The sequence below is a fragment of the Mus caroli genome, unplaced genomic scaffold, assembly GCF_978045245.1.
Source record: "Mus caroli unplaced genomic scaffold, Mus_caroli_1 scaffold_13, whole genome shotgun sequence".
In the NCBI taxonomy this organism is placed as follows: Eukaryota; Metazoa; Chordata; class Mammalia; order Rodentia; family Muridae; genus Mus; species Mus caroli.
In genome coordinates, this window is record NW_028227268.1 from 76,712,130 (window position 1) to 76,784,218 (window position 72,089).

The 72,089-nt window shown below is 42.3% G+C and overlaps 1 protein-coding gene and 3 pseudogenes across 1 annotated transcript in view; all 4 read right to left on the reverse strand.

Annotated features, from left to right (window-relative positions):
- Nucleotides 1–5,062, reverse strand: part of LOC110306130 (hepatitis A virus cellular receptor 1 homolog) — a 12,015-nt gene extending 6,953 nt beyond the window's left edge. Inside the window, exon 1 of the mRNA XM_029483874.2 lies at nt 4,591–5,062. Coding sequence (XP_029339734.1) covers nt 4,591–5,008 — 418 coding nt within the window. The 5' untranslated portion in view covers nt 5,009–5,062. The remainder of the gene's footprint in view (nt 1–4,590) is intronic.
- A 13,540-nt stretch (nt 5,063–18,602) lies between these two features.
- LOC110305916 (large ribosomal subunit protein uL6 pseudogene) lies at nt 18,603–19,196 on the reverse strand (annotated as a pseudogene).
- Nucleotides 19,197–23,561: 4,365 nt separating this feature from the next.
- On the reverse strand, nt 23,562–53,469 carry LOC110306342 (hepatitis A virus cellular receptor 1 homolog; annotated as a pseudogene).
- Nucleotides 53,470–70,409: 16,940 nt separating this feature from the next.
- On the reverse strand, nt 70,410–71,013 carry LOC110304466 (large ribosomal subunit protein eL29 pseudogene; annotated as a pseudogene).
- Nucleotides 71,014–72,089: the final 1,076 nt, after the last annotated feature.

The following is a 72,089-nucleotide window of genomic DNA, read 5'->3' on the forward strand; positions in this document are numbered from 1 at the left end:
CTCCTCCAGATCTCAAGCACTGTAGTAGTGGTAGCTGTCATCACATATACCACTTGCCCCCTTTGCAAATATGATCCAAGCCCTTCATGACATTTCATAGCCATATTATTCTATAAAATTCATTACAATAAAGTGATTTTCACATTTAAAAATTTGGGGTATTATATCCATTGTATCCATTGAACGAATAATGAAACAGATTCAGAGACAGTGGACAGTTCTATAAGTCACACAACTCTTAGCCAAGATCTCCTGAGATAGAAAGACAGGAGTAATCAATGGGCCACAGAGAGAAGTGTCTTAGGGGTTCTATTGCTGTGATGAAGCATCACAACCAAAGAAACTCTAGAGGAATGGGTTTATCCAGCTTATGCTTCCACATCACTGTTCATCATCAAAGGAAGTCAGGACAAAAACTCAAGCAGGGCAGAATGATGGCTTGTATATGCTCAGCCCAGGGAGTGGCACTTTTAGAAGGTGTGGCCCTGTTGGAGTAAGTGTGGCCTTGTTGGAGGAAGTGTGTCACTGTGAGTATGGGCTTCAAGACCCTCATCCTAGCAGTGTGGGAGCCAATATTCTGCTAGCAGCCTTCAGATGAAGATGTAGAACTCTCAGTTCCTCCTGCATCATGCCTTCCTGGATACTGCCATGTTCCTGCTTTGATGAAAATGGACTGAACCTCTGAATCTGTAAGCCAGCCCCAATTAAATGTTGTCCTTATAAGTATTGCCTTGGATATGGTGTCTGTTCATAGCAGTAAAACCCCAACTATGGCAGGCAAGGACCTGAGGCAGGAGCTGATGTTGAAGCCATGGAGGGGTACTCCTCATCGGCTTGCTCGTCATGGTTTGCTCAGTCTGCTCTCTTATGGAACCTAGGACCACCATCTTAGGGGTGGTACCACTCATAGTAGGCTGGGCTCTCCCCTATCCCCTATCAATCACTAGTTAAGAAAATGCCTTGAAGACTTGCCTATAGCCCGATCTTTTTTTTTTTTTTTTTTTTTTTTGGTTTTTCGAGACAGGGTTCCACTGTGTAGCCCTGGCTGTCCTGGAACTCACTTTGTAGACCAGGCTGGCCTTGAACTCAGAAATCCGCCTGCCTCTGCCTCCCAAGTGCTGGGATCAAAGGCGTGTGCCACCACCGCCCGGCCTATAGCCCGATCTTATGGAGGCATTTTATTAATTGATATACCCTCCTTTAAATGACTTCAGTTTGTGTCAAGTCAACACAAAACTATCAGGCAAAGGGAGCATGCAGCATGGTGAAGGACAATGGCCAGTTGTCCTAGGATGAAACAGAGGACACCTGTATTATCTGCTCTTGTGACAGAGACATTGTTCCAAGCACTAGGATGCCTGAGGCAGGGTGGTTGAAGTCAAATTACTAACTTACATACTGAGTTTCACACAAGCAAGAGCTACAGAGTGAACATTAAAAACCTCTAGTTAATCATATGAACACATAAACTGTTGCTTCTTTGCTAAATCTCTTTTTCATTGAAGTTAGGAACTTATCTATGTTCTTCAGGCTCAGCCTATGATCCCATCCCCTGAAGCAGGCAGAAATCCAGCACTGAAAACTTCTGCCAAACCTGAGAGATCCTCACAATTCTATAATGTATGAAGCTGCCTGGAACAAAGCAGTTTTTCTCACACATCCCTATTCTCCAAAATCCCAGCTATAACCTAGCCACCCTCTACAAACTTGCAGCCCAGTTCCCCAGCATCCTCCTAGTTAATAAACCCACAGGTCAATGGGAGGAGAAGAAATCAATACCTCCCATCAGATTGTTCTAGCAAACAAAACAAAACAGTAACCATGCTTCTGCTGCTTTTTAGAATTTATGAATTTAGAAATCAAGGTGAAAAGAAGGGTCAATCAGGCAAGAAGAGACAAAAAGCTTCTACGGCAGCACAGCAGTGAGAGGCTGTCCCTAGGCAGAGGGTCCTCTCTGGAACTTCTGTTCTTTGTCACTGACAAACCAACTATGATGTGCGGGGCAGGGCAGTAGAGACAGGCTCACCCATAGGAGGCAGCTGTGCTGACAACATTGAGATCAGAACAGAGCCCAGGTTCCATGGAAACACTTTATGAATGACAGGTGTCAGATTCTCACAAGAAGGTATGAGGACTGGGACTCATTACAGTTTTCAGGCCCAGCATGCACATTTCAGTCAGTCCTGATAGGACACATAATACTGACCTACATCTTAGTGGAAGGCTAATGAGGCTAGTCGGCTTATAAGAGATCCTATACAAGACCCAATACAAAGACTTGCACATATGTGCAGAGAGTGGGCACAGTCTATGTTTTCTTTCTATTTAAGAGAAACAAAGATGGTTGGTACCAAGAGTTTCAGAATTTGGGTATTTCTGAAAATTTTGAACTATTTGCATATAGAATATCTTCTGGGTGGAGCTTGAGTTTAAATACCAATTTGTGTAACACATTCATATACCTACATAGGTCAACACTGGTAAGCTCACAAGCTCTGGATGATTCTGTAAATGAAAATTCTGTAAGTGAATTTTCCAGATGTATCAAGTCAGTGCCCAAAAGGTCTCAGATTCTGGAACAGTGCATATTGGGTAAGAGCCTCAGGCTGCAAGGCATTGAGTCGATTTGTACTGGGCAGTGGGCCCTCACCATAAAGAGCTGACAATCCCCAGCCTGACCATTCTGCAAACAAATACGCTCGGATATCAAAAGCAACCCAACATATGCCCAAAAAATTAAAACACCAAAACTTATCTGTAACTTCCTGGTAGCTACATATATCTATGAACACACACACACACACACACACACACACACACACACACACACACAGAGAGAGAGAGAGAGAGAGAGAGAGAGAGAGAGAGAGAGAGAGAGAGAAACAGAGAAAGACAGACAGATGATGATGATGATGACAATGTATATGTATATGTGTATGTATATGGTGTGTGTCATGTGTCCCCCTCACCCCTCTAAATGAACTCAGCCTTCATCCTGCAGAAAGACCAGGGTTCTTTGCTTTTAAATAAAGCAGCTCCAGCCTGTTTTGAGATTGAGTCTCTCTGCTTCTCTGCCTCATTTTTCTTAGACTTTGGATTCTCGGATTAGTCAGGTTTAACCAGTAACTCACAAATCAAGAAAATCAGAAGTTCTGTGTGCTGTGGCCCATATGTAGATGTCAGGAGTCAGCTTGAGGGAGTTTCCTTTTACCATGTGGGTTCCAGGAATTGAATTCAGGTCACTGGGCTCAACAAGTACTCTTATCAGCTAAAACGTCTCAAGCCCACCCCCAAGTCTCCCTGCCCCACATTTTTGTAAAGGCCAAATGGTTCCTTCATCTCAAGAACCAAAAAAGCAGGTATTCGAGAGTAAATGTGCACCTCAGCAAGTTTGAAGGTCACCACAGACCACACAGGAATGGCTCCTGTGACCAGGCTGCAGTAACACTATTGGCATCCATGACTCTGTCACATGACCTGGTCTGGCCCTGGTTGTCAGTGCTGAACTATACTAAAGTGTAGCCAGGGGCTTGGGCACAGTCCAAAACCTGCCCTGGAGAATATAAATCTCTGAAGTGAAGGAAAAAGGAGGCCTGCAGAAAATCACGTCAGAAGATCACTGTGAGAGCAAAACGCAGGGACGCAGCAGCCAGCACAGGAGATTTTCTTCCTTACTCTGGGGTGTTTTATCTCCCAGGTGGATGGGAAGTACAAGGGAACTGATAGGAGTCCTGGGACAACGGAAGAGGAAGCTCAGTGCGCTTAGCCCTGAGAGAATGTCGACTTGGTTGCTAAGAATAAGGTAGAGAATCTCTTATGGACCCATTGGCCAGGCAGCCAGAGGACTTTTAAACACTGACCTGTGAGAGAATTTCTATGCTTGATTAAAACCTGCTACTAATAACTTCATGCAAGCAGACATGATGACATGGACTTTTTATCCCCTCGTTCATAAAGCAGAGGTACCCTGAAATACATATGGACACCCAGACCAGCCAAACTATACAGTGGGAATATGTGTGTGTGTGTGTGTGTGTGTGTGTGTGTGTGTGTGTGTGTGTGATATGTGTGTGTGTGATACGTGTGTGTGTGTGTGTGTAAAAATAAAAAATCAATAGCAAAGTATAGGGCTAAACAATTACAAAATAATGAACTGAATTTAAAAAGACAGATTATTCTCAGCTTCTGTAATCAGTGGAAAGCATTAGAAAACAGATTAGGAAGTAGCATATGAAGACAGTACATATGCATGGTTCAAATTTTAATTAAAAACAGAAAATCAGGATGCCCACATCCAAAACGAACAAACAAATAAACAAACAAACAAAAGCTGTTTTTAATCTCAGAACTGGAATTTTCGTGAACTTTTCACTAGAAAGTTAGAGGCAGGGTAACCAGGAGGACATAGCATCAGAGGACAGCCTGAGCTACATGAGATTATGACATTAAAAATAAAAAATAGCAAATGTTTAACCACAAGTGTATTTATAAGGACCGTTGTTTCCTTGTTATGGGAAAAGAACAAATTAATAGCAATCAGAGGACTCAATCCCCCTGCAAGAAATAAGCAAAGAAAGAAGGAGAGCTCACCTGGTTGAACCTGCAGTGAGGTGGTCAGTGTCTGCACGCCATCCCATCCCTTCATTTCCACTCGACAGCAGTAGAGACCGCTGTCGCTCTCATAGGCGTCCTCGATTGTCAAGGATGCATTTCCTTGAAGAAGCTGCGAGTTTATCTGGTAGCGGTTGCTTGTCCGATAGTTGACTCGGCGTCCATCAGTCCAGACCAGTGTTTGTCCACATGTATCAGAAGCGCATTCGCCTCGGCCCCAGCACACGAATGAGAGTATACGAGATTCAGGATAAGAACATGGCAGCGTCACAGGGTCACCTCCCATTCCATAGACTTCCTGGAACGCTCCTGAAGCAGCTGCGGTGAAGAAGAGGAAATAGAACGGGCTCTCAACAGTTAACCAAGGTTTCATTTTTACTTTTGCATTTTTTCCCATTTTTCCTTTTGCTTCAATTGAGGATTAAACTTGGGGGCATGACACATGGGAGACATGTGCTCTGCCACTGTGTTCCAGCCCCAGTTCTTCTGTGCATTCCTTTTGCCCTCGTAGAGTCCAAATAGCTTAATATTTCACTATAAACATTTTTTTCTTTTCTTTTTTGGGGGGGGTGGGGGTGGGGGTGGGTTTTGAGACAGGGTTTCTCTGTACAGCCCTGGCTGTCCTGGAACTCACTTTTTTAGACCAGGCTGGCCTCGAACTCAGAAATCCACCTGCCTCTGCCTCCCAAGTGCTGGGATTAAAGGCGTGGGCCATCACTGCCCGGCTCACTATAAACATTTTTATGTTTGCAGATTCCTCTTTGGTATGATTATTTAATGCATATGCTTGTGGCTAAACAACATTGTACTGTGTGATATTCACCCTGTTTCTTATTTTCTTATTTCTCTCTCTCTCTCTCTCTCTCTCTCTCTCTCTCTCTCTCTCTCTCTCTCTCTCTCTCTCTCTCTCCTTACCACCCCCACCCTACTCCCCTTGTTGTTTTTTCTTCATTTTACTTTTTGAGACAGAGCTCACTCTGTAGCCCTGGCAGGTCTAGAACCCACTATATACACTAGGCTAGCCTAGAACTCATAAAGATCCTCCTACATCTGCCTCCTGAGTGCTGGGTTTAAAGGCACCACCATGCCTGACCTGTAGGTTTGTTTCTTTTTCTTTTTTTTTTTTTTTTTTTTGGTTTTTCGAGACAGGGTTTCTCTGTATAGCCCTGGCTGTCCTGGAGCTCACTCTGTAGACCAGGCTGGCCTCGAACTCAGAAATCCACCTGCCTCTGCCTCCCAAGTGCTGGGATTAAAGGCATATGCCACCACTGCCCAGCTGTTTGTTTCTTAATCAGGGTCTTGCTCTTACTGCGACTATCCTCCTGCCTCAGATGTCTGAGAGGTGGAATTACAAGCATGCACCACTAAGACAGGTCTAATTTAACTTTTTAAAGTTATTTATTCTACTCTGTTAGGTCAGATTCTGATTACATCATGTCCCCCTTTCCTATCCTCCCTGTAAACACTCGCATGCAGTCAGCCCTCTTTGCTCTCTTTCAAATGCATGGCCTCTTTTATTCATTCGTGGGTGCTACATACATATTTGTGTATGTATGTATCCTGAAATACATAAATCCAACCTGCTCCATCTGTATAATATAACTGTATATCTGTATATGTGCTCAGATCTGACTGTTTGATGTCAGATTACCAACTGGTGAGCTCTTTCCTGGGCTAGACTAGTTCTGCTCTTAGCTAACTGGGACAAGGGAAATGCAAACTGAGCTTCAAGTTTAGGTTTTTAAAATTTAAAACCTGTCTGTCAGAGAGGCTGTGCATGTTGATGGGTACTCGCAAACCTAGAACCTGAGAGGTAGAGGCAGGAAAGTTAAAATTTCAAAGCCAGCCCTGGGAAACTAGTGAATTCAAGACCAACCTCAGTTCAGGAGACTCCATCCCAAATCACCCAGCCCTTCCCTTTGATGCTGGTCACTAACTCTTTACCCATCTCTTGATATAAAGATCAAGGTTTTCATTTACAGCACTGTGGCTTCAAAGCAGAAGGTTGGGAGCTTTAATGGCAGTTTTCAGGGAAGGTTTTATAACACTATTGGGAGGAGGGAAGTTTTAGGATCAGTCCTCAAAAAAGAAAACTCCAAATAGGGATCCCTTCTTGTAAGTGGATAACATTCTAGACAGAGTAAGGACCAGTTACTCAAGAAGGTCACAGGAAGGTCACAGAATCAGACGATTCAGTCCAGAACTAAACCATGCAACTTCTAAAACTAAAACAATTCACATTTAAATATGAATCTTCTTGAATAGTAGAAGAAAATCTCTCCTGCCAATGGCTTCTGAGTTGTCTTTAGAGGAACTCTGAGGGCTGAGGATGTGGCTCAATGATACTATGCTTGCCTAGCCTACGCCAGTCCCTGGGATAGATCCCCGGTCCAGGAAATAAGCCAACCAACCAACCAACCAACCAACCAACCAACCAACCAAGAACACAAAACAAGGCCCTGTGAGTTTCACTAGCCAGTCACCTATACTCAGACCTAAGCTGTGAGTTTGGACATGACCTGAGAAAGCACAGTCCTCACTGTATCAGTGTGTATTTCATACTGGGACACACAGTATTTGATGGCTACCTAATACCTTTTCAGAACCACAGATATAATACATCATATTATAATAAGATTATTATAGAAACACGTGATAAGAAACATCTTCATCCCATAGTCTTAAACATACTCACCCCTTACATGCACACACATGTACTCGTGCCTTACAAGTCTATCACACGAATGCTCATGGGCTCACCCCTCACATACTCTCGTGGTTTTACGTTTGGCCATCGATTTTGAAATACATGCAAGCAAACCATTTCTTCAGAGCTCGGGTTTGGTCCTGGTTCTCATTTCTCTATGCAACTCATAGCCAACAACTCCTGAGGAGCGCATCATGTCTACATCACATACAACCTCCATGGCAGCCCCAGTTCACCCACTTTCTTACCTGGGAGAAGGAGTAGGAATGTAGAAAGGAAGACTTGAGGGAGCACCATGGCGTTGACCTGGAGGAAATGAGATAATACTCTTGTCGGCACTCAGCACAGGGTCCTGTCTTAATTCTCAGAAGATAGGGGATATGGAGGGGGTTGGTCCAGGTGTCAAAATCCCTTCACTCCCAGCCATCTCAAAAGCCAGTGTTGTCTGCAGGCCTAGAGTCACACCTCAAGTGAGGATTTTCACACGGCTTGGAAAAAAGCCCAAGGCACACTAGTGATGGGCCCAATTACTTGGGCTCTCCTGTAGGCCGGCTGCTTTTAAAGCTGTGGAGAATCTTACACGTCTCTTTAGATTACGATGTCTAGGTTTCAACTTTTGCTTCTTGATCGCTAAACCATAAAGTACAAGAAAGCCTGCCTAGAACTTTCTGATCAGAGGATTCCATGACTTCACCTCAGAGAGGAAGGGATGAGTCCTTGTCTAATGTCATGAGAATGCTTTTGATGAGCTCAGCATCAGACCTGCTACTCCACACTACTCACACTAACAGCCTCTGTGCTCGGAAGAGATCAGAGCCCTAACGCTGCAAACCGTTGACCAAACACTGAGAATTTTTTTGCATGAGAAAGTTTAGAAATCGTTTTTTAATTAATAGACAAATTTTAGGAATCTAAAACCTATATAAATATCAGCCTTAGATGAAACTGATTTGCACTCTAGGCCAGGCATGGTGACACACATCTTTAATCCTACCAGTTGGGAGGCAGAGGCAGGCAGATCTCTGTGAGTTCAAAGCCAGCTTGTTTACAAAGCAAATCCAGGACAGCCAATGCTCTGTTACACACAGAAACCCTGTCTCAAAACAAAAACAAGCAAACAAAAAGCCAACCAAACTAACAAAAACAAAATAAAAAACTACTTGATAACACATAGCACCAACCATTCTGTCCCTTTTGGGTTCTACTGAGGATGGGGCAGGCACACGGACTATCACTGCTGAACATACACTGCCACCTTCTAGACTCATTATCACTGAACCATCCATCCCAAAGCTGTCCTACGGGTCCACTCTATACTCCATACAAATAATTTCATACAAATATTATTTATTCTGCAAACCACAAAAGTCAATGAATAAGACAGCAATTGTACCTGTGCCCTCACCTCCATGGCCCCATTTTCCTATTGTTATGTACTATTTACATGGTAATTACCTACAGATGCAGACCTAAAGTATAGAGCTTAATCCTAGAGTGCCATGTTATTTTCTATGTGTTTCTTCTTATTTCTCATGTTAACTCCATTTAAGAAGGCTGTACTAGCTCATCTATAAAGTCCGTTATTCCATTTAAATGAGGATCAACCTTCCAAGAATCGGAAGAGCTCTGTGGGATAGTAAGTTGTCCTCACATCTAGAGACTCATCATTGTCCCAGCGCCCCTATAGAATCCCACATCATCCCAAGTGCAAAACCACATGGCACTGCCCTCATTGCTTCTCTCTAACACGAGCCTGCAGAAGACAGAACTTACCAGTTAGGAGAAAGCCAAGATTCTTGTTAGTGTCTCCTTCTAATCCTCTGCTGCTGATGGACTCTTGCCGAGCAGCTGATGGATAAAGACTCAGCTCTCCCAGAATTCCATCCTTATCTCCTGTCCACACCTTCCCTTGAGTTGTTGAAAACGGAGTCTCTCCAGTTCTTCAATCCACCCACTCAGTAGCATCTGCTCACTCCTAGAAGCAGACTACAGGAGAGCCCAAGTAATTGGGTCCATTGATAGTGTGCCTTAGGCTTTGTTCCAAGCTGTGTGAAAATCCTCACTTGAGGTGTGACTCTAGGCCTGGGGACAACACTGGCTTTTGAAATGGCTGGGAGTGAAGGGACTTTGACACCTGGACCAACCCTATCCATTTACAGAAGCTACAATCCAGGAAGGTGAATACATTTAGAAACCAGAGTTTTGTTTGTTTGTTTTTTAATTTTATCAGTAAGTATATTTTTAAAATTTCAAAATAGCAAAATCTCTTTGAAGTTAAACATTAAGAAAATGCTAATTTCAAGCACAGTGAGAAAGATTATCAATATTTCTATGATGATTGTGGAACAAGTTTTTAATATTTTCAACTGTTAATATTCAACAAACAGAATAATTATTTTAAGATATATTTTATTGTTATGTCTCCCTTTTCATTACTGATTTTAGTAATTTGGATACTCTCTCTGTGCCCTCTGGTTAGTCTGGCTAAGGGGTTATCTATCTTGTTGATTTTCTCAGAGAACCAGCTCCTGGTTTTGTTGATTCTTTGTATAGTTTTGCTTGTTTGTTTCCTTTTTAATTAATTAATTAATTAATTAATTAATTTTTGGTTTTTTTCGAGACAGGGTTTTTCTGCGTAGCCCTGGCTATCCTGGAATTGACTCTGTAGACCAGGCTGGCCTGGAACTCAGAAATTCGCCTGCCTCTGCCTCCCAACACGCCTGGCTTTTTGTTTGTTTCTATTTGGTTGATTTCAGCCCTGACTTTGATTATTTCCTTCGGTCTACTCCTCTTGGGTGTATTTGCTTCTTTTTGTTCTAGAGCTTTCAGGTGTGCTGTCAAGCTGTTAGTGTAAGCTCTCTCCAGTTTCTTTTTGGAGGCACCTAGAGCTATGAGTTTTCCTCTTACCACTGCTTTCATTGTGTCCCAATAGTTTTGGTTTGATGTGTCTTCATTTTCATTAAATTCTAAAAAGCCTTTAATCTCTTTATTTCTTCCTTGACCAAGTTATCATTGAGTAGAGCATTGTTCAGCTTACATGTGTACGTGTGCTTTCCGTTGTTTTTGTTGGTATTTAAGACCAGCCTTATTCTGTGGTGATCTGATAGGGTACATGGGGTTATTTCAATCTTGTTGTAGCTGTTGTGACCAATTATATGGTCAATTTTGGAGAAGGTACTATGCTGAGAAGAAGTTATATTCTTTTGCTTTAGGATAAAATGTTCTATAAATATCTGTTAGATCCATTTGGTTCATAACTTCTGTTAATTTCACTGTGTCTCTGTTTAGTTTCTGTTTCCATGATCTGTCCATTGCTGAGAGTGGGGTGTTGAAGCCTCCCTCTATTATTGTGTGGGGTGTGATGTGTGCTTTGATCTTTAGTAAAGTTTCTTTTATGAGTGTGGGTGCCCTTGTATTTGGAGCATAGATGTTCAGAATTGAGAGTTCTTCTTGGTAGATTTTTCTTTTGACCAGTATGAAATGTCCTTCTTTATCTTTTTCGATAACTTTTGGTTGAAAGTTGATTTTATTCAATATTAGAATGGTTACTCCAAAAAGGATGGACCATCTAGAGACTGCCATATCCAGGGATCCATCCCATAATCAGCCTCCAAACGATGACACCATTGCATACACTAGCAAGAGTTTGCTGAAAGGACCCTGATATAGCTGTCTCTTGTGAGACTATGCCGGGGCCTAGCAAACACATAAGTGGATGCTCACAGTCAGCTATTGGATGGATCACAGGGCCCCCAATGGAGGAGCTAGAGAAAGTATCCAAGGAGCTAAAGGGATCTGCAACCCTATAGGTGCAACAACATTATGAACTAACCAGTACCCTGGAGCTCTTGACTCTAGCTGCATATGTATCAAAAGATGACCTAATCAGCCATCACTGGAAAGAGACCCATTGGACATGCAAACTTTATATGCCCCAGTACAGGGGAACGCCAGGGCCAAAAAGTGGGATGGGTGGGTAGGGGAGTGGGGTGAGGGTATGGGGGACTTTTGGGATAGCATTGAAAATGTAATTGAGGAAAACATATATATATATATAATGGTTACTCCAGCTTGTTTCTTGGAACCATTTGCTTGGAAAATTGTTTTCCAATATTTTGCTCTGAAGTAGTGCCTGCCTTTGTCACTGAGGTGAATTTCCTGTATGCAGCAAAATGCTGGGTCCTGTTTATGTATCCAGTTTGTTAGTCTTTGTCTTTGGGGGGAGTATTGAGTCCATTGATGTTAAGAGATATTAAGGAAAAGTGATTGTTACTTCCTGTTATTTTTGTTGTTAGAGGTGGAATTATGTTTGTGTGGTTATCTTCTTTGGGGTTTGTTGAAAGATTCCTTTTTTGCTTTTTCTAGGGTGTAGTTTCCCTCCTTGTGTTGGTGTTTTCCATCTATTATCCTTTGTAGGGCTGGATTTATGGAAAGATATTGTGTAAATTTGGTTTTGTCCTGGAATGTCTTGATTTCTCTGCCTATGGTAATTGAGAGTTTTGCTGGGTATAGTTGGGCTGGCATTTGTGTTCTCTTAGGGTCTGAAACCAGGAGTTCTTGGAACAAGAGCAGGAGGAACACTTAGCTCTTGTTATACTTCCTGGATGCCATCAACTAACATCTTTCTAACCAATGTTTACTAGCGGCCCATACTTAGAATGGAGGAGTTGAAATGTGACTACTTTCCCAACTGGCAACTAGAGGGTGCTATGCTGTTCAAGTAAGAGAGTTTCCAGAAGGAAATGCGAGTTTGGAGGATGTCCTCATCCTCACAATCCAAAATAAACCAACCAACCAACCAACCAACCAACTAACCAACCAAAGATACTGAGGACAGAGGTTTGAGCTAAGGTTTCTACTGAATCATCATTATCTCATTGAGCCTGTCTTGTCTTGTTTTGTTTTGTTTTGTTTTGTTTTGTTTTGTTTTGTTTTGTTTTGTTTTGTTTCGAGACAGAGTTTGTCTTTGTAGCCTTGGCTATCCTGAAACTCTCCATGTAGATCAGGCTGGTCTCAGACTCAGAGATCCTCCTGCTTCTGCCCCCTGTTCTGGGATTAAAGACTTGCACCCACAGCCCAGGTCATCTCATTGAATGTGAAGATACTGTCTCCACATCTATCTGGGGGGAAGACAGAGGGATCTAGAAGATTTAATAGCATTAGGCTTTCCCCAATGGAGTTAAGAGAAGCATCTCAGTTTTGACTTGGGATGCAATGCGTTATTGTTGTTTGTTTGGATATCCTGTTTCATTTTGAGACAGGGTCTCAGTCTGTAATGCAGGCTGGTCTTAAGCTCTTTTGTAGTGGGGCAGCCCTCAAACTTCTGATCCTCCTATCTGCATTTGCTGGGTTCAAGGGTGTGTACCATGACCTGTGGGTCCTCTGTTTTAAGGATCCAACGCAGGACTTCATGTATGCCTGCCAAGTACTCTAAAGGTGAGCTATAGCCCCTTATGATCATCTTATAAAAAACTGTCTACATGCAAATTAGGATGTCCCAATGTCCCTAGGCAATGAACTGCCACTCCAGGAACTCCTGTACAAAATGATTGTTGTATTTTGCAAATCACTATTCTGGGACCAAGTAGTCACAATACTCACTCGGCTTATTAACAATGTGTACTTATTAAGAATAACAACATTCTTTTGGAACTGTGACTTCAAGTAATTTCAATAAATGTAAATGAAAATACCACATAATTTGTTTCCAAGAACCCATTTTTTTTTTTGCAAACCATCATTACTCAGTGGTACTCTATTTACATACATGGATCTGTGGAATAGTAATGGGTATGAGGGGGAAAAGCCATCAAACTCTTCAATGTAAAGAAACAGGAAGAAAGAAAAGGACTTTTAGTTTATAGCTCTAATTTTTTAAAAGTAATTTTCCTTTTAAAGGTTTTTAAACTTTTTTATTGATTATTCTATTTATTTACATTTCAAATATTATCCCCTTCCTGGTTTCTCCTCTGCAAACCCCCTATCCAGTCCCTCTCTCCCCTGCTTCTATGAGCGAGCTCCTCTATCCACCCACCCACTCCCACCTCACCACTCTAGCATTTCCCTACACTGGGGCATCGAATCTCTTCAGGACCAAGGGCCTCCCCTCCCACTGATGCCAGATAAAGCCATCCTCTGCTACATATGCAGCTGGAGTCATGGGTCCCTCCAAGTGTACTCTTTAGCTGGTGGTTTAGTCCCTGGGAGCTCTAGGGAGTCTGGTTAGTTGATACTGTTGTTCTTCCTGTGGGGTTGCAAACCCCTTCAGCTCCTTCGGTCCTTCCCCTAACTCCTCCATTGGGGTCTCCATGCTCAGTCTGATGGTTGGCTGCAAGCATCCACATCTGTATTGGTCAGGCTCTGGCAGAGCCTCTCAGGGGCACAGCCATACCAGGCTCCTGTCAGCAAGCCTTTCTTGGCATCAGCACTAGTGTCTGTGTTTATTGTCTGCAGTTTGGATGGATCCCCGGGTGAAGCTGTCTCTGAGTGGCCTTTCCTTCAATCTCTTTGTCCCTGCATTTCCTTAGACAGGAGCAGTTCTGGGTTAATATTTTGGTGATGGGTGGGTGGCTCCATCCCTCTACCAGGGGCGGAGCTTAACCTCTGGATATGATCTCTACAGGTCCTCTCTCCCCTTTATTGGGCATTTCAGCTAATGTCATCCCCATTGGTTCCAGGGAGCCTCTTGCTTTCCTAGCTGCTGCAGACCCTTTTGGTCCCTTGTCTGCGTGGAACAAGTCTCTGGAGCAGATGGGCAAGGAGTTGGCGGGAATTGACAGACAGACTCAACACAAGGGAGTGTGGATCTGAATGTAATTTGTCAAATTGAGCATCAAACTTTTTATACAGAAGAAAATAGGGAAGTTCGGTGACACACTGGCAAGGTACAAAGAGGTTACTGGATTCTTACACAAAACAGAGGAATGTAAACATGGAAGGACTAGCAGGAACCAACTGGGATAAAATTCACTGTTAACAACTGAGATCAAAAACAGCTCCACCTAAGGTCCACTTAATCTTAGAAGCCAGGGGCAAGGGCTTCGCACCCTTACCATAGTTCCTACTCTAGTCTATTGTATAGTCCACCTTCCCCCTAGGCCATTGTAAATACTTGTGTATGGGTGCAACTCAGCTATCTATAGTTCTAAATATCTACTCTGGTTCCTCTTTAGGTCACAAAATTCCTTCTTCCTAAATAATGGTAAATTTCTGTGTAGGGCAGTGATTTAGCTATCCATTCCCAAGGTTGGATCAAAGACTGCCTAGAATCTAACTTAGCTATATGTCAAAAAATCAATCCTTAGGAGCACTTGTAATAAAGCAATATTAAGGGAAAGCACACAGATCCGTTTACCAACTAAAGCAAGGACATTGGAGCATTCTTTATACAGGATGCCACGATTCCAGGAGACTAAGTTTCCATGAACTTTTCGCCTCAGGACATCGCCCAGGTTTTCGGGGCCTATTGCGCTTGTCACTACTGGAGTGGATGTAGCACCTAGCAACTGGGACTTTCTAGTGGCTACCTCCAGTTCCCCATTCCCCCACTGCTACACACCTCCGATCAATTTCCTGACCAATTTATTATTTTAGTATGACTGGAAAGGGCTGAAAGGGTTGAATATATATACCTTGTGTATGTGTATATATATGTATATACACACACACACACATACACACACACATATATATATATACATATATATATATATATATATATATATATATATATATATATATATATAAGCCCACAGACACCAAAAGAGGTTTTGGATCTTCTGGAAGTGGAGATCCATGGTATGAGCTGTCGTGTGGGTGCTGAGAATCTGATCTAGCTCCTCTAGAAGGACAGGAAGTACCTTAACCACAGATCCATCTGTCTGGCTTTGAACCTTATATTTGTGTATCATTTGAGTATTTGAGAAGTCTCAGCAATATATTAGCATATGTTAAATGGAGGGTTTAGTTTTTTATTGTTTTCATTTCTGTGTGGCTATGCAAGTGTGTGTTTGTGCTGGTGTGTGTCACACACATGCAGGCCAGAGGAAGATATCCGGTGTTCTATTTCTCTGCCTAGTCTTTTGAGTCAGGATCTCTCCATGAACCAGGACCTCACTTTTTTTTTCTCAGAAAACTGGAAGCCATAAAACCACAACAATTCTGCATTCTCCCCTTGTTTGGGGACTAGATTCAGGTTTTCTTGAGTGGTGTCTTCTATGTGGGTGCTGGGATGCTCAGTCTGGCCCTCATTATTGAGCAGCAACTATGTCTAACTTCTGAGCAATCTCTCAAGCCCTGTCATCTTTTTCTTTTAAATATTGATAGTAGAAAATGAAAATTGCTTATGTAGTTCTCATTGTATTAGCACTGGATTGTGCTGTTCTAGACTTACAAAGCCATTACACCAATGATGCCTAGAGAGAATGGGAGTGATAAGTGGGACGGAGAATAAGGAAATCCCAGCCATAAACTTCAACCCCACTTGCTTTAATGTTTGCTTGTCTGGTTTCATGTAGATTCACTTTGTGATGGGGTTTCATGTAACCCAGGAAGCTCAAGACCCTCTGAAGCTGAGGCTGGGCTTTGAGTCTCCGTTAGCTCCAGCTCTGCAGCACAGGATTTCATGTTTGTCTTTTGTACTGTATGTTTTATATTTATTTGTTGATATTTCAATATAGATTAACATAATCATTACATGTTACATATGTTTATTTAGTTGATTTATTTAGGTATACTATTGACCAGTATTCCCAGCCTGATATTTTGGTTATGTTTTTTGAGACAGGGTCTTGCTTTGTACACCATGCAAACATCATATTAACAACACTCCTGCCAAAACTGGAACTTCACTCAAGTGCAGGAATTTCACTCATGTGCAACCACACCCAGCTAAATATTTGAACTCAAGAAACCAATCCCAGATTTCCTGGAAGGACCATGGATCGGTTCATAGAGATGCCAGTTTCTTTGGTTTGATCAAGATTCCACAGTCTGAACACTGCTGGCATGAGAGGAAATTGGATGAATTCCAGGGACATGGGATTTTGCTGCAGAGTCAAATAATTTCAGGAGAAAGAGTTGAACAGCAACAGGGAAATAAGCAAACCAACAAGATATTCCAAGGCTACTGTTAAGCAATTAGCTTTAGGCAGGCTGCCCTGCCCAGAGTGTCCTTGTGACAATTTGACTGAAAAGAAGCTGCAAGAACAGTGTGAAATCTCAGATTTCATAGTCTTTCCCTGAAATTCCAGGAAGATGAGGCTGCTGCATTGTGGCAGGGATTTTTAGCCTAAGGAGGATGGTTGATGTCACTGTTGGAAGAAACAGTGAAAACTGCAGAGACCTTCACTGTGGCCCAGAGCAGACAGGTCTTAAAGCCCCTCACTTTGAACACTGGAGTCTTCTGCTACCACAGCTCAGTCAGCAACAGGGCCAGAGAGTTTGTCTAGGATCTATGGTGAGCTTTAGCATAAGGGAACTGTTCCAGGCTAGCAGAGGGTGCTGATGTTGAAATCTATTATATAACCAACATGTGCAAACAGTCTTCCCAAAGGTGCCCGGGCACTTTTACTTTTGACTGAAGAGTTTTATGTGCAAGTTGAGCACACAGCTGAGCAGTAATGACATGGGTATGTCACAGATGGCAGAAGGGAGGCACAGGGATAGTCGTAGCAACATTGTTTGTAACAGAGCATACTTGGCAGCACTCTAAATGTCTACCAGTGGGAAAGTATACAATTAAATTTAATCTAACCATGATATATGAGCCTGATTAATCATCCTAATATAGAATGTTGGATCACAGTACTACTGGGAGAGTCAAGGCATAGATTCATGCACACAGTAGGCATCCGTGTGTGCACACAGATTCATGCACACAGTAGGCTTCTGTGTGTGCATACAATGTCAGGGAACAGCCATGTGTGAGAATTTATTAATGTTTGGGCTCACAGTGGGCAGGATGGAATGGGAAGTGTTTGAAAAGGGAGTCATGATTTCATACATGTGCTATATGGCTTGACTGATTAACTATTTAGTTTTCTACATATAAATGCATTGGAAGGAATTTGTGTTAAGCATTTGAAAAGTACCCTGAGTACTTTGAAGTATACACACTTCTTATTTGTCAAGTTTTGTTGTTGTTGTTGCTGTTGTGCACTTTATTGGGGTGGTTCAGTCACCCCTTCCTTGGCTATTGAACCCTGAACAAGCTCAGATCCCAGGTCAATGGGACATTTTCATAGGCAAACATGCCCATTTTTCTGAATGTCAACTTCCTGTCACTTTATTCCACAGAAACAATGCACAATTCTCCCCAAGGTTCTGTATGTGAAGAACAAGCACCCCAATATACGTGAGCTGATAGCTATGCCATAGACTCAGCCTCTGACTAACTGAGCTAGAAGCCTTACAATTCTCCATATCTCAAACCAACCTCCAACTATAAAGTCCTGGTTGGGCTGAAACTCATGGTAATCCTCCTGATTCAGCTTCCTGAGTGCTAGGGCTGCAGGTGGGATCCAACATACATTACTTGTCTCATTGCTCATGGACTTGGCTTATGTAGCTCTTCTGGCTTTAACTTTTCAATGCTCCTGTTTCTGCCTCCCTCCTGACCCCCAGGATAGATAGACATCAGGAGAAGTAACAGTGTAACTGAAGAGTGAAGGCTGTGCCTACACAGAGCTGATCTTTGATTTTCCTTGCCATGTACTCATGTTTTCAGGTCTCTCATTTAACCATATTCTGTTGATGCTACTACTAAACTTCAATACAGACCTGGAGAAGAATTATTTCATAGAGGTCAAGAAAGAGGTAATAGGATGGTCATAGTGATGCTGTTGGTAATAGCATTTGGTTGGAAGCAACCTAAGTGTCCAAAAATGGGGGACCAGGGAAGTATACTTGATGTATCCATGATACAAGAAGTGAGCCTAATTGACCAACCTCATATAGACTGATGGCTTTCACAATGCTATAGAGAAAATCAAAGTAAATAATCATGTGTATAAGCATTGCTAGGGAACAGCAGTTTGTGGACATCTTTTAATGTTTGGGTTCTAGGAGGGTGAACTGGGGAATGATAACAGTTGAGAGAGGAGCCATGTTTACACATAACTTTCATGTGATTTGAATGTGTTAGCATATAGACTTGTGTTGTTGCAAAGGACTTTATTCTAAATTTCTTTTTTTTTCAATATATAAGTCTTTTATTCTCCCAGAAAAGCCCAAATTGTACTTGTGATCAGGATCTCGTTTCTGGAGCCAGGAAACTGAGGCCTCCTCACTCTCCAGCCTGCTGCACAGTTCCCTTCCCTGACACATAGATGACATCCAAAAACTTCCTGAGATCCTTGTTTTTAACTGCTGTGGCTTGCTGAATCAGAGCAGCTGAATTTGAAACAAGTTCAACATTTCCTTCAAGGATTAACGCATCCTTCTGGGCTCAAGAGACAGAACAAGCAACACCTGTCCTCATCCGAACCCTGCGGATGGATTTTTCACCCAAGAAATTTCGGATTTCAACCAAAGACCCATTCTCCTGGATAACGACGTTGATGGGGAAGTGAGCATACACAGACCTCATCTTGTAACGGAAGCCCAGCATAACACCCTTGATCATGTTCTGAACATGACTGTAGATGGTTCTGATGGTGGCCGGTTCCTTTCTGTTACCCCACCATTTGTCAACCGGGAGCCTTTTCTTTTTCTTTCCTAGACGACTCAGCTCCACATTGATGTGACTGAAGTCCCTCCACAGAGTTCCCCTGGGGCCCTTCACAATGACTGTGTGCCCCTTCAGAGTGATGTTGACATTGTCTGGAATGTCGACGGTCTGATTGCTGAGAATGATCTTCATCTTCACAGTAGATGGGGCAAAGAGCATTCTAAATTTCAATATAGCACATGAGAAATTTCAAATATGCAAGCTATGCAAGCTACTTGGTTTTGTTTTTTTTTTTCAAGGAGTTTTACTCAATGGAGGGAGGACAAAGAGAAGGAGAGTGAGAAGAAAAGAAGAGAGAGAGAGAGTGGATTAGGTGACCTTTCTTTTGCTAACAGACTAGTCCACATAGGTGGGCCATTTGTCTGGTTAGCATTGTCCATTTGTCTGAGTGTTTATTCCTTTAGTCCAGATTTTTACCTTCAAAGAACTGTACATATTCGCTCCAATAGCTGTGATTCTAAAAGTGGGGGTCAGGAACATAGAACACAACACAACACATGGGAAATGAGAGGCATGCAAGTTCTTATGTTTCACCTCAGTCCAATGGGGCACACATTTTAGGGAATGAGTGTAGGTTGCCCATGGTAATCTAAATTCAATGTAGTTCTGACACAGACTCCTTAGTACATGGAGTGCAGGTTTAAGTCCTCTTTTCTGACCTCTTCTTTTTTTTTTTTTTTTTTTTTTTTTGAGAAATGGTTTCATCATTCAGGTGTTGTGCAAGGCTGTACAAGATAAACGAAAAAGCAGCTTTAGAATTTGTGGAATGTGGCCCACCCATTATCACAGACACTGTGGGTGTGCCTCAGAGAGGCAGGGCCCAGAGGACTACCCATCCTGAGGACGTCATGCTTCCATGGAGCGTCACTCTGCTTGCTGCCTTTGCAGTCACCATATCCATCCTAATCTATGAGTTGTATGGAAACCATGGGGGCTCCAGCCACTCACTGGGCAGTATCATCAGCAGGCATGGTAATAGTGATTGATCTTTTTCAAGTATTGGTGCTGGAGCAGAGCAATGATTCAACAACTACCTCAGAAAGAACTTAAGAGATGTAGATCGTTAGCAATGACCACCACCCTTAGAAAGAATTTGGAGATGCAGATTGTAAGTGCAGATAGGTTAAGATGTTCTTGCTAGTGGCATTAATGTCAAAAATCTTATGGAATTATTTGAGGTTCTGAAAGACATACCCTTAATATTTGAGCTAGAGGTTTTGGGATTTTGTTTGTTTGTTTGTTTTTGTTTTTTGTTTTTGTTATTTTGGGGTTTTGTTTTGTTTTGTTTTTGAGGCCAGGGAACAAGAACAAAGGCAGCCAAGCTACTACTAGCTGACCCTTCATTCTTGCTAAAGCTGGACTGCTGATCAAGGTGATAATTAATTTTATGCCCATTTGCCCTCAACTTCCTGATATGATTTTGTTAAAAATTGCTTATGAGTAGACGTGCACCCTAAGGATATAAAACAGAAATGGTTGTGTTTATATAAAACTTTAGATTTATAATTCTTTTAAGATTTTTTATTAGATTACTTTTTACAATAAATAATAATATAATTGATCCTTTCTTAGTTACCACAAATTTGCAGCCTGCCTGAAAGAGAAACTGGCTCATAAAACTACTTTGCTTTCTTACATGTTGTTAATCTATAGCAAGTTGCATAGTTCCTATGACATGTTGTTAATCTATAACTAGTTGCATAGTTATGAGTGTATGTGGGTTCTTGAAAATAAGTTTTTTAACAATATTATATGTTTACTTATGTGAAGGTATTGAGGATATGTTTTGCTACATACACTCATTGTGATTGATCACTTAATGAAAAAGGAATGTAATCACATAGTGATTTTTGTACTGCTTGAAAAAAATAAAGCTGTTGGAACTTTGCTCCAGGTACCCAATCACCAGAACATGTGTATATATATGTGTATATGTATGTGTATATATTTGTACATATGTAAGTATGTATTATGTATGTATGTATGTATGTATGTATGTGTATGAGTGAGGTTCTGGAGATTGCTTGTTGGAGTCTTAATTCATCCATCTTGTGTGGTATGTGTGTGTGTGTGTGTGTGTGTGTGTGTGTGTGTACACAATTCCATTTCCCGCCAACCTCAAAGAGTCTCTTGCTGGCTTCCGGGAGTACTTCCCTGGCATGATGGAGTTGAGCTTTGTTCCCTCAGAGACCAGTCTGCTGAATAATCAATTGTCCACTCTACACCTCAGTTTACCGTGTAATGGTAAAACTGGTCTTTGATACCCAGACTAGCATGGAACTTGCTATATCAATCAGTCTGGACTCCAGTTTGGGAATTTCTTGCCACGTTCAAGGAATAGAGGCCTGAACAATCTTCTTTTTTATTTTTTATTAGCTATTTTCTTTATTTACATTTCAAATGTTATCCCCTTTCCTAGTTTCCCCTCCAAAAACCCCCTATTCCTTCCCCTCTCCCCCTGCTCACCAACCCACCCACTCCTGCCCCACCTGGGGATCCATCCCATAAACAACCACCAAAACCAGACCCTATTTTGGATGCCAACAAGTGCTTGCTAACAAGAGCCTTATATAGCTGTTTCCTGAGAGACTCTGCCAGTGCCTGACAAATACAGAAGTGAATGCTCACAGCCATCCATTGGATGGAGCACAAGGTTCCCAATGAAGGAGCTAGAGAAAGAATCCAAGGAACTGAAGAGGTTTGCAGCCCCATAGGAGGAACAACAATGTGAACTAACCAGTACCACCAGAGCTCCCTAGAACTAAACCATCAACAACAACAACAAAAAAAAACACATGGTGGGACTTGTTGCTCCAGTTACATATGTAGCAGAGGATGGCTTAGTCGGTCATCAATGGGAGGAGAGGCCCTTCGTCCTGTACAATCTTAATAGGTATTTCAGCAGAGATGTCTGCTGCTTTTCAAGTCAGAGAATCGGTGGCACAGTCAATCCTCCTCCAACAGGGCAGCAGCAGCTTCACCATTAAATCTGTGAGGCATTATTTGAAGAAATAGACCCACCCACACCTCCCTCACTATCTTGTCTTCCCTCTCTCTCTCTCTGTCTTTGGTAGATTTGTATATAGTTGAGGTCGGTAAGAATGCCTATACGCCCGCCAAATACATTCCACCTGCCTCTGGGGTATTTGTGGCTATGTGCTGGGGCAAAGGACCGTATCCTTAGTCACAGTGTGCTAGTGTGGTGCTCAGCACTAATAACAGCAATAGAACATATGAGAAATCCAGCAGATACCATGTAAGTGGAATTTCTACAAAGGAGTCATGTCCCTGCCCAAAGAGAATGTGACTCAATCCAACCATGGGTCCTACTGCTGCAAAATATAAAAAATGATGAAAAATTAGAGCTTGAATTAGTCATCATCAAAGTAGGTGAGTAGACCTTTCCATGCTATCATCACCATCCCTGTGAGTCATGATATCATAGAAATAGAGGATGCTCACATCTGACTTCTCTAGCTGCAAGCCTTGGGGTGGGATGGGAAGACAATGATTAACAGACTTCACCTGTGAAGGCCAGTGATTTGTTGATTGTGACAAACAGATCTACTATAAAAAATATTTTGCTTTCTGAAATACATTTAAATATAAACATGGCCTGTAGACAATTAGAAACTTAGAACTCTACATGAAACCAGCGGTAGCCCCAAACATTGTCCCACCTACAACAGGACTTCTCTAAGGCCAAGACCCCGAAGCCTGCTCCCTCATCTTCCCTTCCATTTCTGCTTGTCTCCTTCTAGCCCCTAACTCAGAGCTCAGTGGGTGAGTCTAGGAACACTGAACATCAAGGCGGAAGTATAGTGGAAATAGCTCTAATGAACTCAAACCTGTACCCCATTATCTTCTTCCCAGGTGTCTGCCTGGTCCATACTCACCATGGTAGCCTCTCCTGACAGAAAACATACATTGTTATCCTAAAATTAACCATAGTACACTGTGTCATATTTCAGGAGCCATTAGAAAGCATAGATGCCTCTAGACTCCTTTCTGTTTATCTACCAGACAAATTAAACCTGCAGATCCCATGACTTAAGCCCGTTTGGAGAAGGTGAGAAATATAATGTTTTAAGTTACAATAAAAGAAAGGAAACATGATATGAAGTACTTCTAAATTAAGTCTTGCCCTCCCCACTTGCATTTTATTTACTTTGTTTGTTTGTTTATATTTTAAAATCTTACTCCTCTCTTCTTAATTGTCTTAGTAACTAAGATAGAAGTCTATTTTCTGAATTATCAGTGATTATCTCTCACAGACACAACTTGGGACATTTAAAGAACACAGGAGATTCTAAGCTGTTCCTGTTTAAGAGAATGCTCCCCAGTGTGTGGTAGGAATGAGTACTATATGAACAATGACTAGGCCTATAAACAGTGAGAGGGCCACCCTCTCCACTGCTGCTGGCAAATTAGAACATGACATGAACTGACACAGAGAAAATATAACAGCATGGTCAGGTGACATTCTTTCTTCTGCAGTCTTAGGATGATGGCCCCTCAATGGGCAACTGGAAGTTAACTGTCTTTGATGATGTAGACATTGTCCGCAGCTTGGGGTTGGGCTGTACTTTGAAAAACTTCATTCTGAAATCCATGGAAGACAAATAGCTGAACAGAGAGTTGTTGGGAAAGGAACAAAAAGGTCACTTTTCAGATCTGAGCAGATTTTTCTCATTCATGAGTCAGCATGACTGGATATTTGAGACTTACAGAAACCCCATTCGCCACAAAACTGTAACAGTAAATGAACAATACCATGCCCAGATGTGCCATTAAGTCATAGAAAATTTTTCTTAATAAACATCAGACAAACAAAAAAAAAATCAAAAAAGGAAAACAGTTCATATTGGCATCCATTCACATACTCATGTAAAGGAACACAAAAATGGCAAGTTTAAAAGACAGATATCTAACACCAAACAGAGCTACCTAATCAGGATGTGCATTTTGGAACTGGGCTAAGAACTGAATGTCTCCTGTATTTTCAGCTTAGAACTGTTACCCTAAGGTTAGGAGGGCCTAGTGACCCATGCTATATACCCCTGGAACTCAAGAAAATGTAGAAGCAGAGAACCAGCTCCACAGGTTGTCCTCTGTCCTTCCTGTGCCATGGAACCTGTGTCAATTCACACACATGCAACACTGCAACTACCACCAAAACCAATTCCCAACACAGGAATAAGTCAATTCTTTCTAAAGAAAAATTGGTTTCGTAATCTGCATAGCATTTGCATACTCTCAACACTAACATGGAGTGGGAAAATGGGTGCAGCAACAAACATTGCCTTTCTACAGGGGCTGGTTGTCTTGGAAACAACTGCAAAGATGACATGCATGGTACACATTTACATACAGCATGTGCACAAAACATCAGGTGGCTATAGGGAAAAGAAGTGGTTTCAAGAGAAAAGAGCCCGGGTTTGTGGCCCAGCCTTTACCATCAGCTGTGGGAGGTTTTTACTCCAGAGAGTCATGGTGGACTGATATTTGAGCTTCTAGAGCTCACAGAGGAGCAAATGTTTTGACATAGTAGATTTTGTCATCTCTATAGTGGCCATTGCTGCTACTGAAATATGAGCATCACCATTCAGCCCCAGGAAGAACAGCTGTGCTGAGAATTACAAAGAAGTTCAGACAAAACTTTTCTGGGGCTTGGGTCAGTATCATGTGTACAGGGATGGAAACAACGTAGGGTCAGAAAGCTCAGATGGTGCAATGTGACAACTGACAGGGAGTGGTCTTCGGGTGATTATTTCATCTCATGTTTGTATTTTTATAGGTTTTATTTTTCTTTTTTCCTCCTTTTTGAAGGAAAGAGAGAAAAGAATGTTGGGTGGGTAGGGAGCCAGTGTGATCTGAGAGGAGCTATTGGACAGGAAGAAACATGACCAAAATATATTATATGAGAAACACTGACCAAAAATGTTTGTTTGTTTGTTTGTTTTAAAGGAGGAGAGAGAGAAGGAGAAAAGGAACAAAAAGAAAGAAACCAGGAGAAATCTTCAAGACTGCACGTTCCAAAGCAACTGACACAACCCGGGACAGCTTACCTTTCTAGACTCTTCTTTTTTCTGTGTCTGCACTCTAAAATGGGGTGGGGGGAAGTTGGGAGGAGTTGAAAGGAAAAAATGAACATGCCATCAAAAACATTCACGATATTTTCTTTTAATCAAGGGCATTGTGTCTATTTTTAACTGAACTGTCCACTGATAACCATGAACTCTACAGGGCATGTCTTCTCTGTAGTCATGGCTGCATGCATACACCTACATAGCATTCCTAACATGCAAGAGCGACATTGGTAAATAATCTCTCTCTAAAGAAAAATGAAGAAATCTGGTTTTTTAAATTGGCTGGTGGAAAATAAGTTAACATGGACTCTCCAAGTGACCTGAGACACAAGGTTTTACTAGTGGTCTCATTTATCAGGAATCCTATTAAAAATTCCACTAAGATAACACACTATATTGACTTTGGCTCCTTCCATATGTAATTCGGAATGTGTGTGCTACCACCAACGTCTCACCCTCCCCTTCCTGTCAAAGACATTGAAACTCCCAGGAACCACCCTTTCTCTGGGGAGAATAAAAACCTTGGACTAAGAAAAGGAACATATTTGTAGTATTTTATGCAATTTCTATTTTCCCTTTTAGACATTATCTTACTTGTGTAGTCTAAAATAGCCATGAACTGTGTGATCCTTCTGTCTCAGCAGACTGAATCCTGGGATGATAATAGGCTCACATCACCAGGGCCAGCTTAAATAACCGATATGAACAACCAAGTTCTAAATGTTAGGGGGAAACATCCTAAAATATGACAGGCATATTCTCATTTTCAAATTTTTGCCCAGTCATGTGAAACAGGTCAGGAATGATCTCGTGTGAGGCATCTCAGAAGGTTGATGGTTCCCACTCTTACCCAGAGAATAGGCTGCACAGACAGAAATGCTGTGTACACTCCCACAAGCCCTGCAGGGTAGGGCCATGCAGGCCTGGGTGCCACCCTCAAAGATCTCTGTCTCCGTGTTAGTCATGCAGTTTCCCACCCAGCGTCTAATGTGCCTCCTCTATTAAATCTGTTCCAGAACATTCATCAGTATCATCCAGGGGCCAAAACCACATCCAACGGCTAAGATAGAACAGACCATAGGTCTTATCATGGTCCCTTTTGTTCCAGATCACGATCTTGTACAACAAATTCTTATACCATAGCATTTAATTCTTTTCCTCTTAAAAAATTCTGTGACTCTCTCTCTCTCTCTCTCTCTCTCTCTCTCTCTCTCTCTGTGTGTGTGTGTGTGTGTGTGTACACATGCATGTGTGTATCTATGCACTAGAGTCCAGTCTGGGGACATATGGGAGGATGTAGCTACAGTGAGCCACCCACCCAGGAGCTGCAATGGTATTCAGTTAGAGCAGTGCATGCTCCTAAAGCTGAATCATCTCTCCAGCCCCACATTAAAATTCTTCATAGAAAATGTGATTTTATTTTTTCTTGAGATGGCCAATGATTAAAATATAAAAATTATGCTGTAATCCCAGAGCATAGAGGCAGAGGACTAAGGTGTCCTATGGTGGTCTCAGCTACATAAGTTCAAGGCCACCCTAGAATATATGAGATAGCTCTGCCCCCTAATGGCTGGAACCAATGCCCTGGTCCTCCAGCCATGAGACAAGATCTACGTCTTTGTAAAAACATTCAGGGGAAGCTGTCCATAGATGCAGCCAGATTAACGCCATGTGATCAGACAGAAATGCAAAATCCATCCAAATGCCCTGGAGCAGGTGACCACAGATTACCATGTACTGGAATAAGCATGAGACAGGCTGGGCATCACCTTAGGCCCTGTCATAGCTCAGCACTGATCTGCTAGCCCTAAGCAGACAAGTGAGAGATGGGTTCAACTGAGATCAGGTCTTTGCCCATGTATGAGCCTCATCATGGATCACAGCCCCAGCTTCTCTGCTTAGTTAGTGAGACCAAAGACATGTTAGCTCAGCTCTGTGTACTCTGTCTCCATGGCTACAATCAACATGTTTAGTAGGACATTAGGTAAGTTACTCCCAGATACTTCTTGACAAATACTGTTGTGAATATAAAATAATGTTTGTAGGTTTTGAGACAGGGTATTCTCATGTATTCTAGGCAGGCCTACCACTCACTATGTAGCCAGTGTGATGAACTTCTGAGCCTCCTGCCTGCACCTGCTGAGTGCTCTACCCACTGAACATTTACTTTATAGCATTTCCTGGTTGTAAGGCGCAGTGGTGGCTGGCCTTTCTCATTCATCTTCTCACATCTTTTCAACCTTCCCAGGAGATGGAGTCTGGGAAGCTCATCTGTAGCTTCAAGAAGCAGGCTGCTGGGCTAAGCATGGCTGTGCACATCTTTGATCCCAGGATGACCAATAGAGCCAGGAGGGTCAGGAGTTCCTTATCCTTCTCAGCTCTGTAGGGAACTCAAGGCCAGCCTGGTCTCCAACCCCCACCCTGTCTCAAAAACAAAGAAACCAAAAGCCCCAGACACCAGCACACACAGGAGTGCCTCTGTGCCAGTTCTCTATGCACTCCTTCATGTACCTAAAGACAGCCTGACAGCTGCATAGTGCCAAGTTTTTACTACTTTCTTTGAGTTAAATTCTAAATCATTTCTTCTTGCTGGTAAAGACAGCTGTGCGCACTTAACTGCACTCAGATACAACTGTGTCATGCAGGACTGTGCTAAATCTGTGCAAGTTTGCTCAGTTAACAGAACTTTCACCATGGCATGATGGCTTCTGATATTTCAAGTACAAACATAAATATGTATCCTTTTGTTAGCTCACTCTTTTTTAACCTAACTTTTAGCCATATAAAATAAATTGATCACTGTGTATTTACCTCCTCAGTTGTTTTATAAAGTATCATTTATTGGGACAACTAACAAACTTGCCCATCAAAACAAACTTTCTAACACCCTTTTTAGACTCAAAATCTTTTCTTTTCAATGGATTTATTATCATATGTTTAATGTTTTCATTTGTTTGTTTGTTTTTTGAGACAGACTCTTACTAGGTAACCCAAAATGCCCTGGTAGTCCAGGCTATTCTCAAACTTGGTATCTCTTGTTTAAGCTGTCTCAGTCCAAAGATGAAAGCATAAGCAACTATACTTGACTATTTTTTCTTCCATTTAGAGGAATTTTTGTCTGGCTATGGGGCTGCTCTGGAATCGGATACTATCCAAACACCTTCTAGGTCTCTGTGATCCAGCTGGAACATAGACGTGCTTTTAATACCAAGAGATAGAGACAAGCAGATCTCTGAGTTGAAGCCCAGCCTGGTGTAGAGCAAGGTTCAGGTAAAGAAAAGCTTAGTTGCAGGCATGCTGTACTTGCCTTTAACCCCAGCGCTCAGGAGGCAGAGGCATGCGCATCTCTGGTTCTAGTCAGCCAGGTTGGTTGAGTCAGTGATGCAGGGGACTGGAGTTCATGGCAGTTCATTTCGTGGAGTTCTCAGGCAATTTTTTTACAGGGACAGTCTTACAGACACAGGTTGCAAAGAGAAGACTTTTGGATACAGCTGAAAACAGACCAAGCCAGAGAAGGAGAAGGAGCCAGAAGATTAGAACAGATTGTCAGAGTTATGTAGGGCAATTCAGTGAGAAGCTAAGAGAAGTCAGATTGAATCAGTCAGTTTAGAACGGAGTCTGGGCCTGAGCAGCTGAGTTAACTCAGCCAGCCAGAATCCACAGAGAACTAGGAATATGAGCCTATTCAGTCGTAAGCCTCCAAAGTGACAATTACATAAGGCGAATAAACGTTACATCTCTATTTCTTCTTTTTTTGAGACAAAAGTGTATGACCTAACTTGACAAAGTGTCTAAAGGAAAGTGATTGCAGGAAGACAGATGTGTGAATCTCACTATGAACACACAAAGGGGTGTGCTTACCCAAGGGCAATGTGAAGACGTCACAGTGGTAGTCCAAACTCCTAAACAAGAATGAAAGTTAATTGTTATTATAAACATGTTAGATTTTCACTACAGAGACTACGTATATTCACACCAGCTTCTATAATGAGTTAAAAGTTAAATAGTTCTGGGCTTCCTTGGAGTAGGTCCAGTTATGTTGATAGGTTTGAATCTACTTGAAATTGTAAGTCTCCTTGAAGAACTTGTTGGAACTCCTGAATATAGAAATCAATATGAAGCAAGGGAAAGGTGAGCAAGAAGAAAGCAGGGTCTTCAGCTACACTTGAGCCATAGCACAGCAATGAGAGGCTGCACCCTGCTCCATAGCACAGCAGTGAGAGGCTGCACCCTGCTCCATAGCACAGCAGTGAGAGGCTGCGCCCAGGCAGAGGCTCCTCTCCTGAGCTTCTGTTCTTTGTCACTGACCAATGAGGATGTGGAAGTGGGAGGCAGTACAGACAGGCTCAGCAATAGAAGGACTCTGTACTGACAACATGGAGATGAGAACAGAGCCCAGGTTCCTATGGAAATGCTTTATAAATGACAGGAGTCAAATAGATCTCTCTAAACATCTCTGTGAGAAAGAGAAGGCATGGAGTCTGCTGTTATTTTTTTTTTTTTTTTTTACCTTTCCTTGATAAGTGACTGACTGCTCCCACAGTCAGTCCCACACTGCTCGTCATATTCAATGCAGGCAGTCCTGGGAGGTCACAGCAACTGCATCATGGCTGAAGTCTAACTAGACTAGTTGTTCCCATACAAAACCCAACACAAAGAATTAGTACTTTTGGCCAGGTGTGGTGGTGCACACCTTTAATCCCAGTACTTGGGAGGGAGAGGCAGGCAGATCTCTCAGTTTGAGGCCAGCCTGGTCTACAGAGTGAGTTCCAGGACAACCAAGGCTACACAGAGAAACCCTGTCTTGAAAACAAAAAACAAAAAAAACTAGTTTCACCAGAATTAGTACTTTTGGATAGAGAGTAGACACAGTCGTCTATGCTTTTTTTAAGACATAAAGAAACATGGTGAATATCACTTATGCAAAACATTTGATACAAGGAATTTTCATAATTTATGTATTTCTGAAAAAAATTAATTTATGTATGGCTTACAGATGGTATTTAGGTTTAAATATGGAAAGATGTTGCTTTCACGTACATACAGTTCATATGCATAGCTTACATATACACTTATTATAAACTACTGATAATTCTGCATATGAATACTCCATGGCATTGAGTTTTCTAGGCGTTTTTATCAAGGCAATGCCCAAGAAGTCCTGAAGATTTGCTAACTGGGGCAAGGCAGGTTCAACCTGTAACTCACAAATCAGGAAAATCAGAAGTGCTGTATGAATCCAAACACCGTACTGAAGGTCTGGGAGTGCACAGAGATCCTAGACTAGAAGTAACTGGAAATGGTGCCTGGAAGAAACAGTGAGTGAGGGCTCCAGCAGGAGCACACACTGCTCTGTCGGCTAAGACAGGGTCAAAGATGACCTTGGCTGTCCAAATTAATATGTAACTCATTATTTACTCCTATATCATAAAGTGTTTTCAATTAGTATTTTAATTAAACAATTGAAAATGAAAGCCTTTTCCAATGGAATATGGGCCAGTTTCTGCAGCCCTCGTGCATTGACGATTACATGCACACACATGTACTCACCCTTACTTAAATATTACATGCATGCACATATATTCAACCCTTACCTGACAGTCTTGTGGGTCTTATATTTGAACCATACATTTTAAAATTCATGGAGGTTAAGAAACATCTTTGTGCCTACAGCTTCATCCTGGTCTTTGCTCACTATGTAACCTGTACTCCGCCCCCAGGGTATGTATTTGTCTAAACCCCCATCCTCCCAGGCATCCCCCACCACTTCTCACTTACCTGGGAGAAGGAGTAGGAGGCCTAAAATGAAGACTTGAAGGGGCATCATGATGGTGACCTGCAGGACAATGAGGAGACACTCTGGTTGGCTGTGGCCCTTACCACACTGTGTCTGAGAAGGTCTCATCCTGACTGTCTGAATCACATAGGCCTCTCTGCTGGGGCCTCCTGTCCTCCCAAACACTCGTCTTTCCTGCTCCTTCCCACATATGGCCTTCAGTCTCACTCATGGTCTTGGTACAAGGAAGACATAAGCAGATAAAAATTGAAGTCAGAGAAAAGTCTGTTCCCCTGGTAGAACCCTAAGCAAGGAACAGCCTTGTAATGGAGGTGCACTGGCCCCATGGGTTCTTCCTGCTCAGTAGCCACAGTAGTTGGTCCCTAAGCCCCAACTTGGTTTAGTATTAGCAAGATAGACTATGTATAATGTGAAGCATTGTGTCTAAGCACATTGTCCCACACAGGTCAAAGACAAAAGTTTGGAAGTTTGGAAGTTTTAGTTCCTCTGTTAGCACTGCTACACTCTAGTGAGAGGGAACAAGTTCTCCTCTCACTAGAACACTACCATTAGGCTGCTACAATGGCTCATTGGTGAAGAGTGCCAACTGCTCTTACAGAAAACCTGAAAACTGTGAGAGGTTCCCAGCACCCTGGTTGAGAGGCTCACAGCTATTATCACTGGCGATACATGAGCATCAAAACATTCCTTGGACAACTGTGCTCACGTGTACATATCACCACAAAAACATACATGCACACACACACACACACACACACACATACACATACATACAATTAAAACAATAAACATAAAATTTAAAAGTGATAATATGCTTATAAAAACTTTAATATCATAGATTTATAAAAATTACATGTCCAACTTACTATAGAAAATAGTAATATAATACTAAATTTTTCTCATTTTATGTATTTTTTACTATCTTTAACAGAATACATATGATTGTATGACTCTAGCCACTATCAACGGATCAAAGATGTAGCTATGAGACCATAAGAAAATGTGGTTTGTTTATTGACTATTGCATGTAACACATTCATCAAAAATCTATAGAAACTAATATTTGTTTAAAACCCATAGAATTCACTCTTACCCTGCATGGATGAGCACATGAGCAGAGCTGTTCACCTACAAAGAAAGCATCCAGCAAGCTTCTGATGCTTCAGCTGCAGAGCTGCAGGGGTGTGGGCACAATTTTAACCTGCACTGCTAGGCTTACATAAACTTTCTGATACCTACACAGAGAAGGTAATTGATCAAAACTGATGAAGGAGCTGTGGAAGAAACCAGTCAGAAAGGGCTGTGAGGGCAGAAAAGAGAGAGAGAGAACAAAGGTTCAGATGCAGAAGAGTGCCTGTGACACAGGGGAGAGGGCAGGGCAGCTTGGACAGTGAGGAACAGCAATGGAGAACAGGGGACACAGCAGGATCAGACAGGGCTCAGGAGCCACTTTGTGAGGACTTTCCTCTCCCCAAGGACACAGAGAGTCACTGCTGGGGTGTGGGGGTGCCAGGAGCTGGTGCCCTCTGAGGACGGCTGTGACTGCTAGACTGACAAGCATGGACACCTTAGAGTCTTTGCAGGAGTTCACTGTGGAAGAGACAACAGAGAGCAACGTGGTGGAAGGAATCAAGACTCTCAGTCTATGGGCTCAGAAGGCAGAGCACAGGGGCTTCCTGTAGGCTGGGGTCTGCAGGGGATGAGTTAGGTACTCAGGCCTGAGTGTGCATGAGGGGAGGGGCTATCAGCAGAGGAGGAAAGAGCCTCTCCCACCACAGGGTTGGGAAGAGATATCTGGGGTTTGGATATGTTATTGTGAGATATCTTTGTGGCCCAAAGCTGGCCTTAACCTGACTCTAAGCCTCAGTCTCCCAAAGGTTGGGATTTAAAATATTTGTCAACATGCCAAGTTTTCTTTCCTCTTTCCTTTTCAAATAATATAAGTACCAGTATGGGAACTGGGTGTATGAGATGCTAGACAGTTTGTCTAGTGGGTATGAATTTCTAGTTCAGTCTTCCACATCAGAGAAACCAGGGATGGTGGTGTCTGCCTGTATGTAATTTAAGAAGGTTGGTAGTGGAGGGACAGAGGATCAACGTAATCTCTAGGTACTTATAATATGGAGGCCCAACTGAGATACATGAAGACATGCCAAAATCAAATGAAAATATAAGACAGAGTGATGTATGTGGACCATATTATCAGTCAGTAGACTAAGAGAGGGTGATTCCAATGTAGTCCAGGTCAGTCTGAGATACAAAGGAAGTCCCAGCTCAAAGAATAAACAAGAAACCTATAACAGTGTGTGTATTTGTATGATCTGAAAATTATTGAAGGGAGGTATAGAATTTATCATCCTCTTGCCTCAACTCTTAAGTCTGGTTGGTTGGTTTTAGTTTGGTTTGGTTGTTGTTTTGGATTTGTTTTTGTTGTTGTTGTTGTTGTTGTTGTTGTTTTGACAGAAAGGAGGAGGATTTTTGCTGAGTAATGGAAGGATGGGATCCAGCTTCCAAGTAAAGGGTGTCAGCTTAGACATGAGTGGGGTTCAGGGGTGTCTGCAGAAGCTGTGGGTGGATGGCTTCCTCAATGAAGGAAGAAACTAATCAAGGACCAGAAAGATGGCTCAGTGGGTGAAGTCACTTCCTCCTGAGCTTCATAAACTGAGTTAGATCCCCAAGCACACAGTGGTTAAAGAATAGAATAGACTCCTGAAAGTTATAATCTCTCTCTGTATCTCTGTTTGTCTCTGTCTCTCTCTGTGTCTCTGTATCTCTGTGTCTGTCTCTGTCTGTCTCTGTCTCTATCTCTCTCTCTCTCTCTCTCTCTGTCTCTGTCTGTCTGTCTGTCTCTCTCTCTCTCTCTCACATACACACACACACACACACACACACACACAAACTCATGCTTAATAAAATAGAAAGTGCAGAGTAAGATTTCACAACTGTTGTGAGGATCTAATGAGTGTCCACGGAGCCATATTTGCTATATTATATGACTCTTGTTTTAAGTTCACTGTAGGGACAGGGGAGGGATGTGAGGTGGGAGGGCCACTGTGGGAGTGAGAGCCTAACAGCCAGTGGCAGCTGGGTGTTGGTGAAGCCCAAGATCAGGAAAGACACACAGCCCAAGGTAATGGGCCCCAGCCACCAAAGCTCCAAAACTGGGGAAGGAGTGAGGGAATCCCCCTAACAGATACAAACATTTAAAAATCTTTTGAAAGCCCTTTTCTAAATATTTCCCCAACTGTTAAAGAATTCAGCGGCTTTCCCAGTCAGTGGAGAACAAAGCCCAAATCTAAATTCCAAAATTCCAGCTTCCCTGACTGGCCACTCCCTTCCCATCTTCAACACTCACGAAATTGAGCAATGCTTAGTTCCTTTTGCCCTTGGCTGCAAAACCTCCAATGTCTGCAGTCAATTGAGGTTCTTTTTCATACTGCATACAAAATAATTTGCAAACCACAGAAAACAAAGAAAACACTGCAATCTGTGCTCTCATATTCTTGGTCCTACTTTCATATTATTATATAGTATTAATTGGTACTTACAGACATGGCCCTAAATAAATAGGGCTGACTTTTAAGAGTACCAGACTACTTTAGAGAGTTTTCTTCTTATTTCTCATTTTCACTTTAATTAAGAAGGCTTTAATAGCTAATCTATGAAAGCCCCATATTTCACTTAAACAGAGATTCAGTTTCCAAGAATGCACAGAACCCTACTGGATGGTAAGTTACCCTAATGTCTAGGGACTCAAGCATCATTGTTTAATGTCTTCACGTTCAACCCCACATCATCTCTAAAGGGATCCCACATGGTACAGACACTGTAGGGAGCACTGTCCTGATTCACTTTCTTCAGAATAAGGCAGTAGACATCGATCCCTACCTGTTACTTAAGGGAAAATGTTTCTCCTTCTGGTACTCAGGTACTGATGGACTCTTCCAGAGCTATTAATGGATGGAGAGAAGTCTCTCTTGTAATTCCACCCTTATCTCCTGGCCACACTCTCACCTGTTCTTTGTGAAAACTGAGTTCTCCAGTTCTCCAATCCACCCACTAGATAGCATCTGCTCACTTATATAAACATTACAGGAGCGCCTGTGAGAGCATCACTATTGTGCCCTGGGCTGTTTCCTAAGCTGCACCAAAGATCCTCACTTGAGGTGTGACTCTGGGCCTGGACTTTAACACCTGGACCAACCCTCTCAGTTTACAGGAGAATAAACTGCACTCCAGGAAGAATACATTTAGAAACCAGGAGTCCTTGAAGCAAAATCAGAAGGCGCTTATACCTTCTGGAGCCATCAACTAACATCTTCCTAATTATTGTTAGCAGCCCATACTAAGAATGGGGGAGTTGAAAGAAATAAATCTAGCTCCTAGACTCTGCTTCCAAAGTTTAGGGAGTGTAGGGTATGGTGGTGAACACCTTTAGTGCCTGTGCTGGGGAGGCAGAGGCAGGCAGATCTGTATTGTATGGCAGTGGGGTCCTGCAGAGAGCTCCAGACTGGCCAAGGATGCTTGGTGAGAATTCATCTTTAAAGACCTGAAGCCAAACTTCTCCATACCCTGATCTACCTTTCAACTGTTACTAAATTGTCTATGGAGGCCACCAGAGTGTGGGAGTTGTTTAAGATGGGAAACTGAGTATGCCTACTTTCCCATCTGGCAATTAAAGGATAAAATGTTGGTCAAGGGGCCCCAAAACTAACCAGTTTGGAAACCTGCCTGATCCCCAAACTTGTTGGATCTGCCTGTCACCCCAGCTGGGTCTGACTGACCCACAACCTACAGGACACAGCCTGCATTGTCAGGTCTTCCTGAGTCACAGTCTACATAATAAGATACCCTGATCTCCATTTTCTAGCCCACAGCTTACCCCCACCTTCCTGAGAAGTCCTGCTGCCATCAGGATTAGCCAGCCAGCACCAAGGGAAACCAGATGCTTAAAGGACAGCTTAAGAACACAGTCTACGGGTTGGGGATTTAGCTCAGTGGTAGAGCGCTTGCCTAGCAAGCGCAAGGCCCTGGGTTCGGTCCTCAGCTCTGGAAAAAAAAAAAAAAAAAAAAAAAAGAACACAGTCTACACAATGGAATACTATTCAGCTCTTAAAAACAAAGACATTATGAAGTTTGCAGGCAAATGAATGGAACTTGAGTATATTATCCTGTGGTAACCCAGGTCCAAAAGGACATGCATGTACTCACTTATAAGTGAATATTAGCCATAAAATACAGGTATCATGTTATACTCCACAGTCCCAAAGAAACTAAATAAGAAGGAAGGCCCAAGCAAGGAATCTTGAATCTCACTTAGACGGGGGGGGGGGGGGGGGGGGGGCTGAGAAGGAGGGCAGTGGGGAGGGCGACTGTTTGGGCTCACTGTGGGCAGCATTGCATGGGAAGAGTTTGAAAAGTGTCATGATTTCATACATGTTTTATATGGCTTAACTGCTTTCCTATTTAGATGTGTATATATAAATGCATTGAAAAGAATTCATGTTAAGCATTAAAACAAACCCTGAGTACTTTAAAACATACACACTTCTTATTTGTCAAGTTTGTTGTTGTTGTTGTTGTTGTATACTTTATTGGGGTGGCCCACCCCTTCCTTGGGTAATCAACAGACAACTAGCTCATATCCCAGATCAATGGGCTGTTGTCGTGAGCAACAATGTCCAATTTTCTGTACATCACCTTCCATTAGCCTGTCACTTCATGTCCACAGAAGTGATGCATAATTCTCCCCAAGGCTCTGTATGTGAAGGACCAGGACCCCAATATACGGGAGCTGACAGCCATGCCACAGACTAAGCCTCCGACCAACTGAGCAAAAAGCCCTGCAATTCTCTGTATCTCAAGCCAGCCTCCAATTGTCCAGCCCAGGTTGGCCTGGACCTCATAGTAATCCTCCTGCTTCAGTCTCCTGAGTGCTAGGACTGCAGGTGTGATTCAACATGCCTTACTTGTTTGTTTTGGGGAGCAATGGGAAAGTGTCTCATTGCTAAATACCTGCACCTTGCTTATGTCGCTCTTTTGACTTCAACTTCTAAATGTTCCTGTTTCCACCTCCCTCCTGACCTCCAGGATAGATGGGCATCAGGGGAAGTAGCAGTGTAACCGGAGAGCTAAGGCAGTGCCTACACAGAGCTGCCTTTGATTTTCCTTGACTCATACTCATGTTTTCAGGTTTTTCCTTCACCTGTGTCCTGCTGCTACTACTACTAAGCATGAGTACTGGCCTGGTCCTTTTCAGTTGGAGAAAGATTATTTCAAGGCAAAGATACAAGGATGGTCATAGTGATGCTATTTGTAGTAGGATATGATTGGAAGCAACCTAAATATCCAACAGTGGGGACCAGGTAAATATACTTGATATATTCATGATACAAGCAGTGAGCCTAATTGAACAACTCCATATAGTGTACTGGTAATCACAATGCTATAGAGAAAATCAAAGCGAACTATCATGTGTGCAGGTGTTACCAGGGAACACAGGTGTGGATGTCTTTTAGTGTTTGGGTCCTGGGAGAGTGAGCTGCAGAATGAGAAGACGTGAGAGAGGGATCGTGCTTGCATGTACCTTTCGGTATCTTTTTAAATGCATTATCGCATACATGTGATTGTTCTTATAAAGGAACTTATTTGAAACTTCGGAACAACACATGAGGAATTTCAAATATGCAAGCTTTTCTGTTTTGTCAGAGGGATTATTTACGAGAGAGAGAGAGAGAGAGAGAGAGAGAGAGAGAGAGCCTTTCCTTTGCTGGTGAGCAGATTAGTCATCTGCCCAGACAGGTGAACTATTTAACTAGCCAACAGTGTCCAGTTTTCTGAGTGTTGACTCCATGAGCCCTGGCTTGTATCTTCAAAGACCTGTGCACAACTCTCTCTGAGGGCTGTGACACTGAAAGGGGAGGTGTCAAGGACACACAATGCAACACATGGGAGATAAAAAAAAAATGTAAGTTCTAATGTGTCACCTCAGTCCAGTGGGGCAGACTTGGTAGGGAACAAGCCTATATTACCCAGGCTGGCTACAAACTCACTACAGTTCTGCCACAGGCTCCTTAGCACAGGGATTACAGGCTTAAGTCATCATTTCTGGTCTGGTCATTTGTTTTCTTTTCTTTTCTTTTTTTCTTGGTGTGACCATTATACTTTAGAGATAGAACTGTAGAGCCTAGAACACATGGTCCTTTGAAGCCTTCACAGTCCCTCAGGAAGGAGCCCTCACAGGCACTCAAGGGGGAACATTCCCAGGCCCTCAAAACCCTTCCAGGAGTAGCCATCACGGTCCCTCAGGGAGGAGCCGTCAAAGTCCTTCAGGGAGGAGCCCTCGCAGTCCCTCAAGAAGTCCTGGCAGTCCCTCAAGGAGAGAAAATTGTTAAGCAGTATGAAGGCAAATGGGTCCGTCTTTTAACCAGGACTGGAGCCAGTGGGAGTACTCACTTAAGACTCTTTAGATTTATTTATGTGTTCGTGTTGTTTTCACATGAGTGTCTCTGCACCACAGCCCCATGGAGGTCAGAAGAGGCCACTGGATCTCCTGAAACTGGAGTGATGGATGATTGTGAAGCTCCACGTGGGTGCTGGGACTCGAGTCTTGGTCCTCTGCAGGAGCAAGTGCTCTTAAGCACTGAGCCTCGCCTCCAGTGCCAGAAATACTCATTCTTAATGATCTTCCTAGGAGACTGCAAAGTTTGAGAGTTAATGGTTTGAATTGAGAGCCTCCAGCAAGCGGGTGATAAGGCTGGTCACGTTCAGCTCCCTGACCACCCTCTTGTGTAAGGCGGCACTCACTAGAAATGATCATTTCTTTTCTGAGAGACAGAGTTTCAACACTCAGGCAATCCTGGAACTTGCTATATAGTTCAGTCTGATCTCTAGATCAGGATTTTCCTGTCTCCACCTGCTGAGCTCCAGGATCAGAGGCCTGTGCAATCTTAATAGGTATTTCAGCAGGACTCTCTGCTGCCTCTCAAAGTCAAAGAATCGTTGGCACAGCCAATCCTCCTCCCAACAAGGCAGCCATAGTTTCCTCATTTATTCTGTGATGCATTGCTTGCAGAAATGGACCCACCTCTATCACCATCTTGCCCTCCTTTCCTTCTGTGTAGGGCCTTTGAAGATGCTTAAGTAGTTGAGATTGGTATGAGTGCCTATCTGCTCTGTACTCTACCTCCCTCTGGGACATTTGTGCCTGTGTGCTGGAGCAAGGAACCCTGCCCTTGGTCACAGTGTGCCAGTGTGGTGCTCAGCACTGAAAACAGAAATGTAACATATCATAAATCGAGCAAATTCCAGATAAAGGGGAATTTCTACAAAGGAAACATGTCCCTGACCATAGAGAATGTGACTCGATCTGGCCAAGGAACCTATTGCTGCAGGATACAATTCCCTGGTCCAGTGAATGATAAAAAATTAGAAGTGAAATTAGGCATCATGGAACCAAGTGAATGGACCTTTCCATGTCATCGGTGTCCATCAGCATCTCCTGTGAGTCATGGTATCACAGAAACAGAGGATTCTCATGTCTGACTTCCCTAGTGATAGTCCTTGGGGTGGGAAGGGAATTAAAAGCCCTAATGTGTGAAGGCCTGGGGTGTAGCTTCCACATGCTTTCAAACTCCAGGGAACAGTCTACAGTAGCAGAAGAAAGGCCTAGAAAGGTTCAAGACCCTGACTGATCATTAGCATCACATGGAGAGTGTCACGTTAACAAGTGCTCAGGTCCCACCCTCAAAAAAGGACCATTATCATCTCTGGAGTCACAGTCTGAATTTTCTCCTTATACAGCAATCTCCTCCAGGTCCAGGCAGGACTGTGAACCTCTAGGTTGTACAGGCTTGTTGTGAGCATCTGTATGTGTGTGTTCTCCTGTTTTTAGATTTACATTACATGAGCTAGGGATGTAGCTCTCGGGTAGACTGCTGACATTTCATGAAAGAGACTGGGATTAAAGGTTTGAACCACATTGCCTGGGAAGCCAAACCTGTACGTCTTATTGGGGTGAGAAGAAGCCACCATGTGTTAGGATTCTGCATTTTCCATATACTACCCTGGTGACTTGGACCAAGGCCTCTCTGTTTTTCTGGGTAACTGCTTCCTCTTCCATCCAAGGATGATCACACAGACTTTTGACTCTCCCATTTCAAACAAATATCCCCTGCATTGAAAATAATTTTGGATATTCACAGGGTTTATCAAGTAAGATGTGGCCATCATTTCACTTAAAAAGATAGTCAATAGCCCGTGTCTTATGTCATTAGAATATTCCTAGAATAAGTACATAACCTCAAACATTGTCCCACCTGCAACAGGACTTCTCTAAGGCCGAGACCCAGAGTCCTGCTTCCTTAACTCCCCTTCCATTTCTGCATTGTCTCCTTCTAGCCCCTAACTCAGAGCTCAGTGAGTGAGTCTAGGAACACTGAGCATCAAGGTGGAAGTGTAGTGGAAATAGCTCTAATGAACTCAAGCCTGTGCCCTATTATCTTCTTCCCAGATGTCTGCCTGGTTCATACTCACCATGATAGCCTCTCCTGACAGAAAACACACATTGTTATCCTAAGATCAACAGTATATCATGTGTCATATTCCATGAGCTATTAGAAAGTATGAACACATCTAGACTCCTTTCTGATTATCTACCAGAGAAGTTAAACCTGCAACTCCCATGATTTCAGCTCCTTTGGGGAGGGTAAGGAAATGTCATTTTGAGGTACAATAAAATGAATAAAACATAATCATGAAATACTTTTAAATTAGCTTTGCCCTCTCCATTTTCAGATTTTTATATCTAAATCCTATTCTCCTAGTCTTTTAAAAATATTATATATGTACATATATTTAAGTATATTATGTATATATATATATATATATACACTCATATATATAGACATAGATATAGATATATAAGTATATTATATTCCTGTCTTTCTAATGATTTTAGTAAGACAGAAGGCCATTTCCTGGATTACAAATTATTGTCTCTGGTGGACACAAGACTTATGAGCTCTAAAGAAAACATGAAATTCTAAAGTGTTTGTGTTTGAGAGACGACACCACACCACAGTATGTGGCAAGAATGAATACTATATTAACAGTCACTATGCATATGAACAGCTATAAGGTCATGCTTTCCCCTACTGCTGGGAAGTGGGAACATGAGATGAACTGACCCAGAAAACAGCCTTGCAGCTTAGCAAATACCCAGCACAGTTACAGTCCATTACTTCCTGCAGCTTTGGAATGTTGTCATCTCAAAGGGCAACTGGGATTTAATCCTTGGATGAAAATTGTCTTCAATAATGTAGATTATATCTTCGGCTTGAAGTTGCACTATACTTTGAAAGGCGCCATTCTGATAAGCATGGAAGACAACTGAGCTGCACTCAGAGTTGCTGAAAAAGAGCAGGACAATCATTTTTCAGATCTGAGCAGTTTTTTCATTCATGATTCAACATGAATTAGGAATCATTAGGGACTGGAAGAGCCCCATTCACAAAACTGTAAAGGTAAATGAACAGCACCACACAGAGATCTGGCATGAAGTTATAAAGAAGTTTGTTGAGTAAATGACAGACAAACTAAGAAATAGTAGAACAAAAACAGTTCATACTAGCATCCATCCGTATGCTCATGTACTGGACACAAAAGTGGGCAAGTTTAAAAGACAGATATCTAACTCCAAACGGAGTTACCTAATCAGGATGTGCATTTTAGAATTGAGCTAAGAACTGGATGGCTCCTGTATTTCCAGCTTACAGCTGTGACCATAAGGTGAAGAGGGCCTGGTAACCCATTCTACATTCCTGGAACCCACAGAAAGGTAGAAGGAGTGAACCAGCTCCACCCAGTTGGCCTCTGACCTTCTCAGGTGCCATGAAACCTGCATGTATCCACACAAACATCTCGCTAAAGAGAATAGAAATGGTTTTGGAATCTGCATAGCATCTCAGACTCTAACACAAACATGAAGTGGGGAAAAGGGTAAAGCAGCAAACAGTGCCTTTCCACAGGGGCTGGTTGTCTTGGAAACAGCTACAAAGATGGCATGCATGGTACACACTTGCATATAGCACGTGCACAAAACATCAGGCCCTACAGGGAGAGACGATGATTTGAGAGAGAACTGCTAGGGTCTGGGATCTAGCCTTTCCCATTAGCTGTGGGAGGAGCTTTTACTGAGTGTAGCCATGGTGGACTGATATTTGATCTTCTAGAGCTCATGAAAAGAAAATTGACTAACTTAAACTCATGGGTGGAGTTTCAGCATAGTGGATTTTGTCACCTCTATACTGGCCATCTCTACTACTGAAATGTAGAACCAAAATGAGCGTCTCCATTCAGCCACAAGAACACCTGTGCTGAGAATTACAAAGAAGATGGGACAAAGCTTTTCTGGGCTTCGGTCAGTATCGTATACAGGGATAGAAACAACGTAGGGTCAGAAAGCTCAGATGGTGCAATGTGACAACTGACAGAGAGTGGTCTTCGGGTGATTATTTTGATCTCATGTTAGTAGTTTTGTAGGTTTTCTTTTTCTTCCTGTCCCCTCCCCCCTTTTTTTGAAAGGAAGAGAGAATATAATGTTGGGTGGGTAGGAAAGTGGTATTGAGAAGGAAAGGAACATGACCAAAATGTATTACATGAAAAAAGAAATAATTAAGAGTAAGTAAATTTAAAAAGGAGGGGGGAGAAGGAAGGGGAGAGAGAGAGAGAGGAGACAAGAAACAGGAAGAAAGAAACCAGGAGAAATCTACAAGACTGCAAGTTCCAAAGCAACTGGCACAAGCCGAGACAGCTTACCCTTCTGGACTCTTCTTTTCTCTGTGTCTGCACCCTAAAATGGGGTGGGGGGTAGTTGGGAGGAGTTGAAAGGAAAATTGAGCATGTCATCAAAAAACATTCATGATATTTTCTTCTAATCAAGGTTGTTGTGTCTGTTTTTAACTGAACCAATCCCTGGAAACCATGAACCCTACAGTATCTATGTATCTATATCCAAGTAGCTTCTCTGTACATTCACCCACATAGCATTCTGAACACGCAAGAGGGACATTGGTAAACTGTCATTCACTGAAAAAAAAAAATGAAGAAATCTAAGTTTTTAAGCTGACTGGTGGAAAATAAGCTAACCATGGACTCTCCAAGCAACCGGAGACACAAGGTCCTACTAATGGTCTCCTCCATTAGGGACCCTATTAAGTGTCACTAAGACAGCACACCGTGCTGGCTTTGGTTCCTTCCAATGTAGTTCGGGAGGTGTGTGCAACCACCTACTCCTCACCCTCCCCTTCCTGTGAAAGACAGACTCCCATTAACCATCCTCACTTAGAGGAGAATAAACAACCTCCAGTTTAATAAATAATCCTGATAAATAATCAAGTTCTAAATATTAGAGGAACCATCCTGACATTTGACAGGCACATTCTTATTCCCAAATTTCTGCCCAGTCATGTGAAATAGGTCATCAATGATCTAATGTCTGGTACCTGAAATAGTCAATGGCTGACATTCCTACAAGAGTAAAACATTTTGCTCTACCAAACAAACTTCCTTGGATTTTGTTAGCAATTATCATGAAGACCCAAACCCATTCCTGACATTGGGAACTGTGATACAGTCACTCACGTATGATGGTTGGGATGCTCGCAAGGATCAGCAGTGAAGCAGACACAGAGATTCCAATAAAGAGGCCTCTAATGGGGATCTTCAGGGGAGTTTCTGTAGGAACCACTTCCTAAGGAAATATCAGTAATTGAAGAGGCACCAACTTAGATGAGCAGAAAACATCCCATACCTCAAGCTAGACTTTTCCCTCCATTGCCGGTTGGGTATTGTAGTGTACACAAATATAAGGGAGTGCACACCTTGACTCCCAGCACGTGGGATGCAGAGGAATACCTGAGAGTTCCAAGAGAGTTTGGTCTAAACAGCAGTTCTAGGACATCCAGAGCTACAGAGAGAGACCATGACTTTTTTTTGGGGGGGGGTGGTTTTTTTGAGACAGAGTTTCTCTGTATAGCCTTGGCTGTCCTGGAACTCACTTTGTAGACCAGGCTGGCCTTGAACTCAGAAATCTGCCTGCCTCTGCCTCCCGAGTGCTAGGATTAAAGGCGTGTGCCACCACGCCCGGCTGACTTTTTTTTAAAATAGAGAATAGAGCATGCAAGTAAAATCTAACATTAAACTAAGTAAGTATTGGGCTGCACAACTCTAGATAGTGCAAATTTCAAAATGTCTAAGAGGAGGATGAAATGTTTTCTATGTAGTTTAAAATGACAACGTGTTTGCATATTTTGAGAGTGATTATATCAGAGTTAATATTTGGTAGGTTATTCCTCTATTGAGATAAACAATGCCTCCTTTCAAGTTGACAATCTGATATTACAGGAGTGCCCAGCTTCTAAGTCTATTTTGTCTATATATATCTTACATGTCTTGAAAAGGCAATTCCAGGTTCTACTTTTGTTTCCACTTGACACAGGAATGTAGTCTGTATGTATGTAGCCACACTGTGTAACCACATCTAACCTGGAATTCTCCATGTAGACCAGGCTGGCCTTTAACTCAAAGATGCGCATGCCTCTGCCCTGTGATAACTGGGACTAAAACCATGGTCCTCATACCAGGTAAGATCTACATCTATATAAAAGCACTCAGGAGAAAATGCTCATGGATGCAGTCTGATTAGCACTATGTGGTCAGACAGAAATGCTTCACCTCAGTGAAGGTGACCAGGGATCACCACCTATGGGAATAAACATGAGATAGGCTGAGCATCACCCAATGTAACTTCATAGCTCAGCGCTGATCTGCTAGTCTTTTTTTTTTAATTTTTAATATTTTTATTACATATTTTCCTCAGTTACATTTCCAATGCTATCCCAAAAGTCCCCCATAGCGCCCCCCACTTCCCTACCCACCCATTCCCATTCTTTTGGCCCTGGCATTCCCCTATATTGGGGCATATAAAGTTTGCAAGTCCAATGGGCCTCTCTTTCCAGTGATGGCCGACTAGGCCATCTTTCGATACATATGCAGCTAGAGACAAGAGCTCCGGGGTTCTGGTTAGTACATCATGTTGTTCCAACAATAGGGTTGCAGATCCCTTTAGCTCCTTGGGTACTTTCTCTAGCTTGATCTGCTAGTCTTAAACAGCCCCTGTATTCAGTTTGACTGCAGGAAGCAGACCTGAGATCAAGTCTTTGCCCAGGTATGAACCTCATCTCTGGATCACTACCCCAGCTCCTCTGCTTAGTCAGTGAGACCACAGACACATTATCTAAGCTCCGTGAGCTCTGTCTCTACACCCTCAAACGACATGTCCAGTGGGGTTCTAGGTAAGATTTTCAGCTACTTCTTGACAAACACTGTAGGCAGTATGAAATAATGTCTGTAGGTTTTGAGACAGGGTTTCATGTCTTCTAAACAGTCCTCACTCACTATGTAGCCAGTGTAATGAACTCCTGACCCTCCTGCCTGCACATCCTGAGTGCTTGAACCACAGGAGTGTCCACCCTGCCCACTGAACATTTATTTACTTTATAACATTTCCTGGTTGTAAGGTGCAGTGGTGGCTAGCCTTTCTCATTCATCTTCACACATCTTTTCAACCTTCCCAGGAGATGGAGTCTGGGAAGATCATCTGCAGCTTCAAGAAGCAGGCTGCTGGGCTAAGCATGATTGTGCACATCTTTGATCCCAGGATGACCAATAGAGCCAGGAGGGTCAGGAGTTCCTTATCCTTCTCAGCTCTGTAGGGAATTCAAGGCCAGCCTGGTCTCTAGGAGTCTCCCACCCCCACCCTGTCTCAAAAACAAAGAAACCAAAAGCCCCAGACACCATCACACAAAGGACTGTCTCTGTGCCCAGTTCTCCACATGTTCTCTCTGCACGTAGAGACAGCCTGACAGCTGCAGAGTCCAGATTTTCCTTCTACCTTTTAAAGTTTTAGTTCTAAAATATTTCTTCTTGCTGATAAAGATGACTATACTGCAGTTCACCAAGCTCAGGTCCAACTGTGCCATGCAGGACTATGCTAAAACCGTACAAGTCTGCTCAATTAATAGTACTTTCAACAAATATGGTATATTAATGTATTCACTTTTGGTTAGCTCATTTTCTTGACCCTAACTTTTAGCTTTGGAGAATCAATCAATCTCTGGGTCAATACCTCCATTGTTTTGTAAAATATTGTTTACTAGGCATATTTAACAAACTTGCTTCCCAATAACCATTTTATATTCAAATTCTTTCTTCTTTTTAATGGAATTATTATCATTTATTTAATGGGTTTTTTTTTGATACAGGGTCTCAACAGTGTAACCCAAGTTGCTCTGGTTGTCCAGGCTACCCTCACACTTGGTATCTCTTATGTCAGCTTCCTGAGTTCTAAGATAAAGGCATAAACAACTATGCCTGACCCTTTCCCTTTAATTTTAATTCTTCTTTTGAGACAAAAGTCTATAAACTAATTTTACCAAGTGTTTAAAGGCAACATGATTCAAGAAAGATAGACAAGTGAATCTTGCTATGAGCACATAGAAGGATATATGCTTACAGTATTATTATTCCAAGGGTGGTTTGAAGACGTCACAGTCGCAATCCAAACTGCTCAACAAGAATGAAGATGAATTGTAATTACAAAGATGTTAGATTTTTCACTATAGACACTACACATATTCACACCATCTTCTAAGATGAATTGAAAGTTAAATAACATCAGGTACTATAGGTGCACAGAACATCACACTAAATATTTTACTAAATTATTTCTCCAGGAATTTGCACATCTTAACTTTTGTGTTCTGGCCTCATGGAAAATTCTCTCTCTCTCTCTCTCTCTCTCTCTCTCTCTCTCTCTCTCTCTCTCTCTCTCTCTCTCTCTCTCTCTCTCTCTCTCTCTCTTCCCCCTGCCCCGCTGTGTGTGTGTGTGTGTGTGTGTGTGTGTGTGTGTGTGAAAATACAAGTGTATGTCCAGGCTTATCTACAAATCTAGGTGAACCAGAGAACTCAGTTGTGGAATAGTTTCAGGTCCTACCTTATCTGTACTTCCACACGAGCTTAGGGTGGTAAGTGCACAAAGGCCACACCCACTTCCAAAAGTCAGGATACCTCTACTCAGCAGGAGGAGTGGAGCTGCCATGAGGCCTATCATTGTGTCTTCTCATCTAATATGGCACTGCTCCTCAACCTGGATCATAATTGCTTTAGAAATCACCTGTCACATCACCCACAAGCCAACATGTCTCCTACGATGTGAGGATTAGGATGTGGTGTGGCAGGGGAGCCACTGAACTCCATTCATATATCAGGGTAATTCTGAGACATCAGTAGTTGTGGGGTTTAGGGTTTGGGGGAGTCTCTCTAGAGTAGTTGTTGGTTTTATGGTAGTTGAGAGTCATGTAGTAGTTGTGGTTATTGAAGGTTTACTTGGAGTAGGTGTGGGTTTTATAGAATGTGTGGGTCTTCTTGGAGTGTTGGGTATTGTGGATACTTTTGGTTTTTGTGGAGTAGTTTTGGGTCTCCTTGGAGTAGTTATAGGTCTTGTAGTGGTTAAGGATCTCCTTGGAGTAGGTATGGGTTTTGTGATTGTTTCTGGTCTTGTTAGAGTAGACTCGGGTATACTGATTGGTTTGAATCTACTTGAAATTCTAAGTCTCCTTGAAAAACTTGTTGGGACTCCTGAATTTAGAAATCAATATGAAAGCAAGGATCAGTTGGGTAACAAGAAAGCAGAGCCTTCTGCTACACCTGCTCCACAGTGAGAGGCTGTGCCCTGCTCCATAGCACAGCAGTGAGAGGCTGTGCCCAGGCAGAGGCTCCTCTCCTGAGCTTCTGTTCTTTGTCACTGACCAACTTTTATGAATGACAGGTGTCAGATCCTTAGATCTTTCCAAGAAACTCTGTGAGATGGAGAAGGTTTGGGGACTGGGAGTGGTTTTGTACCTTTCCTTGGTAAGTGACTGGCTTCTCCCATAGATTACAGGCTCAGCATATTCAATGCAGGCAGTCCTGAGAAGGCACACCACACAGCACTCTATCATAGCTGAAGGCTAACTAGGTTACTAGACCTACTGGAGATGCAATGCAAGGTCCAAAACAAGGGATTTGGGTAGAGAGTGGACTCAGTCTTCTATGGTTTCTTCCAGTCTAGAAAGAAACAAGGTCCCTTATCCAAAAGGTACCAGGAGTTTCAAAATTTGGATAATTCTGAAAATATTATAGTATGTACATATAATTTATGGTGGGGCTCAAGTATAAATATGATTTCATGTAGAATTCATAAGTATATACTTTATATACATAACTTACAGGTTAGATTATAAACTCTTAATAATTCTGCATATGAGAATTTTATAGTATTGGATTTTCCAGGACTTTTATTAAGGCAATGCCCAAAAGGTTTTAGATCTTAAAGTACTGCAGATTTGGGATTTGGAGGCAAGGTAGGTTCAACCTGTAACTCACAAATTAAGAAAATCAGAAGTGTTAGAAAAATCTAAGCAGCTACTGATGGTCTGGGAGTGCACAGAGATCCTAGACAGGAAGTAACAGGAAACGGTGCCTGGAAGAAACAGTGAGTGAGGGCTCCAGCAGGAGCACATACTGCTCTGTCGGTTCTCATGGTTCCCCAGAAGCAGCAGCAGTCACTCCTGACTCTGCCAACTACAAAATAAAACCCAGGAACTCAGACCAACTCCTCCCAACAGTCTTCTCTTTAATGTAATTTAAATTTAGACCATTTTCTCCATCAAAAAAGAAAAAGAAATGTGTCCACCTGTTACATTCAAGAAGCTGTAGATAGAGTTCAGCCCACTTTCCAATTTTAAAACTTATATTTATTCACTTATTTCTGTTGCTCTCTCTCTTCTCTCTCTCTCTCTCTCTCTCTCTCTCTCTCTCTCTCTATATATATATATATATATATATATATATATATATATATATATATTTGTTTGTTTGGAATTTGCCATGGCAAAGTTTTGAGGTCAAAGGTCAACTTGAGAGAATTGGTTCTTACCTTCTACCAAGTAGCTTGCAAGAATTGAACTCAGGTAATCAAGCTTTAGCCACAGGCTCCTTTACCCACTGAGTCATCTCACTGGCCCTCATTCCCCTTTCCCTTAGAGGACCAGATAGTAATAAGTATCTTGGGCTCAGAAACCAAAAAGTAGGTGTTCAGGGGCAAGCATTCCGGTCAAACACCGTGAAAGTCAAACACAGCAAGGAGTGGGCATGGCTGTGCTGCAATGAATCTATTCACACCAGTGAGTTACAAATCTGGCCTGTCCAGGCTATAGTTTGTTGAATCAGTAATGTAGAGCCAGAGGCTTGAGCATAATCTAATACCTGCCCTGGAGAGTCAACGTCTTTTTGACATAGCGAAAAAAGCAACCACACAAAAAAAATCTAGTCAAAGGATCATAGTAAAAGCGAAACCCAGAAGAGAATCGGTCAGCTCAGGAGTTTCTCTTTCATTGCGCTGGGCTTTTCGTCCCTCCCAGGTGGATGGGAAAGTGCAGAGGAGCTGATGGGGTCCTGAGACAGGACAGTGTTTGAATTACAAGAAAAGGTAGCCTTGGTTGTTAAGGATGAGACAGAGCACCTCTTGTGGACCCAGTGATGATCCAGACAGAGGACTTCTAAACACTGACCAGCGAAAGAATTTCTAAACTTGATAACAGCTCAGTATTAATAACTTCAAGCCCTTTTCCATGGTGACATAGGCTTTTACTCCATCACTCAGAAGCAGAGGCAGTTGGGTCTGTGTAAGGCCAGCTTGATTTACATATGGGCATCCAGATCAGCTGTACTATATAATGTTATCCTGTATCAATAAATGAATGAATGAATACATAAATGAATGAATGAATAAATAAATAAATAAAACCACAGTACATAGCTGAGCAATTACAAAATAATGGTCTGAATTAAAAAAGAATAAAGACAGGTACTATTGGCTTCTATTGTCTTTGTAAGCCATTAGTAAAGGAGATTAGGAAATAGCATCAGAAGAAAGCACAGTCTAATGATTTAACTCCTTTTATGACAAGGATATCCACATGCAAAAGGAAACTGTAATGATTTAAGAACTGGAGTTTTCATGAACTTCTCACCTGTAACCACTGAACAAGTGCTGATAGAAAACGCTTGCCCATGTGGCCATGCTTGTACATAAAAGGATCATTTTAGGATATGATGTGAGGACTGTTTCAAAAGCCCAAGGCATGCAGGCAGGGAGTAGAACTCTCCACCTATACCTGTGGCCTGTGCTCAGGTCAGCTGACCATTGTGGAAGGCAGCTAATCTGCTCAGCAGCACCCCACATGTTCTGCTCTTCAGGGTAGATCTGTTGTGCTGTTATAGCGCTGAGAATGGTGTTTTTCACCAAGCATGGTAGTCCAGACCTTTAATCCTAGCACTTGGCAAGCAGAATCTCTGTGAGTTTGAGGCTAGCTTGGTCTACAAAGGGAATTCTAGGACAGCCAGGGCTACACTGAGAAATCCTCTCAAAGAAGCAAATAGAAATGTATATTTTAATGCTATAAGATGTTAACTCAGAGACAAAATATACCCTTCAGTTCATGACACAGCTTAAATATTCTCCCCACTGTGTTTTAGGATAGAAAAGTGAGCAAGGCTTCATAAACCAACAAGACTGTCCCAAGACAGTGAGGGCATGGGATCCTGACTTAGCTCATGGCCCTCCCTTAAGGATGATGTTAGGGTTTCATACAAACACATAAAATGTACTCTGTGCCCTGAAAAGGTGTTCAAGTCTGGGTGTGATGGGACTTTCATGTATTCTCAGCACTAGAGGCAGGATAACCAGGAGGACACGGACATCAGAGGACAGTCTGAGCTACATGAGATTATGTCATTTTAAAAAAGCAAGTATTTACTCATAAGCATGTTCATAAGGACATTTGTTTCCTTGTTATGGGAAAAGAACAGATTATTAGCAAACAGAGGACTCAGTCCCCCTGCAAGAAATAAGTAAAGAAAGAAGGAGAGCTCACCTGGTTGAACCTGCAGTGAGGTGGTCAGTGTCTGCACGCCATCCCATCCCTTCATTTCCACTCGACAGCAGTAGAGACCGCTGTCGCTCTCATAGGCGTCCTCGATTGTCAAGGATGCATTTCCTTGAAGAAGCTGCGAGTTTATCTGGTAGCGGCTGCTTGTCTGATAGTTGACTCGGTTTCCATCAGTCCAGACCAGTGTTTGTCCACATGTATCAGATGTGCATTCGCCTCGGCCCCAGCACATGGACGCTAAGCCATTAGACACCGGATAGGTACATGGAAGTGTGACAGACTGACCCACCACTCCATGAACTTCTGGGAAAGAATCCACAGCAACTGTGGATAAAGAATAAGCTGTCAACATTTTCCTACGATTGATTTTACTTCTTCATTTCTTTTCCATTTTTCTTTTCTGGCTCAACTGTGGATTAAACCTGACACAGGATGTATATAATTGTGGATAAAACAATTTATTGTAGTATATTATATTCAAACTATAGCTACTTAGTCCTTTGTCTATTTATTTATTTCCATTTCTTTTTCTCCTTTCTTTTTGAGACAGATCTCAACATATAGTTCTTTCATGCCTAGAACTCTCTATGAGGATTAGGCTAGCCGGGAACTGATAGAGATCTGCCTAATTCTGACTGCTAGGATTAAAGGCATAATGCACCACTATGCTGGACCTGTTCAATTGTTTGTAGACAGAGACTTGCTCAGTAGCCCAGGCTGTCTAATGCTTACTATCCTTTGGCCTCAGACTCCTGAGAAATGGGACTGCAAGCATCTCTACCGACACTGGCTCAATTTTTTAATTTTAAAACTTTTAAATTGCTCTCCCAGACACTGTACGTGATGATGGGTTCCTGCAAAAGATGACCAGTGAAGTGAAGGAGGCCAGAGAAGTGAAGACCAACCTGGCCTTATGAGATCCTGTGTCAAGCCACTCCTATCCCTCCCCTCAATACTACTGAAAAACAAATAACTAACTCTTCAGCCACCTCCCCTATATAAAGAGCTCAGGGTTTGTTTTCTGTCTCTTTGTTTCTTAGCATTGTTGGTATAAAGGGAGAACTTTACTACCTTCAACATCAATTTTTAGACTGGCTTCCACTTATTCATGTTTTAATGTTTTTGTTTTGTTTTGTTTGTTTTGTTTGTTTTGAGACAAGGTCTCACTATGTAACCTTAGCTGACCTCAGTATTTGGAACTCTGTATGTACAGCAGACTGCCTGAATTCATGGAGATCTGCCTGCCTCTACCTCCCAGTGCTAGGATCAAAGGTGTGCATCACCAGGCCAAGCTCAGAAAGGGTTTCATAAAACCACCAGCAGGGGTGAGATTTTAGGATCAGCCCTAAAAGCTGATCCTAAACAAAAACAAATGAAAACTAAACCCAGAACCTGAACAAGACTTTTCCTGTGTGTTGATAACATTCCAGAAACTGAACAGCACTCATAGTGTGAGACCACAAAGTCAGAATATTAATCAAGGATTAAATCATGCAAATTTTAAACCTAGCATAACAACTTTGTGAGAGGGTAGACAGATTCCCCTATTACCAGCTGCTTCCACATGAGGGGACTCTGAGGACTGAAGACGCAGCTCAAGGATGCCTGCTCATCTGGACCACACCAGCCCCTGGGTTGGATCCCAGCACAGGAAGAACGGAATAAGCAAACAACACAGAGCAGTGAACTGTGAGAGTCACTGGGCGGTCACTTACATTCCTGCCCAGCCTGGGTCTGGCCTGGGCATTTGAGAGATGGTCTGAGAAACCATGTTCCTCGTTGTATAAAATGAGTATGTAATGGGAGTACACTTCGCACTCATTACATGTTTCCGGCAAATTATTTTTTTAGGATCACAAACATAATACATATCATTATACAAAGTTCTAAAAATATATAATGACCTTCCACAGCCCCATTTCCTAGAGAATAGATTGTAAAATTTAGAATCTGTACCAGATGTAAGGGTTCACACCTATGATCTCAGCTCTTGGAAGATAGAGACAAGAGAATCAGAAGTTTCAAGTTATTCTCAGTGCCTATCTTGTCTGGGAGCAGCCAAGATTATCTTGGACCATGTTTCAATATTGTTTTAATTAATAACTGAAGATGAGCAGTTCTATTAAATGGCATATGGGACAATGAAGGTTAGGTTGCCCTTTCATGTCCTTTCTGCAGCCCACATGCATTGACTATAATGTATACACTCATGTACTCATCCTTCTTGACTATTACATGCAAGTACGTCTATTTCCCCATACCTAAATGACGTCTTATGGAAGCTATATTTTAATTCATGAAGGTTAAGAAATATCTTTGGGGCTACAGCTTCATCCTGGTTCTTTGTTCACTATGTAACCTGTACTCCGCCCCCAGGGAATGTATTTGTGTGAACCCCCATCCTCCTAGGCATCCCCCACCACCACCTCTCACTTACCTGGGAGAAGGAGTAGGAGGCCTGAAATGAGGACTTGATGGGACATCATGATGGTGACCTGAAGGACAATGAGGAGACACTCTGGTTGGCTGTGGCCCTCACCACACTGTGTCTGAGAAGGTCTCATCCTGACTGTCTGAATCACATAGGCTGCTCTGCTGGGGCCTCCTGTTCTCCAAAACAGTCCTCTTTCCTAGTCCTTCCGACATAGAGCCTTCAGTCTCATTCTGGTCTCGGCACAAGTAAGACATAAACAGAAAAATTGAAGTCAGAGAGAAGAGTCTGTTCCCCTGGTAGAATGCTAAGCAAGGAGCATCCCTCTAATGGCGGTGCCCCATGGTTGACTGCAGATGTTCCTGCTCAGTAACCACAGTGGCTGCTCCCTAAGCCTCAATCAAGTTCAGGATTAGCAAGAAAGAATGAGAAGACTGTGAAACATTGTGTCTAAGCCCATTGTTCCATAGATGTCAAAGACAAGGGTTTTGAAGGTTTTCATTTTTGTTCCACTGTCAGCACTCATAGACTGAGTCTGAGGGAGTATGAGCAAGTTCTACTCTCACTAAATCATTAACACCAGACTGCTGCAATGGCTCATTGGTCAAGAGTGCCAACTGCTCTTAGTGAAAACTAGAGAGAGTTTCCAAGCACCCACGTAGAAGAGCTTACAACTACTCTCACTGCTGGAGATGCAGAAGAGCCAAACATTCCTTGGACACCTCTGTTCATACACACACACACACACACACACACACCACCACACACACCACCACACACAGACACACACAACTAAAAACAATAATTATAAGTCTTAAAAATGGTAATATGCTTATAATAACTTTGAAATCATATATTTATAACATTACAAGGTGTCCAATTTACTATAATAAATTCTAATATAATACTAAAATTTTACTCACTTCCTATATTTATTTACTGTCTTCAACAGAATATATATGATTCTGTAGTATCATGTAGTTTGCATCTATCTAGGATATACATCTTTGTTTACAAAACATAAAAATCATAGAATTCACTCTTACCCTGCATAGATGAGTACATGAACAGAGGGGAAACAAACAAGAAAGTATTCAGCAAGCTAAGAAAGCATGATGTAGGTTTAGACAAAGTGTGGTGCAATTTTAACTTGGGCAGTCAGGTTTAAGTGGACTTTCTAAAATCTCTCAGTTTTCCAGACTGCCCACTCCCTTCTCATCTCCAACACTCCAACCAAAGCAAAATTTAGTTCCTCCTGTCCTTAGCTACTTCACCTCAACTGTCTGTAGCCACGCTGCATACAAGCTATGTCTTACAAAATTTTATAAGTCACCAACCAAAAAAGTCAATGGGAAACACTGCTAAAACGTGTACGACCTCACCTCCCTGGTCTCCTATCCATGATATTATGTGATATTTCACAGTACTTATAGACATGGGCCTAAATAAACAGGGCCTAATCCAAGTACTAAACTATTTCTACTACAGGTTTCTTGTTGATTTTTTCATGTTAACCTTACTTAGAAGTTAGAAGACTTTAATAGCTAATCTATGAGAGTTTATTATTCCACTTAAACAAAGATCCACTTTCCAAATATATGGAGAGCTCTGCTGGCTGTTGTCACCCTAATGTCTAGAGACTCAAGAATCATTGTTTAGGTTTTTTTGTTTGTTTGTTATGTTTTTTTTTCCAAGACAGGGTTTCTCTGTGTAGCCCTGGCTGTCCTGGAACTCATTCTGTAGACCAGGCTGGCCTCGAACTCAGAAATCCGCCTGCCTCTGCCTCACAAAGGCTGTGATTAAAGGTGTGCACCACCACTGCCCAGCCCAATCATCATTGTTTAATGTCCCACATTCAACCCCACATTATCTCCAATGTAATTCCACATGGTACAGACAGTGTAGGGAGCACTGTCCTGACTCTTCCTCCTCAGCATATGGCTACATAGATGTCCGTTCTTACCTGTACTTGAGGGAAAGTAACTTCTTGTTAGTCTCTCTTTCAGGTCCTCCGCTGCTGCTGAACTCTTCCAAAGCTCTTTATGGATGAAGACAAATCTTCCACCCTTATCTCCTGGCCACACTCTCACCTGTTCTTTGTGAAAACTGAGTTCTCCAGTTCTCCAATCCACCCACTAGATAGCATCTGCCAACTGATATAAACATTACAGGAGCGCCTGTGAGAGCATCACTATTGTGCCCTTGGCTGTTTCCTAAGCTGCAGCAAAGATCCTCACTTGAGGTGTGACTCTAGGCCTGGGGACCACAGTTCTTTTGAGATGGCTGGAGAATTAAAGGATTTTGACACCTGGGATAACCCTCTTGATTTACAGAGTAAACTGCACTCCAGGAAGGAGAATACATTTAGAAACCAGGAGTTCCTAGAGCAACAGCAGAAGGGACACTTGGTTCTTGTTATACTTACTGGATGCCATCAACTAACATCTTTTTAACCAGTGTTTACTAGTGGCCCATATTAAGAATGGGGGAGTTGAAAGAAATAAACCTAGCTCTCAGTCTCTGCTTCCAAAAGTTTAGGGAGTGCAGGGTATGGTGGTGCCCAACTTTAGTGCGAGTGCTGGGGCAGCAGAGGCGGTGGATCTGTTAATTTTTTTTTTCTTATATGTGTGCTCATGCCACAGAGTATGTGTGTAGGTAAGAGGACAAGTTTGTAGAGCCCCTCGTTCTTAGCTCTGTACATGCCAGGCAGGGTGACAAGCACCTTCACTTGCTGACCTATCTCATGTATGTCTGTGTGCAGATATCAGATCCCTTGGAACGGCTGGCACAGACAGTTGTGAGCTGCCATGTAGGTGATGGGAATTGAACGCAGGTCCTCTAAAACTGCAGCTAGTGCTCTTAACTGCTAAGCCATCTCTCCAGCCCCGAGGCAGGTGGATCTGTATTGTATGGCAGCACGATCTATGGCGAGAGTACCCGGATAGTCAAGGATGCTAGGTGAGAAGAGATCTTTAAAGAGCTGAAGCCAAGCTTCTCCATACCCTGATCCACCTTTCAATTGTTACTAAATTATACACAGAGGCACCTGGAGTGTGGGAATTGTGTAAAGTAGGAAACTAAGCGTAGCTACTTTCCCGTCTGGCAATTAGAGGGTAAAATGCTAATTTTACCCGGAGTGTTTCCTGAGCAGTTGTGAATTTTGAGGGAGTTTTCATTCTCACAAACCAAATACATAAACCACTATGTGTCTTCCAAAAGATCCTGAGGATAACATCACAGACCTGCTTCAGGTAAGACTTCTGGGTCCTCACCATCTGAGTGAGTGTACGTTACCCTACACCCACTTTGGGGCAGATAGATGGGTCAGGGCCTGAAAAACTTCTTTGTAGTCAAAGATGGTTGTGAACTTCTGATCCTTCTTCCTCCACCAGTACTGGGATCACAGGTGTGTGCTGCCTCCTGGTGTTCTACTGTGATCAAGATCCAGTCAGAGCTTCATGAACGCCTAAAGGATTCTCTAAAACTGCGCTACATACACAGCCAGGATTATAGCACGCTCACACACACGCACTCGCGCACACACACTTTTATATTCATTTTTATTTTTATAAATTTATATATATATACTTATTTATATATTTATAGACTTACACTTTTATATTTGTATATGTATCTTTATATATACTTATATATTAATATATAAGTATAAATATGTTTATGTATTTATGTTTTATATTTATTAAATTTTTATTAAATTTTTATATTTATATATTTCTGTGTGAGTGGATTTTTATATATTGTTCTTGTCCTCTCTGTTTCAGACTGGCTTCCTGTCTGCTTATAGGATATTCCGTGTTCCCCTGGTCCCTATACCTATTCCATAGCTGGTCCCTTTCTTAGGACACTTTTCTCTAATGGCTATCTGAGCTGCCTCATAACTTTCAGTTTCCAGCTTAAATTGGTTGTCTATAGCAACAAATTCCTAGTCCAACTCCTGCCTTGTATAGCTTTTTACAAAACAACCCTTATCTCAAAAGTAGACACTAATAGCATACCATACCCTAGGAACTAACGCAGCGTTTCACTCGGGTCTTTCCATGTGCGATAAATGGAAAAAGTACCCAATTCATAGGACTTATAGTGAAAGAGTATGAATGCTCTTTAGTGATTTTTCTATCCCATCTTCATCACAACTCGACGGCAACACATTTACAGGCTGGTGCTGGTATGTCTGAACGCCACAGAGAAAAGCTAGATTCTTCAAAGTATTTGGTGAAAGAGAACTTTTATTTTGAAACGCTATTCTCTTTTCTGTATTTGTGAAAACATATTTAGGTGTGTGTGTGTGTGTGTGTGTGTGTGTAGTGTAGTGTATGTATGTGTACCACATGCTTGAATGGATTCACACACACCAGAAGAGGGCATTAGATTACTTGGAACTGGAGTTGCAAACACATTTGAGAACCCATGAAGGTATTGGGGTGTTGTAAATTAAACCTAGGGCCCTTCACCACTGACGCGTCTCTCGATCCTTGAAGCTCCATATTTATGAGTCAAAGACTCACTAATATGCTAATATCAAAATTATACATTTGTTAAGATTTAAAATAAATATTTTCCTCTCTGTGTATGCATGCGTGCATCCACACATGCATGTGTGTGCATAGGAATCACTGGAATTCCAACAGAAAACTGGTGGGAACGGCTTGGCCTCTATGGCTTGCTTAATCTGGCTCTGCTTTGCTTTGGTTGGTCTCCAGCTCTGCTCCTCAGGCAGCAGCCTTCTTACTGCTTGAGTTTGGGTGTGTACCCTCACACCAGTCTAGCTGCATTCTTAAGCAAATTTAAAAAGCTAAACCCAAATTGAAAGGATCATGCTGACATAATTTAGATTTCTGGGGACTGGGGTGTAACTCAGTCGAGTGTCCAGCATAGGTTAAGCCTTGACTTCAAAGCCCAGTATGGTGGTGCAGACCTGTGAACCACAGCCCTCGGATATAGAGACAGAAGGATCAGAAGTTCAAGGTCACGAGTGGGCTACAAAGGGACCTCAGGGCCAGCAGGGGAACAGGAGACACTGTCTCAAATTGTCTGTTCCTTTTCTAACACAATTGTCAGGAAAAAAAAAATACATGCATTCAGTTATATACTTATTGCTATAGGAAAAAATACATGCATTCAACTATATACTTATTGCTATATTGTTTCAAATACGTTATTGTTTTATAGTTACCATAATTTTAAGAGAATCACTCACTCTTTGACAAACCAAGTTCACATCCAGAATTCTAATCCTCAACACCATTTAAATGCACATAGGCTTTGGGAGAGAGTATATATCTTTCAACCATATTTGAAATGGAAAAACAAAATCCCTGTGTGTAGGGAATTGGTTTAACAGAGCACATACATTTATTTCACCTTACACTACACATCCATCTCAATAAAGTGTGCTATCCGAGAAGAGAATGGGGAAGTTTCAATATGGGATTCTTTCTGGGGAAACAGGTAAATACTTAGGGGAAATGATCTATGGGTCACAGGAATTATCTCCCAGTCCCACATGACACCTGCCCATTTGCAATGTGGCCCGTCGGGGTTGAGATCTATTATAAACGCAAAATGCACACTGAGTCCTCAAGACCTACAGTGAAAGAGTGTGAACTCTCCCTGGTGATTGTTCTACTACATGTTGAAATGACAAGACCTACAATGTACTCCGAGTTAAAGAAAACATGTTGACATTAATGTCATCTATTTCTGTCTTGAAAGGCTTATTTCCTTCTTTGTGGATTAAGGTGAGGGTGTATGAATGAGTGCATGCGTGTGTTTGAGGTTTCACGCCTAGGAAAGCCAGATGAGGGTATTTGGAGTATCAATCACTCTGCCTGTTCCTTTGAGGGAGGATCTCTCCCTGAGTCCCGGCCTCATCTTTTGTCTGTTAGACTAAAGGCCAGAAGACCATGGCAATTCCCATTTTCCGTTCCTCCCTTTGGAAGTGGGATCCAGATGTTCTTGGAGTTGGGTCTTCTATGTGGGTGCTGGGATGCTCAGGGATGCTCAGTCTGGCCTTCATCATTGCACAGCAAGTATGTCTAACTTCTGAGCAACCTCTCAAGCCCTATCCCCTGTTTCCTTTTCAAATGGATAGTAAAAAGTTAAAACTACTCAGTTCTTGCTATATGACTACTGGACAGTGGTGGTCTAGAAGTCTAAAGCAATTGCACACATCAGTCCTGGGGGAGTGTGAGCATGCTAAATGCAAAGAGCAGAGAATGGGAGAATCCCAGCATTAAGTTAAACTCTACTTTTGTGATGTTTGTTTGGCTGGGTTGTTGTTTATGTGCTTTGAGATGAGGTGTCATGTAACCCAGGAACCTCAAGTCTCTGTATCTGAAGCTGCTCTTAAGAGTCTCACACTTCCTGCTCTGGAGTGCCAGATTTCAAGCATGCACAACCATGTTTGTCTTCTTCACTGTATTTTTTTTTGGGGGGGTGGAGGCTTGGCGGGGTGTCGAGACAGGGTTTCTCTGTGTAGCCCTAGCTGTCCTGGAACTCACTCTGTAGACCAGGCTGGCCTCGAACTCAGAAATCCTCCTGCCTCTGCCTCTGAAGTGCTGGGATTAAAGGTGTGCCATCACTGCCCGGCTCACTGTGTTCTTTATTCTTAATTTTTAAATAGTTCAGTATAGATAGCATAGTCTCTGCATGTCCTTTATTTAGTTACTTACTTTTGGGAGTTTTTGGGGTTTGGTTTTTTTTTTTTTTTGTTTTGTTTTGTTTTTTTTTTTTTTTTTTTTTTTTTTTTTTGAGACAGGGTTTCTCTGTATAGCCCTGGCTGTCTGGAACTCACTCTGTAGACTAGGCTGGCCTCGAACTCAGAAATCCACCTGCCTCTGCCTCCCAAGTGCTGGGATTAAAGGCGTGTACCACCACTGCCCGGCTCTAGTTACTTACTTTTATGTATTGATGTATAAAATGTAGCCAACTTGGTTTGTTTGTCTGTAGACAGGGACTTGCTATGTAGTCAAGGCTGACATCATTCTAGAAATCTCCCTGCCTAGTGCTTGAATTTCACTCATGTGCCAGAGTTATAGAAATGTATAAACACACCCAGATAAACCATTCAAATGTGAGGAACCAATCCCAGGACTCATGCCATGCCATTCTCTTCGTTTTGATTAAGGTTCCATGGTGTGTTCGCTGCAGACATTAGAGGAAACTGGATAATTATAGGGACACATGATTTTGCTGAAGATACAAATAATTTCTGGAGAAAAAGTTGAACAATAACAAAATAATCAAACAAGGTCTGTATCTTCACAGGCAAAGAGCTTCAGGCTGGCTGCCCTGCCCAGAGTGCCCTGTGACGCCGTGACTGGAAAGAAGCAGCAAGAACAGTGTGAAATCTCAGATTTCATAGTCTTTCCTGAAATTCCAGAAAGATAAGGCTGCTGCAAGTGTGGCAGGGATTTGTACCCTAAGGCAGATGGTTGATGTCACTGTTGGAAGGAACAGTGAAAACTGCAGAGACCTTCACTGCAGCCTAGAGAAGACAGATCTTAACGCCCCTCACCATGAGCACTGAAGCCTTCCTGCTACCACAGCTCAGTCAGCACCAGCTCCAGAGAGTTTGGCTAAGATCTATGGTAGCTCTATAGTGGACTTTAGCATAAGGGAATTGTCCCAGCCCAGCAGGGATACTGATGTAGAAATCTATTACAGAACCAACATGTGCAAACAGTCTCCTAGAGCTGCCTGGTTACTTTTACTTTTTTACTAAAGAGTTTTATGTGCAAGTTCAGTGCACAGCTGAGTTGTAATGACATCAGTGTACCACAGATGGCAGGAGGGAGGCACAGGGATGGTCATAGCAATGACATATGTAGCAGCACATAAATGTCTACCAATGGGAAACTAGGTAAATAAGTGTGACTTGTCCATGATATAATCTATAAAACAGATTGATAAACACAGTGTAGAATACCTTCAGCCACAATGCTACCGAAAAAAAAATCAAGGTGCAAATTTGTGCATTCGAAAAGACTTCTCTGTATGCATGCATTTCTAGGAAACAGCACGGTGTACAGAAGTTTTTAATTTTTGGACTCTAGGAGAAGGAGAAAGGACATGGGAAGAGTTTGAGAAGGAATCATGACTCCATATGCATTTTATATGGCTTGACTGCTTTCCTATATGGCTGTTTACATATACATTTATTATAAGGTAATTAATTTTAAACAGTAAAACAACCCCTGAGTAGTTTGAAATGTACAAGCTTCTTATTTGTTGAGTGTGTTTATTCACTGTGTTCAGAGACACAGAAGTTGACTGAGAGATAGGTGACCCCTTTGGGTCTAGAAAACAAGTCACTAGCTCAAATGTCAGACAGGTAGGCAATTTTTCTGGCCAACAATGCCAATTTTTTCTGATTGTCACCTTCCATTATCCCTGTCACTCCACATTCACAGAATGGGTCTACAGTTCCCCGCACGGGTGGTTCTGAACATAATGACTCAAGACATGGGAACTGACAATAGGAACACTCAAAGACTCTGCCTCTGACCAATTAGCCTGAAAGCCCTGTGAGTCTCTGTATGCAATGAGATTGGGATGAAAAGTCATGGCAGGTCTCCTGCCTCAGCTTCCTAGGGGCAAGAATTACTGGTGTGAACCACTAGCCCTGACATGTTTGTTTTTTGAGAAAATTTCTCACTGCTCAGAATGGCCTGGAAATCACATACGTAGAGCAGTCAATCTGACCTCACCTTTTCAATTCTCATGTCTCAATTTCCTGAGCTACAGGATTACAGTCATGTGGAATCAATGTAGATATTATGTGCATATTATATGAAACCATAAGAAAAATTAAAATCTAGATTTCCCCTTGGAGAAGACAAGGAAAGTAGCATTCTGGGCTACACTAAATTAAACAATATGTGATGTGATCACTGGGTGCTTCTAAATTGAGTTTCACATCTTAATTTTATAATCCTATTCCTGTCTTATAGCCTCATGAGCAAAACTATAACAGTGAACAACAGCACCACACAGGAATTAAGTAATAGAAATGTTTGATTAATATGCATCAGACAAACCAATAAAGATTTTAAAAGAATATCAGCTCATATTGGCATCCTTCATGAATGTGGAAGATATATATATATAATGTCTAGCATCAAACCAAATTATCTAATCAAGATGTGCACTTAGGAACTATGCTAAGAACTGGATGACTGGTATATTTACAGCTGTGGACTGTGACCCTTTAGAATGGCTTAGGAGGGTCTGGTGATCTGATTTAGATCCCCAGAACTCATGTAAAGGTCGAAGGAAAAAGACAGCTCCACAAAGTTGTCCTCTGACCCTCACAGGTGCCATGGAACTTGTGAATGTGGGCATACACACACACACGCACACACACACACCACCACAACCACCACCACCACCACCACCACCACCACCACAGCCGCCACCGCTGCCGCTACTACTACCACCACTACCCAAAACAAAATAAATAAGAAAATTTTTGGCTTGAAAAAGAAAGAGTTCTGAAATCTGCCTAGCATTTACATCCTCTAATATTAAGTGTGGAGTAGAAAACACACCAAGTAACAAAGCCACCTCTTTTCACAGTGGCTCATGTCTATGGCACAATTTCAAAGTCTACCTGTACGACAAACATTTTTATATATTATATACATGAAGGCATCAGGCATCTGTTTGAAATGATTTAGTCTGGGAAGAGGAGTGCTGGTGTTTGAGGCTGGCCCATCCCAACAGCTGAAGGAGGTACTTCACTTGGAGAGTCGTTCTGTGCCCCTATTACTTGGGGAAGTTCCCACGGACTGCTATCTGAGTTTCCTAGGACTCATGGAAGAGTAAATCAGAGAAGAAAACAAAGTAACCGTAACTTCTGAGGCATTCTGAAATAGCTGAGTTTTGTTTGAACACAGTGGCCAATCGAGAGAGAGAGAGAAAGAGAGAGAGAGAGAAGAAGAAGAAGAAGAAGATAAATAAACACACCAAAGACTATGTAAATATGGGTGAGAAGCACTGAAATATAATTTGGCAAACACAATTACAGGATTTATTTTTTTTTAATTTTTAATATTTTTATTACATATTTTCCTCAGTTACATTTCCAATGCTATCCCAAAAGTCCCCCATAGCACCCCCCCACTTCCCTACCCACCCATTCCCATTCTTTTGGCCCTGGCATTCCCCTATATTGGGGCATATAAAGTTTGCAAGTCCAATGGGCCTCTCTTTCCAGTGATGGCCGACTAGGCCATCTTTCGATACATATGCAGCTAGAGACAAGAGCTCCGGGGTACTGGTTAGTTCATCATGTTGTTCCAACTATAGGTTTGCAGATCCCTTTAGCTCCTTGGGTACTTTCTCTAGCTTCTCCATTGGGAGCCCTGTGATCCATCCAATAGCTGACAGTGAGCATCCACTTCTGTGTTTGTTTGGCCCCGGCATAGTTTCACAAGAGAGAGCTATATCTGGGCTTTGGTGTGTTTATGATATACTTGATACATGGGTCTTAGAAGCCATCAACTGACAAAAGATCCCTTCAGAAATACCCACAAACACCAACTACATCCACTTAAACAACAACCATACTTGACTTCTGTCTTGGCCAATTTTGTAAGTTTCAAATAAAATTTTATCTATGATAGAAGAAGAAGAAGAAGAAGAAGAAGAAGAAGAAGAAGAAGAAGAAGAAGAAGAAGAAGAAGAAGAAGAAGAAGAAGAAGGAAGAAGAAGAAGAAGAAGAAGAAGAAGAAGAAGAAGAAGAAGAAGAAGAAGAAGAAGAAGAAGAAGAAGAAGAAGAAGAAGAAGAAGAAGAAGAAGAAGAAGAAGAAGAAGAAGAAGAAGAAGAAGAAGAAGAAGAAGAAGAAGAAGAAGAAGAAGAAGAAGAAGAAGAAGAAGAAGAAGAAGAAGAAGAAGAAGAAGAAGAAGAAGAAGAAGAAGAAGAAGAAGAAGAAGAAGAAGAAGAAGAAGAAGAAGAAGAAGAAGAAGAAGAAGAAGAAGAAGAAGAAGGAAGAAGAAGAAGAAGAAGAAGAAGAAGAAGAAGAAGAAGAAGAAGGAAGAAGAAGAAGAAGAAGAAGAAGAAGAAGAAGAAGAAGAAGAAGAAGAAAGAAGAAGAAGAAGAAGAAGAAGAAGAAGAAGAAGAAGAAGAAGAAGAAGAAGAAGAAGAAGAAGGAAGAAGAAGAAGAAGAAGAAGAAGAAGAAGAAGAAGAAGGAAGAAGAAGAAGAAGAAGAAGAAGAAGAAGAAGAAAGAAGAAGAATAGGGTTCACTGACTGCCAGCCTATCCAGTCACAATAAAAAATAAAATTAAAAAATAAGCCTATAGGGAAAAAAAGATATATTATCAATACAAGAAATCAAAGGGCTAAACTGATGGTGTGTTCTGGGGGCTTTCCCTTATAAATAATGTTTCCTTCCCAGTCTCAGAAGGAGTTTATGAAAGGAATTCTAAACATAGATTCCTCAGACTGAGACCTTCATACTTTGCAGTGTAACCCAGGGCAGTCTTCATATTTCTGAACATCTTTCCCAATCTGCTTAGAATATAGTTTGGGATCTGTAACACATGTGCTACCGGGAAGAATGTGATAGAAGCCATAAGAAGCAAGTGTACTGGGCACTGACGATGGTCCAGAAAGTGTTGAGAACACACTCTATGCGTGCATTGGCAAACAGGGTTAACTTAGACATGGAGAAGTCTTTGTAAAAACAGCTCACGGAGGACTAGGTGTAACAGACAGTAGCCAGCAGGGTGTGGGCTTTGATTTTAAAACAGTACCAGTCTTAAAGCAAATGAAGCAGACTAGATGGCTTTGCATCAATGCAGATAACAACACGTCACAGAGAAGGTACAGAGGATTTTTGAGGAGAGACTAAAAGAGACTCAGAAATATACTCAAGCAAAGAGCTGCAAGGCAGACAGCTACTGTAAATGAGTGCAGAGGACCTGGTGTGAAGTACAGGCACTGGCTTCCCAGGGTTCCTTTATTCCCTGCTTCTACAGGAATTATCCAGCTCCAAACCTCTTGCTCTCGCAGGGCTAATTTAAACAGTACTTACCAGAAAGCACCTGAAAGGACCTGGCTATTAGCTTCCACGATCTTTGATTTTATTCACTAGTTTTTAATTATTTTATATTTATTTTATGTGTATTAGTGTTCTTTCCATATGTGTATACACATGTGCTACCTACATGCTCTTCATGTATTTTTTAAAATATATTTTATCCTACATTATGTGTATATAGGTATGCATGTGTCTAGATATATGCACACGAATTCAGAAGTCTGTGGATGCTGAGGTATCCCTATCCCTATGCAATGGAATTTCAGGCAATTGTGAGCCACCTGGGGTGAGCGCTGGAAGCTGAGCTTGGGCCTATGCAGAAGCCTTACAGCTGAGACAGGACTCTAGCCTTTCAGCATTTCTTAATACAATAGGCACCCAAGGAAAGAAGCATCAAATAAAATCAAAGAGCAAATCAACGAAACTCTTTCAATACCAGCTCCAGAAGGCAAATCCCCCATGCAATCCTTGCTGTCAGGGCTGACGGGCTCCTTCTGTACCAAGTTCAGGCACAGGAGTTGGGAAATCAGATGGCTGACACATCCTTAGAGGGTATGGTAGGAAGAGAAAGGCTCGGGAAACTAATTTTAGAATCCAAGTTGAGAAACAGGAGCCAAGCAAGGTGTCCCAGCCTAGGAGAACAGGAGGAAGGGGTAGAAGTGGGAGGAAGAGGAGGAGGAGGAGGAGGAGCAGGAAGAGGAGGAGGAGGAGGAGGAGAGGGAGGAGGAGGAGAGGGAGAAGGAGGAAGAGCAAGAGGAAGAGCAAGAGGAAGAGGAAGAGCAAGAAAGGGGAAAGGAGGAAAAGGAGAAGGAAGAGGAGGGGGAGGAGGAGGATAAAAACAAAAGAAATCTACAATACTCTGAATAGATAGAAAATGAATTACATAGGCCATGACAGCTTACCTCTGTAACCCCGTCTTCCTTTTCAAGTACTCTAAATGAGGGTGAAGTGGTATAGGAGGGATTGAGAGAAAATCGAACATGTCACTCACGATGCTTTCTTCTAATCAAGGGTATTGTTTCTGTCTTTAATTGCACCATTCCCTGGGAACTTTGGGAGCTTTGATTCTGTAAACGGCAGGAAGTATCTTCTCCAAGCTCGTGGCTTAATGCGTTCACCCATGCAGCAATGCTAGCACACTAGAATGACATTGGTTAATCGTCATGCACTGAAAGAAAGGAAAATGTCTTGGTTTGTAAATTAGCTGCCAGAGAAGAAGCTGAAGCTGGACTCTCCAGGCTACCTGAGAACCAGTCCTTCCAGGGGTCTAGTCCATCACTAATGCTAGGCTGACTTCTGCTCCTTCCTTAGTGTAATTCAGGAGGTACATACCACCTGCTAGTTACCCCCTCATTCCCTGTCAAAGACCTTTCTACTCCCAGGTACCACTGCCCTGCAAGGAAGAATAAGCAACTTTGGGAACATATTTGTAGATTTTGCTCAATTTCTAATTCGCCCTTTTAGACTTTATCTTAATTGTAGCGCAGGCTAACCAGGAGCTGTAAATGCTTCTGCCTCAGCAGACCAGGTGCTGAAATTCAAGGCACATGCCACCAGAGCCAGCTTAAACAGCGTTTTGTTTTGTTTTGTTTTGCTTTGCTTTACTTTTTAATTTAATAAAAACTTATTTTTATAAGTTCCAAATAATTAAGGTAAACATTTGAAGTTTGACAAATGTGTTCTTATCCCTCTTTTTCTGCCCAGTCACGTGAAACAGATCAGTAATGACTCGTGTGGTGTCTTGGAAAGTCAATGGCTAAGATTTCTTTCTACGCAGAGGTAGGCAATACAGGCAGACACACTGTGTGTGCTCGCACAAGCCCTGCAGGAAAGGGCCATGCAGGCCTGGGTGCCACCCACAACAAACTCTGTTCCAGTGTTAGTCATGCAGTTTCCCATCCAATGTCTTATGTGCCTTCTTTATTAAATATGTTCCCGAGCATTCAACAGTATCATCAAGGGGACAAGACCAGATCCCCAGGCAAAGAGAGAGTATACCATAGGTCTTATATCAGTCTACCTTCCAGATGGATCTCAACCTAGTGCCGCAAACTCTTCTTCCATAGCTTGTCATTTCTTTTTCTGCATGCAGCGGGAGGGGAGGCTATGTGCACTAGAATAAAGGTGTCTACTAAACCTCGAGGATTCCCCCATTGCTGTAGTTGTCTGCTGTGAATCATCTGACCAGCTGCAGGAATGGAATGCATATTCTCTGTAAGAACTGTCCATGCTCCTGAGTTCTGAGCCATCTCAACACCCCCACATTACTCATAGAAAGTTTGAGTTTAATTTTTCTCTTTAGGTGGCTGACTCCCGAAAGATAAAACATATGCTAGTAAGCCCAGCACAAAGATGATAGAAGCAGCAGAAATGAAAGTTCCTAGTGAGCCCCAGCTACATAGCAAATTTAACACCAGTCTGGAATACATAGGACCTCTTCTCAAAAAACTTCAAAGGAAACTTACAACGATCTTTAGCTAAAGCTCTACCAGTATTTAAGTTTAACATGTTTACAGAACAGGAATCTTCATGAGATGCTATAACAATGATCACTGAGCAAGTCTCAACTGTTAGAAGTAATATCAGCACTTAGAAGGACCTAACACATCCCTTGGGATCCAGAAGGGTCTCCAGTATGTATCTTGGATTAGGGAACACAGAGAAGTCATGTAACATGTAAGCCCCACAGCATGTGGAATTACATGAGAGAATCAGAGTGACTGAGAATCCCTGCTCTAGTTCCTTGGTCTGGGAAATACGCATGAAACACACTGTCTTCTCTTAAATGCTACATAAGACAGGGCATCTTGAAAGAGATGTGGAAAGACACCATTAGGCAAGATGAGCTGTGGAGTCATCACTTTCCCACAGTCAAAACCCAAGCTCAGATGCCATGGCCAGTGCACTACTTTAGATCAGTGGTCTCCTAAGAATGTGAGGCCAAGCTCTGAGCTCTCAGACAGAAGCAAGGGGACTCTCTGTTTTAGAGTTAAAGGACCAGCAGAAGCCCCACTGGGCATGCTGGCTCAGTGCATTTGAACTGGCTTTGTGCCCTACTCTAGGAGTAAAACAATTTGCTCTGCCAAAATTCCTTGGATTTTGTGATCATACGTCAAGGAGACCAGACCCATTCCTGATATTGGGAATGGGGATGGTGATAAAGTCATTCATTTGCAATAGTTATGATGCTCGTGAGGAGCACCAATAGCAAGACAGCAATGGAGATTCCCACACCGAAGATCTCACTGATGCTCCTGATAGTTTCCTTGCTGGGAATGCTCTCTATGAAAACAGCAGTAAATTGAAGAGGCACCAGCTGAGATGAGCAGAAAACACACCTTAGAACTTACCATGGATCTTTACCTTATTGGCCCTTGGCTAATCTAGAACATGCAAGAAAATCCGGTCATCAAAGTGGTAATGAGCAGGAGCGCTCTTGAGGCAACTTGATTAGTGCTCTTGAATTAGAAATCTCTGTAAGTGAGGATGATCGAAATGTTTTCTATTTTATGTGAGGTGATTGCATGTGTGTATACCTCTAGCAAAATTCTAAGGAACACTTAAGGTGGTTTTGTACATCACGTCTGTAATTGTATTTGTGTTAGCCATCAGTAGGTGTGGTGGTTTGAATGTGCTTGGCCCATGGATTGGCACTATTAGTAGCATTGTTGGAGAACATGGGTCACTGTAGGTGTGGGCTCAGCATCTTCAGGGCTCAGAGAGGATACACCAACATACCAAGCATCTTAACTAAGGAAAAACTAGGCCCACTGTCCTATGAGATATTCCCTAGGCCAAACAGAGGATGTGCACATTTGGGAATGGACACAGTCTTTTATGTTTTCTTCCAATCTAAAAGAAATGCTTGGTACCAGGAGTTTCAGAAATTGGAAATTTCTGAATTTTTTGCCTGTTTGCATCTTATGCATGAGGTTAAAGTCTAAATATGAATTGCTGTAGCACTCATATGCATACACTTTACATATATAGTTTAAAGCAAAGTTGATAAACTCTTCATAATTCTGTGCATGAAAATTTCATATTGATGACTTTTCCAGGGGAATTATCAAGTCTGTGCTTGGAGTACTGCAAACTGAGAGTTTCAGATTAGGCAGGTTCAACCTGTAGTTCAGAAACCAACGGCATCAGAAGTGCTGAGAATCCCAACATCCCTCGAGATGTCAGTGTGCACAGGGATCCTTGAGTTACAGGGAACGACTGCCTGGAAGGGAGCAGTGAGGACCCAGCAGGTACACACACTGGTGGCCTGATTTTTAATTTCATCACTCAGAAGGCAGAGGTAGGCTGAGCTTTGCGTGTGTGAGGTCATCCTGACCTATACATCCAGGCCCATCATATTTAATCCACTGGCAGCCTGTCTGGACTATAAATACATAGATAAGTAAATAAATAACAAAGTACAAAAGCTGAGCAATTACAGTATAGCAGTCCGTATTTAAAGAGAATAGAGTCAGGTTAGTATTTGTTTCTATTGTCAATATAAGCCCTTAGTAAAGGAGGTTAGAAAATAGCATCAGAAGGTACATGCTCACATTTCAACTCCTCTTATGACAAGGATGCCCATATCCTAAAGGAAACAGAAAAGATTTAAAACCTGGGGTTTTCATGAACTTCGCACTAGTAACCACTGAATAGGTATTAGAAAGAGAAACATTTTCCCATGTGAACATTTTTGTATGTAAAGGAATCATTCTGTGACATGATGTAAGGACTATTTCAAAAGCCAAGGCAGAAAGACAGGGAGTAGAACTCTCCACCTATAACTGTGACCTGTGCTCAGAAGGTCAGCTGACCATTGTTGAAGGCAGCTCATCTGCACAGCAGCACCCTGCACTGCCTGCTTTTCCGGTTAGAGAGATTACAGTTTTACACCACACTGTTGAGAACAAGAATTTATTTATTTATTTTTTAACAGATCTTGCCTGAGTTTATTTGTAAGAACAGCATAGGACACTGGTCATCTGCAAATAGTGTGTGGGGAGGTGTGTCACAGCAGTCCGTCTGTCTTCACACTGGTAGGAGCCTTTTCTATGGGGCCTTAACAGGGGCCTGTGTACCTTTGGGGACCTGAGCACCTTTGGGAGCCTGGGCTGGAGCTGAAGCCTGGGCCTTAGCTGGAGCTTTGGCCCCTGCCTTGGTTTGAACCTTAGGCTTCGGTTGGCAGAGCCTCTGACCCTTGGCCATGTAGCTTCGAATCCGCTTCCCAAGCTTAGGGTGAGCGATGAAAGCCAGCCGCTTGAGTTTGGGGCCTTTTGGCATCTTGGGCTTGATGGCCTGAGGCTTCACCAGGGCCTTGATGGCCTCTGCGCGCGCACTCACTGCCTTTGCATTGTTGGCCTGCATCTTCTTCAGGCCTTTCTTGTGCTTCTTGGCAAAGCACATGTTCCTCTGGAACTTGGGGTCAACCCCCTTAAGAGATTCGTATCTTTGCGACTGGGGTTTCTTGATGCCATTTCTGTGCCATTTTCGGGACTGGTTGTGTGTGGTGTGGTTCTTGGACTTGGACTTGGCCATGTCTGCACCTTCAGGAAAGACACGAGATCAGTTCTGGGCTTCCCCAGACCCGCACACCTCTGCCACCCTGAGGGTAACCAGCGGCTCCCGCAGCACCTGAGACCGGAAGAGAAAGAGGAGAACAAGTATTTAATGTTGCAAGACATTAACTCAGAGACAGAGCACACCCTTTAATTCAAGGCACCTCAGCTTAAGTAACGCTCCCCACTGTGTTTTAGGATGGAAAAATGACCACAGTTTTTTGGGCCAACAAGACTGTCCCAAGTACAGTGAGGACATGGGTCCTGTCTTAGCTCATGGCCTTGCATTAAGATTGATCTTAGGGCCCAAACAAAGTTATTCTGTGCCTCAAAAGAGAATATTTAGGCCTGGGTTTGGTGGCACACAATTGTATTCTTGGGACTGGTAAGCTAAAGGCAGAAGGACCAAGAGAGCATGTCCACCAGAGGAGATAGCTTGGGATACATGAGATTGTGTCTTTATGCCCCAGTGTAGGGGAATTAAGGGCAGGGAGGTAGATTTGGGTGAGATGGGTGGAGGAACACCCTCATAGAAGCAGGGGGAGGATGGGATAGGGGGTTTCCAGGAGAAGGGGAAACTGGGAAAGGGGAATGTAACATTTGAAATATAAATAAAGAAAATATCCATATCCTGTTCACAAAGCTAGGCACCCCTGACAGTTATAGAGCCCCTCCATGAGTTGGCTTCCTACTTTGCTAAACAGCACCAAGAATATTTTGCTCAGCTTTTTGGAGAGTCTGCCGTGAAGTGGGTGCTGGGCTACTCACAAGCACCTAGTCCTCACAGAACCTCTGAGGAAGAATTGTAGGATCCAATTGATGGACCGAAGCTAGTGTTTAAAATTCCATCTTCAAGCTTTCGATTTTTAAGTAAGTATTATGATTTCATAAGTAGCCATGTATAATTGAAGTTGTTTGGTTAATATTCCACCAAATGATAACTCATTAATTTTATTTAAAACTTAGACATTTACTTTGTTGGGTTTTTTTCTTTAATTTTTATTGCTATGTGTAAATCTAGAATGTAAACTGTTTTCTGGAAGTATGGCAGTTATT